The sequence below is a fragment of the Microcaecilia unicolor genome, chromosome 7 (genome assembly GCF_901765095.1).
Source record: "Microcaecilia unicolor chromosome 7, aMicUni1.1, whole genome shotgun sequence".
NCBI lineage: Eukaryota > Metazoa > Chordata > Amphibia > Gymnophiona > Siphonopidae > Microcaecilia > Microcaecilia unicolor.
In genome coordinates, this window is record NC_044037.1 from 55,395,558 (window position 1) to 55,467,646 (window position 72,089).

Consider the following 72,089-nt stretch of genomic DNA (forward strand, 5'->3'; position numbering starts at 1 on the left):
CATATACAAAAGCTCCATCATTGTATTGCCTGCTGTGCATCCCCAGAAGTCAGGCTATAATGTATGTGGAGGGGGAGGGGAGGGGAGGGGAGGGGGGCAGGTCTGCCTTCAGAAACAGAATTCCTGCAAGTACCTTGCCACTTTCTACAACACATCTGTCATTCATTCTGGCACAATGCCCGATATGCTAGGATGCCTTATACACCTTGCATGGTGGGAGTCAATCTCTCCTGACCTTATTTCATAATGCTGGATGCTGTTGGAAAAACACTTTTCCCTAGATTTTATTAGCGTGCCTAGCATACCGTGTCAAAATCCAAGCGTATTCTATAACAACGTGCGTAACTTAAATGGTTTAACAAGCCAATCAGCATTAACAGCACTTAACAAGCAATAATGAGTACTAATTGGCAATAATTAGAACTTATGCGTACAACTCCCAAAGCGTATTCTGTAATGCACTGCTCCTAAATTTTAATGTGTACAGGCAAAAAGGGGCGTGTTTATGGGCAGGGAAATGGGCATTCTAAAATTTATGCACATTATTATAGAATATTGCCCTCGCCTAAATCTACACACCTGGATTTGTGCCACATTTTTGTTGGTGTAAACAGATGCGTGCAGCTTTAGGCACTAAGGTATCGACTAACTGCATTCAATATACCGCACCTAAATCTAGGTGCTGCTTATAGAGTATGATTAGGCAGAAATGGTTTCCATGTGGATTTTTTAATCACCATAAATAGAATCTGGCCTTTATAGTTTAAAATTCGTGTAATGTTTTTTTATGGATTTAATTACATTACGTTACATCATATTTCTTGTATTCCACTAATACCATTTAGTTCAAAGCAGATAACAAAAATAAGGCTAGGACATTACCTTGGAATTACAATCTGAAAATTCAGTGTTAACTGGACAGAACATATTTACAGAACAGAATAATTTTTATAGATTTTCTAAAAACCATATCATTAGGTTGGCATTGTATAGCTGTTGGTATGGTATTCCAAGCTGTTGCGGCTTGGTATGAAAAAGAGGAAGTCAAAGATCTTTTATATTTAATGTCTCTAAAACTAGGAAATTGTAGTAATAGATGGTTGTGTATTTCATGTGTATTATTAGTTGAAAGTGAATGAACCAACTCATACATATAGTTAGGAACTTTTACGTTCATAATTTTGAAAGTCAAACTGTAAAGCTTATACAATGCTCTTAACTCTATTGGTAACCATATTCGAGGAGGTAACTCTGTCGTATTTTCTCAGAGAATAGATCAATCTAATAGCAGTATTCTGTACTGTTCGTAAGCTTTTCTGTAGAGATTTTGTATAACCCAAATAGACAATATTACAATAATCTAACTAGGATAATAATAGAGATTGAACCACTAATTTGAACTGATCTAATTTAATACATTTTCAAATTCTTCTAAGTTTTCATAGAGTTACAAAATAATTTTTTATAAGTGAATTAACTTGTGAGTCCATTGATAAACAATTATCAATTGTCATTCCCAAGATTTTGAATGATGATTCAAGAAGATAAACCACATTATCCATTGTAAAAGAATAGTTAGAATTTATTTTCCATCTGTTCCTGTTAACAGGCACTTGGTTTTCTCCTTATTAAGGAGCCCTTTTACCATACTACGGTAAAAAGTGGCCTTAGAGTATCCTTAGCCAGGTCATTCCCATGCACTATGGCCATATTTACCGCATGGGTAAAATTGCTACTTTTTATCATTTTTTTAATTAAGACCACACGATAATTTTCCCATTGGAGAATGGCCATTAGCATGTGAGCCTCTACTGCCACCAATTTTGTAGGTGGTAAGAGTTCACCCACTAATAATGTGCTAACCCCCAGATTCTATGTAGCATGCCTAGGGGCCCTTTTACTAAGCCATGACAAAAAGTGACCTGCAGCAGTGCGAGAGCATCTTTTGTGCGTGCACCAGGCCAGTTTTTACTGCATCCTGGAATAAAGGTCCTTTTTTTAAATGGCCAGAAAATGGACATGTGGCAAAATAAAAACTTGTGCGCATCCATTTTTAGCCTGAACTTACCCCCACCCATTGACTTAGTGGTAATGTCTCATGCACTACCTGGGCGCTAGGAATGCACCAAATTCAGAATTACCGTCCGGGTCACGCAGTAGCCAGGCGGTAATGCCGACACATGCTGAATGTGCATAGGCTCTTACACACCTTTGTAAAAGGGTTTTTCAGCATTCTGCATTGAAATCCAAGCGTATTCAATAACAACACACATAACTTAATTGACTTAAGTCAGTTAGTGTTGTTAACAGCATTCAACAAGCAATAATAAACACTAATTGGTAATAATTAGAATTTATACGCACAACTCCCTAAGCATATTCTATAATGCACTGTGCCTACATTTTGTGTGTTTAGCACTTGGACATTTTTTGTTTTGAAAATTGCCCAAAGAACAAAATTTCCAACTCACAAAACCTTGTTCAAAACAGTATTTTTGAAAGAAAAAGATAGACATTTTCTTTTTTGAAAATTTCCTTCTTTCCTATTCAGATGTTGGACATTTTTTGGAAAACGTCCAAAGTTGGACTTAAACATCATATCGAAAATGCCCCTCTCTATATATACCAGGAAATGGAATAGAGAAAGCCAATCAAGCAAGGTCAAATTACTGATCTAATGGAATTTGGGTGCAATACCAAAAATATCAGCCTATGTATCAGGGAAAAATAGTCTTTTTTTTTTTTTTTCAAATGTTCATGCTAAAGCCTTGATGCATATATCAACTAATAGTTCACTGTCTAATCTCAAACTATTCCAGGTTGTAAGAATCCATCATTATCAATGTGTCCAGCTCAACCAATGCAATATGTCAAAATTCTGGGTCAAAGCCAAAATCTGTTCTGACTGTGTTTAGCAAATTTACTATACAAGGTAGAGATAGGGCATAACTCTACCTCCCTTTGGAGTTGAAGTAAACAGGTTACTTAAAATATTGAGCAACTACCTATAACTCAATAACAATTGCTGAATCAGTTTTGGAAAATACATAGAGGGGCATAATCAAAAGGGGTACCCACGTTTTCCTGAGGATGTCCTCGCAGGACTCCCCGGTGAAGGGGCGGGGAAACCCATATTATCGAAACAAGATGGGCGTCCATCTATCATTTCGATAAAACGGTCGAAGACGCCCAAATCATTAAATTTAGGTCGACCTTATAGATGGTCGTCCTTAGAGATGGTCATCCCCAATTTTCAGCGATAATAGAAATCGAGGACGCCCATCTCAGAAACGACCAAATCCAAGCCCTTTGGTCATGGGAGGAGCCAGCATTCGTAGTGCACTGGTCCCACTCACATGCCAGGACACCAACCGGACACCCTAGGGGGCACTGCAGTGGACTTCACAAATTGTTCCCAGGTGCATAGCTCCCTTACCTTGGGTACTGAGCCCCCCAACCCCCCGAAAACCCACTCCCCACAACTGTGCACCACTACCATAGCCCTAAGGGGTGAAGGGGGGCACCTACATGTGGGTACAGTGGGTTTCTGGTGAGTTTTGAAGGGCTCACATTTACCACCACAAGTGTAACAGGTAGGGGGGGGATGGGCCTGGGTCTGCCTGCCTGAAGTGCACTGCACCCACTAAAACTGCTCCAGGGACCTGCATACTGCTGTCAGGGAGCTGGGTATGACATTTGAGGCTTGCATAGAGGCTGGCAAAAAATATTTAGAAAGGTTTTTTTTAGGGTGGGAGGGGGTTAGTGAGCACTGGGAGAGTAAGTGGAGGTCATCCCCGATTCCCTCCGGTGGTCATCTGGTCAGTTCGGGCACCTTTTTGAGGCTTGGTCATAAGAAAAAATGGACCAGGTAAAGTCGGCCAAGTGCTCATCAGGGACGCCCTTCTTTTTCCATTATCAGTCGAGGACGCCCATGTGTTAGGCACGCCCCAGTCCCGCCTTCGCTATGCTTCCGATACAGCCCCGTGAACTTTGGTCGTCCCCGTGACGGAAAGCAGTTGAGGACGCCCAAAATTGGCTTTCGATTATGCCGATTTGGGTGACCCTGGGAGAAGGACGCCCATCTTCTGATTTGTGTCGAAAGATGGGCGCCCTTCTCTTTCGAAAATAAGCCTGATAAGGGCCCTTTTACAAACCTGCACTTAAAAGTGGCCTTAGCACACCCTTACATGGGTCTTTCCCATATGCTAATGCCACTTTTTAGCTGTGGCCAGAAAATGGCCAATTTTCTATTTTTGGCATTAATGGCCATACGTTAATGTTGCCATCAGTATGTGGCCATTAGCACAAGACCCCTTACTGCCACCCATCTTGTAGGTGGTAAGGACTCAGGTGCTAGTTGGCACATTACAATGTGGCTTTGCTAACTGATCAGTGCAGACACGCCTACTCTCCATCCCACTAGACATACCCCCTCAGCCAAAATATAAAATGTATTTTTTAGCGAATGGGATATCAGGATTTTACCATAGGAAGCCTCTGCACTCTCTGAAGTATGCTCGTTTAACTAATTTATTTATTAGTGCTTACCACAACTTGGTAAAATGACCCCATAGTCTTTCTTCATAGTTATAATCACCTTCAGGTAGACAGAAGCGTTTCCCTTTGCTTCATCCTAAAGAAAGCTAATCTTGAGTTCCCATATTTACTTTCTGATCTTCTATATTCGAGCATCAAATTCCTTAGTTCTAAAGAATACCATGCTATTAGATTCTTCTTGTTCACGAATAGTGTCTGATTAAGGCAAGCAATCAAAGACCACACTAATTTCCTTGTATCATAAATGCATTAAAACAACTCCTTGGCTCACAAACTCATAAGGGTTAGGACCTAGGGGCTGTATAAAAACATTTTTTAGACCTTATTTACATCATCTTTCCTTTAGATTTATCTTATCATATAGCAAGATGCCAAAACAGATTAGGGCAAATCTGATTAGGGAATTGGGGATCTCTTGTTCCATAAATGGCATTCTTCCAATGGCAGAGAGAGGAAATCAAGTCAATGACCAGTTTGTTATATGGGAACATTTATATAGTTCATCAAACCTAAAACCTGGCTTTCTGAGCTGTCTATAGGAGCCTAACAGTTTTCTTGGAGAAGGAAAGTATGATTGGACTAGAAGGGAGTCTCTCAGGCAATGTAGGAGTTGAGATACACCTCATATACCTGTTCTAATGGTATGTGGTTATGGTAGGCTTAAGGAAGATGGCAGTAATAGGAAAATTGAATGTCTTTTGTTAAATTCCCATTCCACCTGGAAGAAAACATGAAGGGCAATGTTATAAGCTGGCTCCTAATGTTAGACACCAAATATATGTCAAGGTTATAGAATAGTAGCACTTACAAGCATCATTGGTGCCAATAATATGCATTTTTTTGTTACATTTGTACCGTGCACTTTCCCCACTCATAGCAGGTTCAATGCGGCTTACATATTACATACAGGTACTTATTTGTACCTGGGGCAATGGAGGATTAAGTGACTTGCCCAGAGTCACAAGGAGCTGCCTGTGCCTGCAGTGGGAATTGAACCCAGTACCCAAGTCCACCACACTAACCACTAGGCCACTCCTAGCATAAGTACTAGGGTTTAGGCTATAAAGTATGCATCAAAATCGCTTACAGGAGAATTCTATATACTTTCTCTTTATAGCAGTTATTAGCTCTTAAGAGTAGTCATAAGAATAGCCAATGGTCCATCTAGCCCAGTATCCTGTTTCCAACAGTGGCCAATCCAGGCTACAAGTACCTGGCAAGATCCCAAAACAGTACAATATATTTTATGCTGCTTATCCTAGAAAGAAGCAGTGGATTTTCCCCAAGTCCATCTTAATAATGGCTTATGGATGTTTCTCTGATTTGTTTTAAATTTACTACCTAATAGCTTCATGTGCCTCCTAGTAGGAAAGAGTAAACAAAATAAAATACAGAAACTGTGATGTGAGGCTAGTAGATTTCTCTTCTAGATGTACATTCAAGTACCAACAAAGTCACATTACCGGTGTCCAATATAACCTCCTCCATTAATTTGAGTAGAACTTCTAAAACTTTCACAAGTCTATTTGGGGCTTGTGATAGCATGGCTAACAGCTGGCTGCAGGACCTCACACAAAATTGGCAGATACACACAGATTTTAAGTAAAAGTAAATGTCAATACATACTTATATACCACCTCCCTCCTCAAATGGGTCCAGGGCAGTTTACAATTATCTAGAATTAAAACAATTCATAATACAAAACAAAAAAACAAAATCAATTATATGTCATCATAAACAGGATAAGGTTAAGAAAACAAATAGGTCTTAATTTTCTTCTGAAAGGAAAGATGATCAGTTACTGTTCTAATGCTAGTAGGAAGCTCATTCCAGAAAGGGGTCATAAAATCAGCAAAAAGCATTTTTGCTATCCTATGGAATCAAACTCCTTTCAAGGCAACTGGGCAGAATATCAGTAAACTATAATCTCTCTGAAGTTCAACCTGATGTATCAAATCACTGAGTAGGGATGAAGAGAAACCATACATCACCTGAAAAAAAAGAAGCAAAGAGATTTATACTATGTCCTCTGATATATTGGAAGCCAATGCAATTGAATATGATAAGATTAAATATTATCAAATTTCTTGAGGTTAAATATCAACCTTATGGACATATTTTGAATCAGCTGCATTTTTCTCACCAATTTAACAAACAGATTCAGAGTGCATTACAGTAATCTAAATGTGACAGAACTAACATTGGTATAAATAAGGTGTATTTTATTTTATGTTACATTTGTACCCTGCGCTTTCCCACTCATGGCAGGCTCAATGTGGCAATGGAGGGTTAAGTGACTTGCCCAGAGTCACAAGGAGCTCCTGATGTGGGAATTAAACTCAGTTCTTCAGAACCAGAGTCCACCACCCTAACCACTAGGCCACTCCTGTATGTAGATTGACCCAAGTAAGGCCTTATTAGCCTTAGTTGTCTCCGCTTAAAGAATGTTTTCTTCCAGAGAAAAGTAATTTGTGCCTCAAGAGTTAAAGATGAGCCTCTAACTGCACTCCAAGTACTTTAGTTTTAGATTCAACAGGAAAAGAAATATTTTGCCACAAAGGATATCTCTGCAGGAGCAACTGAGCTGGGATGATAAAAAATATAAAATCCTAGTTTTACTTGAATGTAATTTTAATAGGTTTGTGGAAGTTCAGTTTTGTATTTTCTCCATGCACAGAGAAAGCCTTTCCCTAGTATCATATATATTCAGTAATGTAGGAACTAAAAGTAGATATGTTTATTTATGTATAACCAAGGAGAATAGTCAGCCCTGTTTCCTCACAGGATTGAAATACCAACACAGTATCAATTCCAGTAGTGGTTTGGCTAAATTCTTCAATATGCAGTAACTTCCTTTATCATAATCACAGTTCCAACAGCCAAGGAATAATTAGCCTACCTTGGCAGTCTTTAGCCTAACGTTGGTGCAGGGCAAAATGGTAGAGCCTGTTATAAAGAACAAAATTAAAAAGCATATTCAAAAGCATGGATTAATGAGACAAAGTCAGCATGGATTTAGTGAAGGGGAATCTTGCCTCACCAATCTATTACATTTCTTTGAAGGGGTGAACAAATATGTGGATAAAGGTGAGCTGGTTGATATTTTGTATCTGGATTTCAAAAGGCATTTGTCAAAATATCTCATAAAAGACTCCTGAGGAAATTAGAGAGTCATAGGATAGGATGTAATGTCCTACTGTGAATTCAAAACTGGTTAAAAGATAGAAAACAAAGAGTAGGGTTAAATGGTCACCTTCAAATTATGTACCTCTATCTTTCAAATACTAAATGGCACAGCTCCCAGACTATATGGTACCATCACCTGAATTTTCGAAAAGCACTAAAGACAGACCTGTTCAGAAGAGCATACCCTGTGCTGATGACACAAAGTTATTTAAAGTTGTTAAATCGCTAGAAGATTGTGAAAAATTGCAAGACCTTATGAGACTGAGAGACTAGGCTCCAGATGGCAGATGACATTTAATGTGAGCAAGGGCAAAGCGATTCATGTGAGAAAGAGGAACCCAAACTATAGCTACGTGATGCAAGGTTCCACATTAGGAGTCACTGACCAGGAAAAGGATCTGTCATTGTTGCAGCGGCACCTAAGAAAGGTATTATTAGGAAAGCAATGGAAAGCAAAAATTAGAATGTTATAATGCCTTTGTATCGCTCCATAGTGTGACTGCGTTTCGAATACTGTGTGCAATTCTGGTCGTCATGTCTCAATAAAGATAGAGAGAAGGGTGATGAAAATAATAAAGAGGATGGAATGACTTCCCTGTAAGGAAAGGCTAAAGTGTCTAGGACTCTTCAGCTTGGAGAACAGATGGTTGAAAGGAGATATAGAGGGGCATAATCGAACGCGAATGCCTATCTCCATGGGCGTCTATGTCCGAAAACGGGTACATGAAGAGGCGGGACAGACCGTATTTTTGAAAAAATGGACGTTTTTCAGCTGGGCGTTTGGTATTTTTTAGCGATAATGGAAACTAAAAACGCCCAGCTCAAAAATGTCCTAATCCGAGCCATTTGGTCGTGGGAGGGGCCACGATTCGTAGTACACTCGCCCCCCTGACATGCCAGGACACCAACTGGGCACTCTAGAGGTCAGTGCGGTGGACTTCAGACAACGCTCCCACACGCATAGCTCCATTACCACGGGTGCTGAGCACCCAACCCCCTCCCCCAAAACCCACTACCCACAAATGTACAACACTACCATAGCTCTTAGGGGTGAAGGGGGCACCTACATGTGGGTACAGTGGGTTTTGGAGGCCTCCCATTTACCAGCACAAGTGTTACAGGTAGGGGGGATGGGCCTGGGTCCACCTGGCTGAAGTGCACTGCGGTACCCACTAAAAGTGCTCCAGGGACCTGCATACATGCAGGCCTCTAGGACTTGTTGCTGCTATATAACATTGGCACACCAGTTGACACCTCAAGACTAATCTCTCAGAAAACGTCCTTTATTGGAATAAGCACATTTACTCACAGTTAACTGCAGATCAGAGGTTGTGCCCCACTGGCAACGAGTCTCGCTGGTACTGAGATTAGCAGTAGGTCAGAGCTGGCAGAATGCTGTACAATGCCCTCTTTCAGCCACATTCAAGGTAAGAACTAAGTTCTGTAACGTGGCTAACACGTGAAAGGGATCTAAAACTGGCTTACAAAAATGGCCACTACCTCATGGACTACTGGAAACAAAACAGGGCACACTCTGACCCAGTAAGCAGGGGGAAAAGCACCATGGGAGTAGAGTCTACCAACTACCAACATCGTGAGCATTTGCCACAAGCTAGTGGAATCACGGAGCCCAATACCCTACACCCACCACAATGCATTGCTGATGTGACTCTGCAGTGCGCATAACAGAAAGGGTGTCATACTCAACCAAGAGCCACATCAGAACCAGGGAAAGGCTGTCACAGGATAGAACACATTCTGCTGTCATGGAGGTGGGTACGGCATTTGAGGCTGGCATAGAGGCTGGAAAAAAAGTTTTTAAAGTGAGTTTTTTTTGGTGGGAGGGGGTTAGTGACCACTGGAGGAGTCCGGGGAGGTCATCCCCGATTCCCTCCAGTGGTCATCTGGTCAATTGGGGCACTTTTTGGGACCTGTTCGTGGAAAAAAAAGGGTCCAAAAAAAGTGACCCAAAATCGCGGTAAAAATGCCTTTTTTTCTATTATCAGCTAAAGACGCCCATCTCTCCTCGGCCGATAACCACGCCCCAGTTCTGCCTTCACCACGCCTCCGACACGCCCCCGTCAACTTTACCCATTTCCACGACGATTGCAGTTGGAAACACCCAAAATCGGCGTTCGATTATACCGATTTGGGCGCCCACGGGAGAAAGACGCCCATCTCCCGATTTGGGTCGCAATATAGGCGTTTTTCTCTTTCGATTATAAGCAGGATAGAGGTCTATAAAATAGTGGAATGGAATGGGTGGATGATAATCACTTGTTTACTCTTTCCTACTAGGAGGCACATGAAGCTATTAGGTAGTAAATTTAAAACAAATCAGAGAAACGTCCATAAGCCATTATTAAGATGGACTTGGGGAAAATCCACTGCTTCTTTCTAGGATAAGCAGCATAAAATATATTGTACTGTTTTGGGATCTTGCCAGGTACTTGTAGCCTGGATTGGCCACTGTTGGAAACAGGATACTGGGCTAGATGGACCATTGGCTATTCTTATGACTACTCTTAAGAGCTAATAACTGCTATAAAGAGAAAGTATATAGAATTCTCCTGTAAGCGATTTTTATGCATACTTTATAGCCTAACGCCTAGCACTTATGCTACGAGTGGCCTAGTGGTTAGTGTGGTGGACTTTGGTCCTGGGGTACTGGGTTCAATTCCCACTGCAGGCACAGGCAGCTCCTTGTGACTCTGAGCAAGTCACTTAACCCTCCATTGCCCCAGGTACAAATAAGTACCTGTATGTAATATGTAAGCCGCATTGAACCTGCTATGAGTGGGAAAGTGCAGGGTACAAATGTAACAAAAAAAAATGCATATTATTGGCACCAATGATGCTTGTAAGTGCTACTATTCTATAACCTTGACATATATTTGGTGTCTAACATTAGGAGCCAGCGTATAACATTGCCCTTCATGTTTTCTTCCAGGTGGAATGGGAATTTAACAAAAGACATTCAATTTTCCTATTACTGCCATCTTCCTTAAGCCTACCATAACCACATACCATTAGACCAGGTATATGAGGTGTATCTCAACTCCTACATTGTCTGAGAGACTCACTTCTAGTCCAATCATACTTTCCATCTCCAAGAAAACTGTGTCAGGCTCCTATAGACAGCTCAGAAAGCCCCTTCTCCCTCACCCGCCTAAAAAAAAGTCCTTTACAACAGTAACAAAAAAAACAAAAAGGCACACAACTGCTTACAAAACAGTAGATAAAAAACAACAAAGCAGTGGAATCAAATGCATTTATTGGAACAATACCCGACGTGGCCACGTTTCGCCCTCAGGTTGCGTCAGGGGTATAAACTATCAAAAGTGTATGTAATATATCATACACACTAGTAGTTCCAAAAATCTAGTTCCATTTATCTGCTACTTCTGGAAGTAGCAGATAAATGGAACTAGATTTTTGGAACTACTAGTGTGTATGATATCTTTACAACAGTAAGACATACCTGTATATGCAAGGAGATCTGATCTTCATATTAACATTGGTGGCATTCAAGGTGTAGAGGAGCATTTCCTCCACCATGAGAGGACCTTTGTTCTCCAGGCACAGTATTTAGACAGAAATTTAAAAAATAATAATAAGACAAGAGTATGACCATGAAAATACCCACAAACTGACTCTCTCTCTCTCTCTCTCTCTCATTATAGAGTTCTGATATATTGTCAAAAACTCTAGCCAGATGGAAAAGTCAAATGTATAGGAGTAGTTTTGGGGAATGCATAAGGGGGTGCTCTCCCAAATTTTGCAATGCTAATGCTAAATTGGCCCCTCCCCCACTGCCAATATTCCTTTCCCTCCACACCCCACACCCCACCACCCCCAAGTAAGCAGGCAAGCTACACCTGTGGTCAAAGTCCATATCAGTGGCGTAGCTAGGGTAGTTGACACCCGGGGCCGGTCATTTTTTAACACCCCTTCCCCCAAATCCAGTACTAGGCATACCGAGAATACAAAACACTCAGGACCTATAGAGCAATTCTACCATACCATAAGCAGTAATTTGTACGAGTCACACAAGGAAAAGGAAAGCATCTTAAACACTACAGTGAACACTAGAACATCAATTCACCTATTGTAAAACGAAACCAGACAGATAGTACAGATCGTCAACCCTGCACAGGCAATGCCAACCGAAAGCCATGTCTTTTTCACAAACACAGATACACCCTAATCCACTATAGAATAAGTAATCATAAACTTTCTATTTAGACAAAAATTAAACTGAACCCCCAAGATGCCAGACTCTGCATACAATGCAACACCATAGAAACAGAAAATGTCCCCTAGTACTGTGCAAAATAAAAAGACAGCAGATGTAAATTTGAAAAAACAAATACCAATCACCACTTTACAAATTAACAAATAGAAATAAAACAAATACAGAAAATAAAATAATACCATTTTATTGGACTAATACATTTAGCTTCCAGAGGCCAAAATCTCCTTCCTCAGGTCAATACAGTATAGTGCTGTTACAGTATCCTATCCTGACCTGAGGAAGGGGGGTTTGTTCTCTGAAAGTTAAGTAAAAATGTATTAAAATTAGTCCAATAAAAAGATTACCGTATTTACATGTTCTATTTATAAACATTTATTAACACAGCTACAATACTATATCCTAAAGCCAAAAAATAAAAAATATATTTTATTTACAGTTTGTTGTCTCTGGTTTCTGCTTTCCTCATCTTCTTTTCACTGTCTTCCTTGCATCCGGCATCTGTCTTCGCTCTCTCTCTCTCTCTCTCTGCCATCCAGTGTCTGCCCTCTCTAATGTTCCTTCCATCCACATCTGCCCTCTATCTCTGCCCCTTCCATCCACCATTGCCCCAGTCTGCCATCTCTCTCTCTCCCCCTTCCCTCAACATCTGCCCTTTCTCTCTGCCCCTTCAATCCGTCTGACTTCCCTCTCCCATCCATCCAGGGTCTGCCGTCCCGTTCCCATCCATCCAGGGTCTGCCCTCCCTCACGCTCCCCCCTTCCATCCAGGGTCTGTCCCTCTCTCTCTGCCCCCTCTTTTCAGCCCCAGTTCCAGCCCCCTTATTCCACCTGCCCATAGTTCCAGCCTAGCCCACATCTCCTACCTGCCCCCCTCTTCAGCCCCACTATCCCACCAGTCCCCAGCCCTTTTCTCCCATTAGTCCCGAGCTTCAGCCCCCAGCCACTTCTCCCTGTCCCCTTTAAAGCCCCCAGTCTCCACAGTTTCAGCCCCTGCCCCCAGTTCCAGCCCCTTCATCTACCACATGCCTTGCATTCCCCCTTTTCAGCCCAGACCCAGTCTCCCACCTGCCCCAGGCATGGACCCATTTTCCCTCCTGCCCCCTTGTCAGACCCCAGTTCCAGCTTCAGATCCCTTCTCCCCCCTGAGCACCCCCACCCCTCCCCAATCCCCTTCTCCCCTCTGAGCACCCCTCTGAGCTCCCCCACCCCACCCCTCCCCACCCCTTTCTCCCCTCTGAGCACCCCTCTGAGCTCCCCCACCCCACCCCTACCCCTCCCCAATCCCCTTCTCCCCTCTGAGCACCCCTTTGAGCTCCCCCACCCACCCCTCCCCGCCCCACCCCTTTCTCCCCTCTGAGCACCCCCACCCCTCCCCAATCTCCTTCTCCCCTCTGAGAACCCCTCTGAGCTCCCCCACCCCTCCCCAATCCCCTCTGAGAACCCCTCTGAGCTCCCCCACCCTTCCTCAATCCCCTTCTCCCCTGTGAGCTCCCCCTCTCCCATCTGAGCCCCAGTTTTCAAAAGCAATCTAGCTGCTTTAAAATGGGCAGCGTACCTAGAATATCCTATCTGAAAACTGCTTCCCTTTGCCTGCTTAAAAAACAGCAGACATGCCAAGTCACATACATTTGGCATGTGACACATGCAATCGGGTCCTTTCTCCAGTTTACACACTTAAGGGGCCTGATCTCACGTATTGGCATCCTCCCCCCCAGCCCCCGCCTGATGTAGCATCTTTCTCTCTCTTTTCTTTCCTTTCTTCCTCTCCTCGCCTCTTCTCTTTCTCTGCTTGTCTCTTCCACAGTTTTGATGTCTCTCTCCTCTCCCCGAGTCCAGCACTTCTCCCATTTGACCCCTGCAGATGCAGCCCTCTTCCATCCTCAGTGACCCCCCGACCCGGTCCTGTCCCGTCCCCCCTCCATCGAGGGCCGACAGGGCCCTCTTCTCCTGCCAGCACCCTGCCTTTTTAAAAAAAAAATCCATGCAGTGACGCAGACAGCGCCTCGCGTCTGCCCTGTGTGTGCTGTCAAAGGGAAAATCGCTTCGCTGGCGTCGGGCCTTCCCTCGCTGTGTCCCACCCTCGAGGAAATAGGAAGTTACCTCAGAAGGGGGTGGGACATAGTGAGGGAAGGCCCGATGCCAGCGAAACAATTTTCCCTTTGACAGCACACGCAGGGCAGACGCGAGGCGCTGCCTGCGTCGCTGCATGGATTTTTTTTTAAAAGGCAGGGTGCTGGCAGAAGACGAGAGCTGTCGGCTCTCGACGGAGCACCCCCCACCTGCTGGCACCCGGGGCGGACCGCCCCACTGCCCCGCCCTTGCTACGCCACTGGTCCATATCAGACATTAATATAATCCTTGAAAATATCTTTCAGATCTAGCCCATCCCAGCCTGACCACACTTCCATCCCTGTCTTTTACATGTCTTCTTACTTTCCCTGTCTTTCCCACTCTCCTCTGTGTCAGATCTGTGACAAACATTCTTTCATCACCTTTAGCTGGCGTGCCTTAAGAATTACATTTTTGATGTGGTAATTCTGTGTAACACTGAATAAGTAAAAGAGCAGATTGTCAAGGCAGAATTTCCTCTCCATGACTGCCATAGCTAGATTCCCTTGGTGGATAACTTCTCTGACACTGCAGAATCTTCAGCCAGGGGTTTCTCCTCTGAGATGAACAAATGATATGTGTCTGCTGAATTATTCAACATGACATAAATTGCAGAGATCTTGCAGACTTTCCATAGAGCTACAGTATATATTTGGAATCACCAATCTGTTTCAAACAGTGAAACCTAATTTTTACAAACTTAGTGGCATCGAGGGCAATTCTATAACAGGACACCCCCTTTTAAGTACCCCAATGCTTCACAGGGAGTGCCTATTCTATAGCAGCATCTGGACACTGGATTCTGCTATAGAATACTAGCATGAACCCACATTGGTGTGACCCACTACACCAGGTCAATGGCAAAAATGAGCATGACTCAGGTGCTCATTTTGAAAGCTCTTAGGGGCCCTTTTACTAAGCCGCGTAAGCATTAATGCGTGCCCAACGTGTGTCAAAATGGAGTTACCGCATGCCTACGATATGGCCCTTGTGGTAATTTAATTTTTGTCACACGTCCGCTACGCGCGCCTCAAAAATATATTTTATTTTCTGCTACACATCAGCTAGCACGCTAAGTGGCATTTGGCGCACGTAGGTCATTACCGCCCGATTACCATGTGAGGCTTTACCACTAGGTCAATGGCTGGCGGTAAGGTCTCAGACCCAAAATGGATGTGCAGCAATTTTCATTTTGCCACACGTCTATTTTCAGCAAATATTTTAAAAAAGGACTTTTTTTACAGGCGCGCTAAAAAATGGATTGGCGCGTGCCCAAAACCCATGCCTGCACTAACGCTAGCCATTTTTCAGCGCACCTTAGTAAAAGGACCTCTTAGACTTACAAAGTCTAAATGCTTTGAAAATATGCCTGTAAAGCTCCTGACGTGTATGTTGCAATAAGGCGCCTCAGTCCCGCCTTCGCTACGCCTTCAACACGCCCCCATGAACTTTAGTCGTCTCCGCAACGGACTGCAGTTGAGGGCACCCAAACGATTATGCTGATTTGGGCAACCCTGAGAGAAGGACGCCCATCTCCCGATTTGTGTCGGAAGATGGGCGCCCTTCTCTTTCGAAAATGCCCCTGATAGTATTTTTACACAACGTGGTGCGAGAGAAGCAGTAACCCTTCTCATGTTGTGATTGCTTTAATCAAGTGTTTGATACTATTTTACTCAATGTCTACCACAAAGGCTGACCCCTGACACATTATGTTTAATCTTTTTTATTGAATAAAGAAAACATTGTAAATACAGAAGCATAGTGACCAAAAACTTATTTCGTTTAATACTCCCCCCCAACCTTCCTCCTCCCTCCCATCCCCCCTTCCCTTCCCCCCCCCCTAACAGAACTCCCCCCCCTCCCCTCAATCTCCTCCTCCCTTCCAGTCTTTCTGAGTCCAGCCAAGTAGGTCCCATTAGAAGTTCAACAATCTGCTCCTAGCATGCAGGGACAGTGTATTAAGAAATGGGCTCCAGATGTTCTGGAATTGTAATCCTGTTTTAGATTTGAAGTCTGCAACTGCCATCCTTTCAACTCGCACCAGTGTGATCATGCGGGCTCTCCATCGGGAACATGTAGGGTAATGTCGGGAAAGCCACTCAGAGAGGATCACCTGTTTAGCCACTATAATAGACTTATTCACAAAAGCTGTTAGTCCTGTCGGGATGGGGTGGACTAATATCGGGTGTCCCAATAGCAGACCTGAATCATATTTCCACCCTGATGTCCACATTTTTGAAACATACTGTGTTATATCCTTCCAATATTGCATTATGCCTCTGCAGGTCCAAAACATATGTCCCAAGGTGGCCCCAGGTTCTCGACACTTAGGGCACTCCCCCCAGGGAGAGAGCCCCATATGGAAGGCTTTTCGGGGAGAAATATACAGCCGGAGCGCCACTTTATATTGAGTCTCCCAGTGTGAGATCATGGCTGTCTGCTTTCGCATTGTAATAATATGTGTTTTAAACTGAGATAGGGTAAGATTCATTGGTATGTCTTGTTGCCACATGGTTAGTAGTTTCATATAGCCCAACTCCTCTGCCGTATCTCGAATGTGCCTATGATGAAATTTGAGTGGCACCCTCTGTTGTGCTGCCAATGAGAAAGCTGAGGCCAATTCCTCTTGGACATCTGCAGCCAGGTCTTCCCACAGTAAAGATTGTATATAATGCCGCAACTGAAGGTAATGAAACTTGTTCGAAGGAAGCATTGCAAACTCGGTCTGTAACTCATGGAAAGGTTTTATCTTCCCCTCTTGTGTGATTACTTGCATTAGATACACCATCCCATTCCGTTTCCAGTGGGTAAATGCTGGGTAGAGGAGCCCTGGTTTGAAAGCAGGGTTTCCACATATCGACAGGTATGGAGTGACTCTAGCCGAGAACCTGTGGAGTTTACAGATCCATTTCCACACTGCTTTCGCTGACCCCATTATTCCTGTTTTCTGCAGGATATATGGCGGCGGAGGCCCCTTTGTATGGAGGTAGTTACTGAAGTGCAGTTCAGGATATAGTTGCATCTCCATTGAGGTATTTGTATAGTCTTGAGTTCCTCTGAACCAATCATTCAGGTGTCGCATACCACTGGCAACAGTCATATATTTTACATTTAACAATCCCAGTCCTCCATATTCCGTCGGGACACATATGGTGGAAAATGGGAGGCGTGGCTTTTTCCCTTTCCATAAAAAGGATTGCACTATCTTTGTCAGTTTATGTTCGTCAGTCTTTTTTAGAAAAAGCGGTAGCGTTTGAAATGTGTATAGCCATTTAGGGGCAATAACCATGTTGAACAAAGCAATCCTCCCCATCAGGGAGAGTGGTAATGGGCCCCAAGCTTGCAATTGTTTACTCGTGTCCTGCATCAATCGCTGCACATTCTGTTCATAAAGTGTGGCCAAGTTCATGGGGATGTTCACTCCCAGATATTTCAAGGTAGTTTGTGCCCATTGTAGGGGAAATGTCCCAGGCCACCCCGTGCGCACCTCCGGAAATGCCGGGAGTGCTACTGATTTATACAGATTTAAGCAGAAGCCTGAATAACTCCCGTATTGCTCTAGTATCCGTATTAGCTTTCCCAGGGTTTCAGTAGGCTCTCTTAGAATTATTAGCAGGTCATCTGCATAGGCTAAAATTTTTATTTCCTGACCTGCCAACGTGACCCCCTGGATATCCGGAGCTGAGGAGACTTTCCTTATTAAGGGTTCCAGAGATAGCAGAAATAACAATGGCGACAGGGGGCAGCCCTGCCTTGTACCTCGATATATTTGGAACTCTGGTTCTTTAACACCATTTATTAACACCCCTGCTCGGGGTCCTCTATACAATGCCTGCACTGCATGCATATACCCCTGACACATTAAAGATTTGATGTTCAATCATTCCTGGGGACCCTTGGTGCTTTATTTTTTGGTTCATGACCCAACATACCACACCATTGTCATTTATCAAGATAAAATGCTACTATAGTAGTTCTGGGAAAGAATTGGGCAAGCAGGATTTCAAGTAACAAGGATTTCACTTTTGCTTATATAAAAGTAAACATTGGCTGTTTACACAGACACATTATTATGCATTCTTTATATATGTAGACATCCTGGTAATAATGAAAGAAAATTGACTATCATATTCATGACCAGTATTTCTTATTCTTAATAGAGATGTACATTGAAATTATCAAGACAATAAAAAACTAAGACGGAATCTGAGGAAAACATTATGGGAGGAGATCTGGTGGGATTGAGCAATTTCCTTTAAATTTACATTGAGTTTTTCCTCAGTTTATGCCGAAGCACAAGTGAAAGCTAAAGGATCCCCTTCTCCCTCAGCAAATATCCCAAGGACTGTATCAGACCATTATTACCAGTTTCACCTTTCCCTCATCTGTGGGCATTTTCATGGCCTCTGGACAAAGGGCGAGCCTCAAGGTAAAGAATGATGTCTCACTCTATCTGCTTGGCCCAGCTGCCCCTTCAGGGCTGCAAGAAGGTCAGCTCCTGAGTCACATGGTGGCATGGCTGGTGCAGCACCTGCCAGCGCACCTGAGGGAGGATTATAGCTGCTCAGTGTTTCTGCAATGATTCTGTCAGGGGCATGGTAGATATGACACCTGGAAGGGAGTTGTAGTGTAGGAGGTGTGAAAGTCCTAGCCAACACAGGAGGCTGAATAGATTGTGGACCTGGTTTTGATGGTGAATGCCCTTTGTTTGGGAAATCCCTGTCAGGGATATCAGGTCTGTAGCCTCTGGTAAATTCTCAGGTGATTACTTTGGAGACCACATGGACTCTGTTGGGCTCCTTACACAAGGTTTGTTCTGATGTCATTAACTCCTTTTCCAGAAACTCTCTCAGAATTTGGGATGTGAAAGCAAAAGTCTCCATACAAGCTTCTAGGTGGAAGAATTAAAGCCTTCTGTTTCTCAAGTTAAGATGCTTCATAGGAAAATTGAGAACTTTGAAAATTATAATAGGAATTTAAAATTTTAAGGAGTCTAAATTTTCCCCCAAAGGTTTGTTTAACAGATTTCTGAGAGAGTTTGAAAAACTTTAAGAATTGTTTCCCTCCTTTGTGATTATCTTCCTACTCAGAGCAGATGAATAATCAAGGAGCAAGGTGAACACTCAAATACAGAGGTTTCCTCTGTCACTTTGAACTTGACAGCTATATTGGAGAAGTCTGAAAATAAAGCTGAGTAGGAAAACCCTGCTGGTGTCTTTGGTATATCTGCAAGATAAATACGCCCAGGTCTTCTGATATTTCCTTTCTAGGAAGAGCAGTACAAATGTTTCCTGATGTTACAAGTTGGATTCAAGAGAGGAGGAAATTATTATTTTATGCCAGGAAGTTCTTGTTTTAGGTGCTTAGCTTAGGGTTCTTTGCAAATGTATTATTCATTATGAGAATGCCATGTATGCCTTTTTTGAGCCATCTCAATTGAGAGTTTTCATGGATTGTAAGGGGCACCCAACTGTGAGTACATAGGAAGTCTTCTTATGCTGCTTGGTTTATTAATGCCTTGATGGAGGCAGCCTTGATCTTGTTTCTTTTACATATGCATTCTCCTCTAGATAGTGATTCTTGCTCTCCCCTCAAGTGTAGTTAATTATCATACATTTCAAATATTGTAGTTTTCCTTTATTTTTTTTTCTTTAAAATTGTATATGATAGAAGTTTGTTTCCTTTTCAAATTTTGTTTGATGTATATTGTTTGAACTGCAAATTTTAAAAAATGAAAGACATTATGGAAATTATTCAAGATTCTCTGATGCCCAGCTCAGAACCCGGACCTTCTCATTGAATGCCCTTTGGGCACCTCAGATCTCTCTCTCTCTCTGTAACTATATAAGGAAACTGGATGTACTGGAGAATATAAGTTAGCATTATATTCAAGAAATGATATAATGCATCCTGAGAAATAAGACTGGATAATGCCAGTCAAATCTTTAATCACTTTCTTGAAGGAGCCCATAACCAAGGACCAGACATATTGTAAGGGTTTTGGCCTTATTTGATCAAAGACCTCAGAAAAGATCTGGACAAACGTAGGGGCCCTTTTACTAAGCTGCAGTAAAAGAGGCCCTGTGCTAGCGGCGATGGCAGTCATTTTTGCTGCGCACCAGGGCCCTTTTTTACCTCAGTGGGTGAAAATAGCAAAAAATGAAATGGTCGTGCAGTAAGTTTGCACTTGCCATGTGGTCATTCGAAGGGGCGCACTTACCACCACTCATTGAGGTGGTGGTAAAGGCTCCCGCACTAACCCAGCAGTAATCAGGCAGCATTGGTAACCCCCTGCAGAAATATTTGTCCAATATTTCTGCTAGCGCCGGAAATGGTACACGCTAGGGGTAGAACTACTGCTGGCACCCACATTAGGCCAGCAGTACTTCCAGGTTGCCACACGGCAACCCTTTAGTAAAAGGGCCCCTTAGATACAGACTCTTTGAGCTTTTCCTGAAAGAGTCTGTAGCTATTGGCTATAAACCTCTCTGTACAGCTCTAGGATGCATATTTTTTCCATAGTGAGGTTTAGCCTTGCAGCCATTGCAAGGCATAATTACAATTGCTTTGGTCCCTCACACCTTCACAAACACATGTTAATATCCCTACTGAATCATTTTCCCGAACTGAGTACATATTTGGCTTATTGACTTTATCAGACTATTTTTCTTCACTTTCAGGCTTATTTTCAAAAGAGAAGGGCGCCCATCTTCTGACACAAATCAGGAGATGGGTGTCCTTCTCTCAGGGTCGCCCAAATCGGCATAATTGAAAGCCGATTTTGGGCATCCTCAACTGCTTCCCATCGTGGGGACGACGAAAGTTCACAGGGGTGTGTTGGCACCGTAGCGAAGGCGGGACTGGGGTGTGATTAGGAGATGGGCGTCCTCAGCCGATAATGGGAAAAAAAGGGCGTCCCTGACGAGCACTTGGCCGACTTTACTTGGCAAATTGTTTCTTGCGACCAAGCCATGAAAAGGTGACCGAACTGACCAGATGACCACCGGAGGGAATTGTGGATGACCTCCCCTTACTCCCTCAGTGGTCACCAACCCCCTCCCACCCTAAACCAGAACTATAAAAAAATTTTTGCCAGCCTCTATGCCAACCTGAAATGTCATACCCAGCTCCATGACAGCAGTATGCAGGTCCCTGGAGCAGTTTTTGTGGGTGCAGTGCACTTCAGCCAGGCGGACCCAGACCCACTCCCCCCCACACACCTGTTACACTTGTGGTGGTAAATGTGAGCCCTCCAAAACCCACTCGAAACCCACTGTACCCACATGTAGGTGCCCCCCTTCACCCCTTAGGGCTATGGTAGTAGTGTACAGTTGTGGGGAGTGGGTTTTGGAGGGCTCAGCACCCAAGGTAAGGGAGCTATGCACCTGGGAGCAATTTGTGAAGTCCACTGCAATGCCCCCTAGGGTGTCCAGCTGGTGTCCTGGCATGTCAGGGGGACCAGTGCACTATGAATTCTGGCTCCTCCTACAACCAAATGGCTTGGATTTGGTTGTTTTTGAGATGGGCATCCTCGGTTTTCATTATGGCCGAAAACCAGGGACGACCATCTCAACATTTAGGACGCCCATCTTGTTTCGATAATTCAGGTTTCCCCGCCCCTTCGCTGGGACGTCCTTAGAGATGGGCGCCCTTAGAGATGGTTGTCCCAGTTCGATTATGCCCCTCCACGTCTTGATTTGATGAATTTCAGATAGTTCATGAAGTAAAGAGGATAGAGAAAGGAAAGAATATAAGAATTTGCTTAAATGTAAACACTGTTCTTATTGCAGCTTTTGACTTCATTCATTTTTATTTAAGAAATTATTAGGTCGATATTCAGGCTGCAGCAGTAAGCAGATTACAAACTGATTCCAGCCACAGGCTGACTTAATCCTGGATATTCAATGCTGGAACATTTGCAGCTCCCGATATTGAACATCCAGGTATGACTGCCAACCTAGAAGTTAACCAGGCACAGGCTGGTATTCAGACTGGTACCTGGTTAACTCACCACATAAAGATAGGACAACTGTTTTGCTGTCCTAAATATATGTGGTTAGTTAGCCACTTAAGGCCAGATTCTATATAGGGCAGGGGCGTAGCCAGACTTCCAATTTTGGGTGGGCCTGGGCCCAAGATGGGTGGGCAGAAGAACTCCGCCTTGTCCCACAAGTAATTTGGTCTCTCTCTCTCTTGCCTGCATGCCATATGGTCTCTCAAACATCCCCCTTCCCCGCATACCTTTTAATAGCAGATTTTCACTGGCAACGAGCAGCAACTAATACACAGTGCTCGTTGTCCCCACAGCCTTCCCTCTGATGCAACTTCCTGTTTCTGCATAAGCAGGAATACATCAGAGGGAAGGCTGCAGGGCCAGTGCGAACAGTATGTATCAGTCACTGCTTGTAGCAGGCAAAGATCTGCTATTTAAAAGGTATTCAGGAGGGACAGTTGGGAGTTTTCGGCTGGTGGGGCTTGGGAATCCTTGCCAGCCAAATTAGAGATGTGCTGCTATTGGGTGGGCCTGAACCCAAAGTGGATGGGCCTGGGCCAACCCGGGCCCACCCTTGGCTACGCCACTGATATAAGGTGCCTAGAAAAATCCACGTGGCAAACATTTTTGCCTAAGCGTATTCTATAAATGGCTCTTAGATTTACACTTAGTATAGAATTTGCTTAGTTGATATCCCAGCACCTAAAACTACATGCCTCCATTTACACCAATGAAAACATGGCATATATCCATGTGCATACATTTATGCACACTGGGCCATATTCTATAACTACACGTATAAACTTTGGAACACCCATGAAACCCCATTTCCCTGCCCATTGCCATGCCCCTTTTGAACTGTGCACATTAGAATTTAGACGCAGTTCATTACAGAATATGCTTAGCAAGTTGTGCATATAAATTCTAGTTATTGCCAGTTAGTACTTGTTACTGTTTCTTAAGTGCTGTTATCAACGCTGATTAGCTTGTTAAATCAATTAAGTTATGCGCGTTGTTATAAAATAGGCCTGGATTTCAGACTGGATCTCTAGGCATGCTATTTAGAGTCCAGCAGTTAGCAGACTGAAAATCACTGCTAACTGGCCCTTTTACTAAGCTGCACTATAATGTGGCCTACAGTATCAGTAGCGCAGGGCTTTCCCACGCGCTGAGGCCACTTTTAGCATGACTGTAAAATGGCTGCAATTTCTATTTCCCCATTGATGGCTACGTGCTAATTTCCTCAATTAGTGCATGTTTATTAGCGTGTGAGACCTTACCGCCACCTATGTACAAGGTGGTAAGGGCTCACACGCCAACCCTGCACTAAGGCAGCACGTAGTAATTTACCCATTTAGCGCAGTTCACCCACACTCTCTGCTAATTAACCCCAGGTTTATAGACTTTTCCTCCAGGAATTTGTCCAAATTTATTTTACATTAATTGCTTTTACCACTTGCTCCAGCAATGAGTTCCAGAGCTTAACTATGCATCAAGTGCCAAATATTTTATCCTATTTTTTTAAAATGTGCTACTATGCAACTTCATGGTGTGTCCTCTAGTCTGTACTTTTTGAAAAAGGTAAACAATCGATTCACTTTTATCCACTATTTTTGGGATACGTGGAGGGGCATAATTGAATGAAAACATCTATCTCCATGGGCGTCTATCTCCGAGAACGGGTCCGTGAAGGGGCGGACCGAACCGTATTTTCGAAAAAAATAGACGTCCATGTTTTATTCAGCAATGTGTGAGCTGGGCGTTTTTGTTTTTCAGCAATAATGGAAAATGAAAGCGCCTGGCTCAAAAACGAATAAATCCAAGGCATTTGTTCGTGGGAGGGGCCAGTGCACTGGTCCCCCTCACATGCCAGGACACCAACCGGGCACCCTAGGGGGCACTTTTACAAAAACAAAAAAAAAGGTAAAAGAGCTCCCAGGTGCATAGCACCCTTCCCTTGTGTGTTGAGCCCCCCAAATCCCCCTCAAACCCACTGCCCACAAGTCTACACCATTACTATAGCCCTAAGGGGTGAAGGGGGGCACCTACATGTGGGTACAGTGGGTTTCGGGGGGTTGGACGACTAAGCATTAAGCAGCACAATTGTAACAGGTAGGGGGGGATGGGCCTGGGTCCACCTGCCTGAAGTCCACTGCACCCCCTAACAACTGCTCCAGGGACCTGCATACTGCTGCCAGGGAGGTGGGTATGACATTTGAGGGTGAAAATAAAAAATTGTGAAACATCATTTTTTGTGGTGGGAGGGGGTTAATGACCACTGGGGGAGTCAGGGGAGGTCATCCCCGATTCCTTCCGGTGGTCATCTGGTCATTTAGGACACTTTTTGGGGCCTTATTCGTGAAAAAACAGGGTCCAGGAAAAGTGTCCTAAATTCTAGCTAAAAACGCATACTTTTTTTCCATTATCGGTGAAATGCGCCCATCTCTGTTCGGCCGATAACCACGCCCCAGTTCCGCCTTCGCCACACCTCTGACATGCCCCCAATCAATTTTGTCCGCATCCGCGACGGAGTGCAGTTGAAAACGTCCAAAATCGGCTTTCGCTTATACCGATTTATTCGTTTTTGGGAGATAAACGTCTATCTCCCGATTTGGGTCGCAATATAGGCGTTTTTCTCTTTCGATTATAAGCTGGACATTCAGCCATCTGCAGTGACTATTTTTCTTAGCCGCCTGCAGCGTTATTTCTGGATATTCAATGCATATATATTTATGTATATGTACAAGTGAGGAACATATATAACATGCATTTTAAACTAATTTCCAGAAAAATCAAACAAGGATAGTTGTGTTTGGTTTAACTGAAATAATGTGTTGGAAGATGTACTCAAATGCTTGTGAGTGCACTAAATCTATGATTGATCGAATTCTAATTGGACTTTTTTAATACATTTCTAATCTCAACGTGCTAATAAAATACAGGCACACTGCAGCAAAGTTCCTTTTGCTTTTGACAGCCTCTTTATCTTATTTTATCACGTTGTATCTTTGTTCCTTAACTAATATCAGGCTAATCCCTAAAGTATAAATTATAGAGGCACGAAACAAAACTCCTTTGTGTTTTAAAAGCAAACAAGTAAACACACTAATTCTTTTGTCATTAATTTAGACAACTGTATTATATTTATAGTTATTACTGTATTTTCTACATTTGTAAATGTACTACTGAAAAAAAAAGGCAAAATCTATTGAAATGCACTTCATATAGCAAATAAATATAGCCATGTAGTATGTTTGAATAATTTCATTATTGAGGGTGATTTGCCATCTAGCAGTTTATACAAAAGTACAGTGTCCACAAGCTCACAAGTAAAGAAGGTCTCTGATAGTAAGTCAGCAATCAAAGCATACAATATACCGTAGGTGTCCCCACCACTGTCTCTCCATCTCCTCGCTCTTTTCCCAGTCTCTCTCTCCCTGTTTCTTTCTTTCTGTTCTACTCTTTCTTTTGCACTGCTGTTCCCCCTCTCTACCTAACACTAGCATCTCTTCTCTTAGTCCCTCCCACTGAACCTTTGTAATATTATGGGTAGAGTGTGACTGGGAGATGGGGGGGGGGGGGGGAGAATGATAAAGAGATTGGGTAGATTGTAGTGGGGAGGGGATGAGATAGACATTAGGACCCCACAGACCATATGGTATAGTTAATAATATAAAAACTGCCATATTGGGTTAGACAAAAGGTTCATCAAGCCCAATATTCTGTTTCCAACAATGACCAATCCAGATCACTAGTACCTGGCAGGATCCCAAAAGGCAGACAGATTCTATACTGTCTATCCCAAGAAAAAAAAAAAACAGTGGATTTCCCCAAGTTCACATTAATAATGGTTTAAAGACGAGGCCCAACTTTTTTTTTAACCCAGCTATACTAATAGTTTTGGGGTTTTTTTACCATGTTCTGGCAACAAATTCCAGAGCTTAATTATATGTTGAAAGAAAAAATATTTTTTCTGATTTGTTTTAAATATCAGTACTTTTATTGCATGTCCCCTAGTCTTTGTACTGTTTGAATGAATAAACAGCTGATTCACATTACCCATTCCATTCTACTCCACTCCTTGTTTTATAGACCACTGTCATATATCCCTTCAGCCATCTCTTCTTCGAGTTGAAGTGCCCTAATGTCTTTAGCCTTTCCTCATAGAGGAATCATTCCATCCCCTTTATCATTTTGTTTGACCTTCTCTGTACCCTTTCTAATTCTACTGTTTTTTTTTTTCCTTTTGAGAAACTGTGCACATAACTGGGTACACTCAGCATAAAGTTGGGCACCCAAGTGTATAGAATTAAGGGGTAGATCAACCATCTCATCTTTATCTATATTTTTATTCATGCCTTCAAAAAGATGGAGCAGATTGGTGAGACATGACTCTCCTTGGCTAACTCCATGTTGGTTTTATCCCATTAAACCATGACTATATATGTTTATCAATTTTTTCTTTCTAATAGCTTCTTCTATTTACCAAGCAGTGATGACAGGCTCACTGGTCTGTAGTTTCCTGGATCATCCCTGGAACTCTATTTAAACCTGGCGTACAAGTTTACAAATTGCTAATAGTAGGTCTAAATTTTCATTTTTCAGTTCTTTCAACAATCTGACATGTATATCTTTTCCAGGTGATTTACTGTACTTTAGTTTGCCTGTCCGCTCTATTATGTCTTCCAGTTCATTGAGATTTATTTCAATTCCTCCATTTCATCTTTAAATATCATTTCTGGCATGCCTCTTCCTCAGTAAACACCAAAGCAAGGAATTCATGATCGTGTTGTGATCACTATTCCCAAGTGGCCCCAATATCATTACCTCTCACCCAAATCCTGTGTTCCACTAAGGACTAGGTCTACTCTAAGACTACTCTTGTTGAGTCCTGAACCAGCTGCTCCATGCAGCAGTAATTTATTTCAAGTAGAAATTTTAACTCCTTAGCATGTCCCTAATTTCAGGAAGCATTTCATCATCTGTCTGTTCATTCTGCTGATGTGGATGACAGTATAAGAAAAAGGAGTGAGGTGACAAAGGACAAGGATACCAAGCATATAGTATCAAAAGTGTTGATTGCCTATCGCTTCTGAAGGTCTATTGCGGGAAGACTCAACAAGGCTGTGTTTCGGCGAGTGTGCCTGCATCAAGAGTCATGATCCCTAGTGGTTAGAGCACCAGTCTTGCAATTCAGAGGTGGCCGGTTCAAATCCCACTGCTGCACCTTGTGATCTTGGGCAAGTCACTTAACCCTCCATTGCCTCAGGTACAAAGTTAGATTGTGAGCCCTCCTGGGACAGAGAAATATCCAGTGTACCTGAATGTAACTCACCTTGAGCTACTACTGAAAAAGGTGTGAGCAAAAATCAAAATAAATAAATAAATTGGCAATACAGTATAAACAAAGCAAATATAGGGTGAACACAGTGTGTATCCAATTTCTAAGAGGCCCTTTTACAAAGGAGAGGTAGGCTCTATGTGCGTGCGATGTGCACCAAAATGAGACTACCGCCAGGCTAGCGTGCCCCCTGGTGGTAATTTTGGATTTGGCGTGTGCCCATACCACTGGGACAAATTATTATTTTACTAGCCATTAAGCCCGTAAAAACGGGCGAGATTTCCAGCTACCCTCCTTGCCGCCGCTCCCTCCCCCCTCCGTGCCAGGCCCCCTGCACTGACCTGACAGCGCCTCTCACCTCCATGTGAAAGTGCTGCAGGCAGCAGCAGATCGCTCTGCTGCTGCCTGCAGCGTTTCCACACGGAGGTGAGAGGCGCTGTCAGGTCAGTGCAGGGGGCCCGATGCGGAGGAGGGTAGGAGCAGCTGCGGGGATGGGGGGAGGGGGGAGGTTGGTGCACCATGTTCGTTTCCAGACGGCAGCATCCGACAGTGACTCCAACTCCGTTTTCCTCTCTGTTCCGCCCTCTGACGTCATCACGTCTTGACGCGAGGGCGGGACAGAGAGGGAAGTCTCTACTGCGCATTTGCAGGTGAGTCGGTCACTTGCCATTTATATGTTTGATTTTCTACCACGCACAGTGTTTCTGCTGTTAATCGGCAGTTGGCACATGCCAACTAGTCACAGTGCATATAGCGTGTGAGTCCTCACCGCTAGATCAACGGGTGGCATTAAGGGCTCAGGCTGTAAATAGGTGTGCACTGGTTTCAATTTTACTGCAGGCCCTTTTCTCAGCCCATTGGAAAAAAGCCCTTTTCCCCATACACGGTAAAAACTGACCCAGCATGCACCAAAAACATGTGCCCACACTACTGCAGGCCACGTTTTGCCACAGCTTAGTAAAAGGACCCCTAAGGGAGCAAGGGCAATCAAACTAATCTAAAATACTTTTTTTAATTTTTATGTTTGTCAATGGTTTTCAAGACACTTCAATTAATCTACTTACAAGTATGTGGATACTCACATAATTGACTGTTTTTCAAAAACAAGTCCTTGTTAGGGTATCAAATTTATTCTTGAACATTTACAGGAAATGGTGCCATAGGTGCATGCCTCTGAGCCTTTGCTGCTGAAAAGAGTGTGAGGGCTGCAGTGCCGTAGCGAGGGTGGCTGACACCCGGGGCGGGTCGCCGCTGCGCACCCCCCCCCCCAGGTGCACCACGACACCCCCCCCCCTCAGAGCGCACCCTCCCCCCCCCCCCCCGGAGCACATTCTTACTTTAATTAGGAAGCGAGGGGCGGGCGAGAGGGCCGATCCGCCCCCAAGTGCACGTCGCTGGGAGCTGTGTCGGCTGTGCTGGTTCCTTGCTCTCTCTGCTCCGGAACAGGAAGTAACCTGTTCTGGGGCAGAGGGAGCAGGGAACCAGCGGATCCAACACCCCCCCAGCGCGTGCACCCGGGGTGGACCGCCCCACTGCCCCCCCCCCCTTCCTACGCCACTGGAGGGCTGTGGAAAACTCATGGTATCCTTTATACTCTGTTCTCTGTTGGGACTTGCAAATGAGCCTTTCAGACTTCTGTGCAAGTGAAAACCTAAATGGTTTGTGGCTTCTTCTGTGTTCTGTTAGGTCTGCTCTTCAGAAAAGCAGTTAATAAATCCCAATAAATAAATAAATAGGCATGAAAATGTCCATAATGTTTATATTTCTTCATGACATGAACCCCAGATCAACTTGACATGTCAATGAGATTTTGTGGCTAGGTTATGTAAGAATCTTGTTTTGGGGAGGTTAAATTTGAGGAGGTTACTCTAAAAAAAATTTAAAATTATTTTATATCTTTACTCCTATGTGGAAAGTCTGTTAATTGTATTATTTTAGCAGTATCTGTCTGTCATAAATTTTGTTTACTATTTTGTACCTCACTTTTGCACATCAGTGTGATAGGACAAGAAATAAGTAAACAAATGAACAAATAAAGGAAGCTAATTAGCAGGTGTAAAAGGTACATCTAATCTAAACTAGCTCTGGTCTCCTCAGAATGCCATTGCTTGTATGATAGCATGTTTTCTGTGAAAATATAAATATTAATGTATTTGTATATGTGTGTATTTCTTCCATGAACATCTTTGACTCCTTTCCTTACCATAATTACATAATTAGTTTATTAGCTTTAAGTCAGTGTTATTGGGAACCTACTGAAAACAAATTAGTGCACTCATGTATAACCAATTGTAATATAATTTGTATATAGTACTGCAAAAAATATTTTGCATTAAACTCTAATGCATGAATTGAGCCACAGCATCTACCCTCACTGTTAAATCTTATGGGCCCTTTTACTAAAGGGCATTAAGCCCTTAATGAGATGTTAGCATGGGAAAACTAGGTATTGCAAAACGCTGTAACACGTTTTGTGATATTTTGCCTGTTTTGTGTGCTAACCGCGCATTAACCATTTAAAAAAATATATTTTTGTAGATGGAGCTTGTCATGAACAGAGTGGGCATTCCTGAGCTATCTGACTAGTGTGTCCTGATTAGAGCGCACTAACCAGGAAACAGAGATTTACCCCCACCCTCGTTTACTAAGCCGCAGTAGCAGCTGCCATGTGGCAATGCCAACACAGCAAATTCAAAGTGAATGCGCTGTGTTGGCATTAGTGCATGGCAGCCACTAATGCGGCTTAGTAAACATGTTACTTTTTTGCAAGTCTCATGTGCTAATGGCAACATTAGTGCAAGACCTGCAAATAAAAAGCCCTAAAAAGTTCAGCTATAAATCTGGGCTTAGCGTGTGGGAAAGTTCTGAGTTAGAACGCTCTAAGCCCAGATTTTACTGCACTATTGTAACCACTTAGAATTTGATAAACAAGATATACATTTTTACAATAAATAAATAAATAAGCCTCTCATGGGTCCTTTTACTATGGTGTTCTAACGTATTTAGTGTGCGCTAACGATTAGTACGCGCTAAATGATAAGACGCCTATAAGAATATAATGGACTTCTCATTTAGTTCACACTAATCATTAGTGTGCGTTAAACCCATTAGTGCAACTTAGTCAAAAGACACCTTATTTAGTTGTATATAGACATGAGCGTATCCTTGATTGCTTTTCTGTATGTGAAAACTAGCTCCTCTGAAATATTTTTTTAAAAATCTATTATCGCCATAGCCAGTGGCGTACCAAGGGGGGGGGCGGTGGGGGGCGGTCCGCCCCGGGTGCCAGTGGGTGGGGGGTGCTCCGCTCCCGCCGCCTCCCGTGGCCGTTCCCGCGGCGCCGCACATTTAAAAAAATGGCGAAGCAGCATCGCAGGCAGCACCTCGTGCCCTGCTTGTAAAAAAAAAAAAATCAAATCTCCTTCCTTCTCCTCCTCGTCTTGACGTCGACTAGGGCCTTCCAATCAATTGGAAGGCGCTGCCTGTGACGCTGCTTCGCCGGTTTTAACGGGAGTCACTGAGGTGGGGAAGGAGAGGGGCGAAAGGGACTCGGGTGGGGGTGTTCAGAGGGGAGAAGGGGACTGGGGTGGGGGTCTCAGACAGGGGAGGGGAGAAGGGGACTGGGGTGGGGATCTCAGAGGGGAAAAGGGGAGGGGAGAAGGGGACTGGGGTGGGGGTGTTCAGAGGGGAAAAGAGGAGGGGAGAAGGGGACTGGGGTGGGGAGACGGGGACTGGGGTGGGGGTCTCAGACGGGGGAAGGGGAGAAGGGGATGGGTGGGGTGTTCAGAGGGGAGAAGGGGACTGGGGTGGTTATCTCAGACAGGGGAGGGGGAGGGGAGAAGGGGACTGGGGTGGGGATCTCAGAGGGGAGAAGGGGACTGGGGTGGGGGTGTTCAGAGGGGAAAAGGGGAGGGGAGAAGGGGACTGGGGTGGGGATCTCAGACAGGGGAGGGGAGAAGGGGACTGGGGTGGGGATCTCAGAGGGGAGAAGGGGACTGGGGTGGGGGTGTTCAGAGGGGAAAAGGGGAGGGGAGAAGTGGACTGGGGTGGGGATCTCAGACATGGGAGGGGAGAAGGGGACTGGGGTGGGGATCTTAGAGGGGAGAAGGGGACTGAGGTGGGAATCTCAGAGGGGAGAAGGGGAGGGGAGAAGGGGACTGGGGTGGGGGTGTTCAGAGGGGAAAAGGGGAGGGGAGAAGGGGACTGGGGTGGGGGTGTTCAGAGGGGAAAAGGGGAGGGGAGAAGGGGACTGGGGTGGGGATCTCAGACAGGGGAGGGGGAGAAGGGGACTGGGGTGGGGATCTTAGAGGGGAGAAGGGGACTGAGGTGGGAATCTCAGAGGGGAGAAGGGGAGGGGAGAAGGGGACTGGGGTGGGGGTGTTCAGAGGGGAAAAAGGGAGGGGAGAAGGGGACTGGGGTGGGGAGAAGGGGACTGGGGTGGGGGTCTCAGACGGGGGGAGGGGAGAAGGGGACTGGGGTGGGGGTGTTCAGAGGGGAGAAGGGGACTGGGGTAGGGATCTCAGAGGGAGAAGGGGACTGGGGTGGGGGTGTTCAGAGGGGGGGAGGGGAGAAGGGGACTAGGGTGGGGATCTCAGACAGGGGAGGGGAGAAGGGGACGGGTGGGGATCTCAGAGGGGAGAAGGGGACTGGGGTGGGGATCTCAGAGGAGGGAAGGGGAGGGGAGAAGGGGACTGTGGCGGGGGTCTCAGATAGGAGAAGGGGAGGGGAGAAGGGGACTGGGGTGGGGGTGTTCTGAGGGGAGAAGGGGGCTGGAACTGGGGGCTGAAAAAAGGGGCAGAGAGAGGGGACAGATCCTAGATGGAAGGGGGAGCGAGAGGGAGGGCAGACCCTGGATGGATGGGAGAGGGAGGGCAAATGGTGGATTGAAGGGGCAGAGAGAAAGGGCAGGCAGTGGATGGAAGGGACGGCAGAGAGGGCAGACACTGGATGGCAGAGAGAGAGAGAGAGAGAGAGTGTGAAGACAGATGCTGGATGGAAGGAAGACGGTGAAAAGAAGATGAGGAAAGCAGAAACCAGAGACAACAAACTGTAAATAAAATATATTTTTTTATTTTTTTTGCTTTAGGATAAAGTATTGTAGATGTGTTAAAGGTTTATAATAGAACATGTAAATAAGGTAATCTTTTTATTGGACTAATTTTAATACATTTTGACTAACTTTCGGAGAACAAAACCCCCTTCCTCAGGTCAGGATAGGATACTGTAACAGCACTATACTGTACTGACCCGAGGACGGAGGTTTTGGCCTCTGAAAGCTAAATGTATTAGTCCAATAAAATGGTATTATTTTACTTTCTATATTTGTTTTATTTCTATTTGTTAATTTGTAAAGTGGTGATTGGTACTTGTTAGTTTTTTTCAAATTTACATCTGCTGTCTTTATATTTTGCACAGTACTAGGGGACAGTTTCTGTTTCTGTGGTGTTGCATTGTATGCAGAGTCTGGCATTGGGGGTTCAGTTTAATTTTTGTCTAAATAGAAAGTTTATGATTACTTATTCTATAGTGGATTAGGGTGTATCTGTGTTTGTGAAAAAGACATGGCTTTCAGTTGGCATTGACTGTGCAGGATCTACGATCTGTACTATTCTGTCTGGTTTTGTTTTACAATAGGTGAATTGATGTTCTAGTGCTCACTGTAGTGTTTAAGATGCTTTCCTTTTCCTTGTGTGACTCATAGAAATGACTGCTTATGGTATGGTAGAATTGCTCTATAGGTCCTGAGTGTTTTGTATTCTCGGCATGCCTAGTACTGGATTTGGGGGGGGGGGGTGTTAAAAAATGACCGGCCCCGGGTGTCAACTACCCTAGGTATGCCACTGGCCTTAGCCCTAGTTTTTTCAAATTAATCCTAATTAATAAATTTGTACTAGGTGCACGTGGGTCACCTCTGATCAGGTTGAAAAAGATAGGGTCAAAATACGGTCTTTTGCTCATGAAACATCACTGATTGAAATATAGTCCACGAACCATGGGAATTTGGATTAAACTCTAACTGGAAATGTGCCCCTAAGCCAGTGTTCTTCATTAATTTTCAAGCCAGAGTCACTTTGGAGCCAAATCAGCTGAAGGTAAGGCGCCAAATATCTTCCTATCCTGAGCTGCAACACTTCCGACCAAACTTCAGGCTGTGCATGTTGTGCAGAATGCAGCAGCACGTCTAATTGTCGGTATTCAGAAATCTGATCATATCACCCCAGTTTTGAAAAGGCTTCACTACTACTACTACTACTACTTATCATTTCTAAAGCGCTACTAGATGTATGCAGTACTGTGCACTTGAACATGAAGAGACAGTCCCTGCTCCACAGAGCTTACAATCTAATTAGGACAGACAAACAGGACAAACAAGAGATAAGGGAATATTAAAGTGAGGATGATAAAATAAGGGTTCTGAACAAGTGAATAAGGGTTAGGAGGTAAAAGCAGCATCAAAAAGGTGGGCTTTTAGCTTAGATTTGAAGACGGCCAGAGATGGAGCCTGACGTACCGGCTCAGGAAGACTATTCCAGGCATATGGTGTAGCAAGATAAAAGGAACAGAGTCTGGAGTTAGCAGTGGAGGAGAAGGGTGCAGATAAGAGAGATTTACCCAGTGAAAGGAGTTCCCGGGAAGAAATGTAGGGAAAGATAAGAGTGGAGAGGTACTGAGGAGCTGCAGAGTGAATGCACTTGTCAGTCAATAAGAGGAGTTTGAACTGTATGCGGAAACGGATAGGAAGGCAGTGAAGTGACTTGAGGAAAGGGCTAATATGAGCATAACGACACTGGCGGAATATTAGTTGTGCAGCAGCTTCACTGGCTTCCTATAAAATATATGTTTAAGATATTCGTTTGGTTTGCCAGCATTATATGAAACTGTTCCTATGTATTTTGTGAATGTACTGCCTTTGAATCAGCCAAGGCGGTTTTTGTGATCAGAAGCCGCAAAACAGTTATGTACTCCTAAATATTCTGATTTCCATTTTGCGGATAATCATGCTCGAGGTTTCTCAGTTGCTGCTTTAAGTATGTGGAACAACCTCCCAGGTTCGGACAAACAGCAATTCAAGAAGCATTTAAAGACTCTTTGAAGGTGTTTCTGCAGGAATGACCTCTGATATGCCTTTGATAATTTTGTTTTTGGAAAGTAAGATAACTGGAAATGTTATGTGATTGTTTTAATATTGTTTTTATGCATGCATTACAGTATCCCAATTTAAAGGGGGCTTTAAATTCTTGAAAATAAATAAATAAGCAAGCCATGTTAACTGCAATTTTTACCACGATTTAGTAAAAGGTTCCCTAAGTGAGTAAATATTCTACAGAAATAAAAGGTAACTGTGAGGCAAAGCAGAAATCTGTAGCTCGAAATTCAAATGTATAGCCACCTTCACATCCAGCATGGTGACTACTTCCTTTAGGGTGATAGGTGTGCTTTCACTGGCCTGTGGCAGAGAAGGGACGATTTTCTTCCTGGTAATCTAGATGGTCTCAGAATTATAAGGATTCAGTTTCAGGCTGTTGGACAAAAAACACCTGAATACCACATTCAGACAGGTGTTTATCTAAATTGGGTAACTAAACACAAAGGGAAAAATTTTTCATTTCATTTTCAGATTTTTGGTCTTTTTCTTATTTTCAATCTTTTTCTTAGTTAATTTCATATGTGTTAATAAAAATGTTTAATAGGTGTGAAAAGGTTTTATTGCACATAAATTTATTTATGCATATTAATTTGTAGATAAAAGTGCTGTGTGCATTAAGGAGTCCTTTTAATAAAGGGCATTAAGCCCTAATGCACATTTACTACCGGATTCTATATAGAACATCTAGAGATACGCGCAGAAATCCAGGCACATTCTATCACATCGAGTATAACTTCATTGGCTTAACAAGCTAATCAGCATTGATAATGGCAAACAAGCAATAATGAACACTAATTGGCAATAATTAGAATTGCGCACACCTCGCTAAGTGTATTCTGTGAAGAACTGCACCTAAATTCTAATGCATGCAGTTCAAAAGAGGCATGGCTCTAGGTGGGGAAACGGGCATTTTGTGGGTGTTCCAAAATGTACACGTGTAGTTATAGAATATGGCCCAGTGCACATAAATCTATGCGCAGGGATTTATGCCACGTTTTCATTGGTGTAAATGGATGTGCATAGTTTTAGGTGCTGGGTTATCAACTAAGTGAATTCTATATAATGCGCCTAAATATAGGCGCACCTTATAGAATACGCTTAGGTGAAAATGTGTACTGCGTACATTTTTTAGGCACCATATATAGAATCTGACCCCTAGCGTGTGAAAAGGCTTACAGCAAAATGTGTTAAAGCATTTTCTGATAATTCACCTGTTTGCATGTACTATTTTTTCATATACTTTTGAAAGGGGGCAAATCATGGATGGGCGATGGGCATGGAAACGTTTTCCAGGTAACGTATTCACAATAGCATGCACTAACTGGATAACACAGACATAACACAGTCACGCTTACCTCATCCTATATAGGAGGCCATAAGCACTCCTGCATTAATTTTTTTGTAAGTCCCATATTTAAAATGTCCTAAATACTGCCACATTACATCTGGGATTAGTGTACAGTAAAATCCTTCATTAAAATACGTTGTCCAGATTTTATTCCATTTTCATAAAAAAGGCCGTGAAAGAGTCTATAGGACATGGCCACTTTCCCTTAAGGATACACCCTCACAGTGTCAGAACCACTTTAAGATCCATAGTCCCGTCCAAGGGAGTTTATCTTGTTTGGATCATAGTACACCTGTGCTGAAATCATTGCATTGGCTGCAAGTTAAGTGTAGAGTGAATTTGAAGTTGTTGGTGCTGATTTTCAAATCCCTTGCTGGTTTAACACCTCAATATTTTCAGCAGTTATGTGAGCACTGTCATCCCGCCAGGGCATTGCACTCATAGGGAAAGCGAATACTTTGTTGCCGGATACTCTGCAGATATGCTACACAATCACAAGGAATGCTGACTTTTTTTTTAACCTGTGTCAGTTTTATGGCATAAGTTGCCTGCTCGGTCGAGAAATCTCACAGATTTATCTATTTTTAAAAGTGATTTGTTCAGGCATTTTGCTTTTGATGCTCCTATATGAGATATACTATAGATAACAGTTTTATGTGTTATATTGTTTACTGATTTTATGTATGTTTATTGTAACCTACCTAGAAATGTTTTAAATAAATATATAAACACCCTGTGTAACAGTGGCTGATGACTCAAGATTGAGGTTAAATAAAAATAGGTGCCAGTGCAGAACCCTGTGGGACTACACTTAAGTCAGCATCTAGAAGCAAAATCTCTGTAGATTAAAACAGTGATTCATGCAAAATTGTACATATATCTGTTATTTACAGCAAGCAAACTCTTTAAGATCCTTTTATCAATTCTGGGAGATTTTACGGTTAAACATTTCTCAAAGCTTTTCCTATTGTACACGTCTCTACTATCATGCATCTAAAAGAAATCTGGGCACTTTCAAGCTGTTCCTTGTCTAGGCAAGATGCAGGTGAAATATTGATACCTATAAAGAAAGGAAGCACCACAAACAGCTGAAGAGCAAACTCAAGAAAAGAGATGTGTTCTTTACCTAGGCTGAAAATAAACACGTGAAAATATTAGCAATAGAATAGTTCTGAACAAAAGAGAAAGATAAACTTGGGAATAAGAGTTAAAGCAGCAAATCATTTATTTCATCCTTTAACAGAAGCAGAAAAGGTGAAAAATGCCTGAACATCTTCAACTTGTGGATTACACCTTAAGTTAAAATGCTTAAGGGACCCAAGGGAAATTCGATAATGGTGTTTCTATATCTAGGTGTCCAGAGCATGCCTGATTGGCACATATTCTATAAAGGAAAGTAAGCACCTCTTTTCCTTTAGAGAATACTAGCTTAACAGGGTATATATGTGCAGTTGCACTTAGTGTGATTCCTTAAACACCTAGGGGCCCTTTCACTAAAGGGTTGCTGCGTGGCAACCCAAAACTACCACTGGCCCAACGCGCCCCCGGCAGTAGTTCTACCTCGAGCGCATGTCATTTCAGGTGCTATGGGTAGCGGTAAGTGTCCCCCCCCCCCCCCCCCCCCCCCCCCCCCCCCGCATATGGCCACATGGTAAGAATAATCCTACTGCATGTCTTTTTAGGGGCTTTTTACCCACTGTGGTAAAAAGTGCCCTGGCACATGGCAAAACAGCCCTCGTCACTACTGCAGGGACCTTTTCACCACAACTTGGTAAAAGGACCACTTAAATATTTGTGCCTAAGTTCTGGTCATATACATGTAACTTACACTATACTATAAGTTATGGATGCAATGTAGTAAATGTCGACCGATAAAGACTTGCATGGTCCATCCAGTCAGCCCAACAAGGTGGCCAGAGTTGAATCTAGCATTCTACACAGGGTTCCATTTCTTCCTTAATCTTGGTATCTTCCTGCCAATTTTGGTGCACACACCATAGAATTCTTCCTGACACCAGCCCTGCATCCCAACTACTGGAGTTGTTGTCGAAGCTTGCTCTAGCCTTGATCTTGATCTGTTTTTGCCATTGCATGCCCTGACCCTGCTCCTCCCAGATGCCACCCAAGTGTAAGCCCACGTGCAACCCATTCACTATCGAAGAAGCACACAGTTATAAAATAACTCTTAGGCAAGGTATTGGCATATATGTGCATATGATCTGAAAATCAGAATGACAAGTGAAGTGATTACATTTGCAGATGACATGAAACTATTCAAAGTTGTTTAAACACATGCAGGCTGTGAAAATTTGCAGGAAGACCTTAGGTAATTGGAAGACTGGGCATCTAAATGGCAGATGAAATTTAAAGTGGACAAATGGAAAGTGATGCACATTGGGAAGAATAATCTAAATCATAAGTTACCTGATGTTAGGTTCCACCCTAGGAGTCAACACCCAAGAAAAAGATCTAGGTGTTGATTGTGGACAATACACTGAAATCTTCTGCCCAGTGTACAGCGGCAGCCTTAAAAAGCAAACAGAATGTTAAGAATTAATAGGAAAGAGATAGAAAATACTACAAATAATACTCTAATGACTCTGTATTGCTTCATGGTGCAACCTCACCTTGAGTATTGTGTACAATTTTTGTCACTGTATCTCAATAAAGATATAGTGGAATTAGAAAAGGTTCAAAGAAAGGTGACCAAAATGATTGAGGGGATGGAACTTCTCTCATATGAGGAAAGGCTTAAAAGATTAGGGCTCCTCAGCTTGGAAAAGAGATGGCTGAGGGAGGATATGATAGAGAAAGACAAAATCCTGAGCAGTGTAGAAAAGGGAAATGTGAATCGATTCTTTATTCTTTCAAAAGTACCAAGACTAGGGGACATTCAGTGAAGTTAAATGATGATACTTTTAAAATGAATAGGAGGAAATATTTTTTCACTCAATGAAGAGTTAAGCTTTGGAACTCATTACCAGAGGATGTGGTAGCAGTGGCTAGCATATCTAGGTTTAAAAAAAATGTTTGGACAAGTTCCTGGAGGAAAAGTCCATAGTCTGATATTGAGATAGACATGGTGAATGCTACTGCTTGTCTCTGGGATCAGAGGTTAGCATGAATGTTGCTACTTTTGAGGATTCTGCCAGGTACTTATGAGCTGGATTGGCTACGGCTGGAAGCAGGATACTGGGCTACATGGATCATCTGTCTTCCCCAGTATGACTATTCTGATGTTCACCTTAATGTTCATGCATTTTGGACCATTTTTGTAGAAAGAAATGTATGCATCTACTTTTCTTTGTAGAAGACTTAAAATAAGGCACCCAATTATAGAATTACCCTTATAATGCATAAAAGTAGATGTGATCCATATACCTACTTTTTATGCATGTATACTCTTGCACAATACATGCAGAAATGCAATGACCTCCACAATAAGCAAACTGCCCATTTTCTTGTGAATGGAGATGGAATTTAATGGTCTGTCTGCAGAACTTGGCAGGATTCTATTAAATCTGATAGATTTGTTGATCAAAAGCAAGTAAGCTTTATTTATTTAGAATCTAAAGCTGACGTACACATGAACCTCTGCAGAAGACAGAACATGGCATCCAAGAGAGCCCCTCCTCCCCACTCCCAATACTATGAAAAGAAGGAGAATATAACTTTTTCATGAAAATCTTCTTTATTGGTTTAAGTAAGAATACATTACAAAAGCATAAGGAATCAAAGTGTGGACATCATTGAGAACAGAGAAAATAAACTTAAAACCTCTGCAAAATCTCACCAATCGCCCCAACCCACCCTATCCTGCCAGCCCTCCCTCTTTTAGTAAAGAACGGAAAACACCGGAGCATTAATTTAATATTCTACTGCGGACTGCAGGCTGTAATGTGGTCCAGAACCTTTGCCACCTTATAACTTTTAAAACTAAACACGATGCAATGAACAAAAATATTATTGGGAGCCAAACAAATGTCAAGGATTCATTCTTTTCTTTCAAGATTAGTTTATCCTGAATCTGCCCTATGACACATAATAACCAGCAGTGTTTTTTGAAGGTTATTCAATGCAAGTTCCACAGTGTATGTGAGTGATAATGTGAAGAGCATGATGATGAATCCACAAAGACATAAAACCCCAGAATGCTGGCTGGAGCATTCATAACCTTTTGTTCAAGTGTTGAAATGGATTTATAAGTTAATGGGTGGGTCAGTAAGACAATTTGAAGATATGGGGTGCTTCATACCAGATTAAAGGTCTTACTGCATATATTAAAAACAATGTAACAAGGTAGTGGAGGCTGCACAGAGAGAGGCATAACCAGCAGAAGAAAGGAGGTGTTAATGCCACTGTACAGGTTGTTGATGAGTTTCCACTTAGAGTATTGTGTTCAGTTTTGGAGGCCATATATCTCATTAATGAAATAAAAAGACATGAAATAAGTTAGAGGAAGGTAGCATCCAGACCCACACTGTCCATCCAATCTGCCTAACAAGACATATAAGAAGATAATTGAAGGCCTGAAAATGTACAGTATATCCTAGAAGAAGAGGAATAGGGGAGATATGATACAGATATTTAAATACTTGAAATATTAATAAACAAACAAAAATGTTTTCAGAGATGGGGAGGTGGTAGAACCAGATGGCATGAACATCAGAAAATAAATTTTACAGAAAGGGTGGTGGATGCCTGGAATACCCTCCTGGGGGAGGTGGCAGGGACAAAAATAGTAGATACATTTTTTTAAAATACCATGGGATAAACACAGAAGATCCCTGAATAGAAAGAGGATGGGATCAAAGCATAACTCAAATGTCCTTTACATTTTAAGCAGGGCATAGAGGATTTTATCCTGCTCAGAGCAGCAGATACAACTCTGGCCACCTTGTTGAGCAGACTAAATGGACCATATAGGTCTTTATCTTCTGTCACTTACTATATTACTATTCTGTTGATATGGTGGAAAAAAAGGTGCTAGTGAATGAGGCAATAAATTTGCTAGAGAACAGTGTAAGAAACAATGAGTATCTGTGTGTGAGGGAGTGAAGGGTATAGAGGCAGATGTCCCTGAAAACATTCCCTCACTGATGATGCAGTTAAGTCACCTTACAGCAGGTGGCGCTAACCCGCCATGTCAGAGGCTGAGTCAGAGGGGCGGGGCTCAGACTAGGAGGTGATTAAATGCCCTGGAACAGAGTAGATCAGGGAGGCCCCAAGGCAAGAGGTCTTCAACAGTGAGACCCCAAGTACAGAGGTCTCCTGGAAAAGGCCTTATGTGAAAAACTCCGCCCAGGGTGTTCCCGTTGGCTGCAGTACCTTAGGAGAGTCTGGGGGACAGAAGCAGCCCTTAGCAGAGATTGCTATTCTGTGTTTATCAGAAGCAGAGGCTTCAGTGAAGTAGGACACATTTCCTTAGAACCTCAAGTTAAGAGAGAGTTGACTAAATCTGTGAAGCTGTGTTAGAGAGAAACTACAGGAGCCTTGGAGTTAAGAGGAAGTCATGATGTGTTCAACCTGTGGAAGCCATGTCTGGAGCTGGCTACAGGGACCCTAAAGTAAGAAGGGAAAGTATCATGCAATGAATTGTAGAGCCTGTCATGGATGAGGCTCAGAAGGTACTATAGTAAAGCTCCAATTGATTGTTTGTTTAGAGTATCCAACCTGTGGAAAGAACAGACTTGGAAAATCCCTACTTTGAACTTGATAAAGCTATTGTTTTACTTAGGACCAGTGTGGTGCGGCTGTATTCCTGAGAGTTCCAACTCTGGCCATGGAGCCACACTGGGGAGGGAGGATGTTCTTTAAAATACATGATACCTTGCTATTAACATAATATAATAACATACAGCAGATAAAAACTAGCATGACCCATCTAATCTGCCCATCTAGTCTTCTCCACAAAGTGACTAGAGCTGTACCTGCCTCTCTGAGCTGCTCTGTACAGAACATGCAGGTTATCTATTCTATGCTTTTGATTAGGATTCCACCTGCCACTCTATGGAAATTATACCTCTCTATGTGATTTGTTTTGCTTTGATTCCATCCTCTTCCTATATAGATATCATCTGCGCTTAGCCCGTATCTTTTTGAATTCTGTCACTCTTTTTCTCCTCACCATTCCTACCAGGCCGGTGTTCTAGGAATTTACCATTTTTCCCATGAAAAGGTATTTCTGATATTGCTTTTAAACTTATCTTCTTGTAGTTTCATTTTCTGTCCCCTAGTTCTATACTTTCCCTGTCTTTGAAAAAGATTTGCTGCTCATTAATACCTTTCAACCATTCAAATATTTAAACATCTGTATCATATCACCTCTTTCTCTCCTTTCCTCCACGGTATACATATTCAGGTCTCCAATTCTCTCCTCATATGTCTATTGATCAGTGACATTCAACCAATGGCTTTACAGATATGTGACTTACAAAAGCTCTCAATATGACTGTCTTAAAGCACAAACTGTGTACCACCTTAAACAGAATGAAATGGGACTAATGCCCAATCTGTGAATGCCAACATTTGACTGTGTGGCTGCTTGCTATCTGAAACGGATGTAATAAATTGCAAAGATCTTTGCAAACTGGACCCATATGTGAAAATAAAATCATGCAAAAGCCCTCTTTGATGCACACTTCCTATTTCTGTGTGGTAGAAGCTGAAAATGAAGGGTAGAAGCTGAAAATGAAGGGTAGAAGCTGAAAATGAAACTGTGGCCCTGCCCCATGCCACCACCACCACAACCATAAGCCTATCTGCTAAGCCAGCCTCCCTCCCCCTGCCTCCCCCGACAGAGGGCCCATTCCCTCCCTGGGCTGCCCACCAACTCTGCCCTTCCTCCCCTTCTGTAAGCCCGTCCAGGGTCTACCTTTTAAAAGCCCTGGTAGTCTAGTGGCCTCTTCAGGGTAGGAGCATCCTGAGTTGCTCCTGCCCCTGCTGGCTGTATTCTGAAAATGATAGCCGCATCTTTATTTATTTATTTATTTATTTATTGCATTTGTATCCCACATTTTCCCACCTATTTGCAGGCTCAATGTGGCTTACATAGTTTTGTTATGACATTGTCATTCCAGGATATCAGATACAATTAGTGATGTGCAGAGATTAAGTAAGACTGCTGCGAGAAGTTGTGGCTGCCATTTTGGAATTGGGAATTGTTTCTGCCCTAAAGAGGCCACTAGACCACCAGGGCTTTCAAAAGGTAGGCCCGAGGAGGACCTATGGGAGAGAGGACAGAGCTGGTGGGCAGCCTGAAGGGAAGAATGAGCTTTCTGTCGGGGGAGGCTGGCTCAGGGGAGGACGGGCTTGAGGCGATGGGGTGTGTGGCTAGATTTTTGGTTTCTGCCAAAAGTGCACAGGTTGAGGTGTCAAATCCAAAACCAAAACTGAAATTTGGTCAACCTCTACTGCACAGGACCTGGCAGTGCCTTCCAACATGCTTGAGTAAGAGGCTGAACAGCACATTGCTTTGCTTTTGGGACATAACACTCTGTGACAGAAAGATTTGAAGAGAGGGGATTCTGGGGGGGGGGGGGGTACGTGAAGGGACAGGGAAATATCCTGTGCTGTATGTGAGGGGGTGGGATAGGAGACAGGGAGGCACTATGTGCTAGAGCATTTGGGGCTGGAGCAATGCCACCTCCAAACTACCAAGCAAAAATGCAGAACTACATTTCGGCACAGGGGCACCTGCCTTAGGAGTCAACAAACCAGTGTCCTTGGTAATCCAAATACCAACTGAGTGAAAAATTGTGTGTTGCAACTAAATTACAGGTTTCCAAAAAAATGTGGAGGGGCAAAATCAAACAGGGGCCCCCCATCTATAAGGGCGCCCATCTCTAAGGACGGCGCCGAAAAGAGGCGTCCCCAACCGTATTATCAAAATAAAATGGGCGGCCATCTTTCGTTTCGATAATACGGTCAGGGACGGCCAAATCTCAACATTTGGGTCGACCATAGAGATGGCCGCCCTTAGAGATGGCCGGCATTGGTTTTCGACGATAATGGAAACCGAGGCCGTCCATCTCAAAACCGGCCAAATCCAAGCCATTTGGTCATGGGAGGAGCCAGCATTTGTAGTGCACTGGTCTCCCTCACATGCCAGGACACCAACCAGGCACCCTAGGGGGCACTGCAGTGGACTTCTTTAATTGCTCCCAGGTACATAGCTCCCTTCCCTTGGGTGCTGAGCCCCCGAAATCCCCTCCAAAACCCACTACCCACAACTGTACACCACTACCATAGCCCTTATGGGTGAAGGGGGGCACCTACATGTGGGTACAGTGGGTTTTGGGTGGGTTTTGGAGGGCTCACATTTACCACCACAAGTGTAACAGGTAGGGGGGGGGGATAGGCCTGGGTCTGCCTATCTGAAGTGCACTGCACCCACTAAAACTGCTCCAGGGACCTGCGTACTGATGTCATGGAGCTGGGTACATCATTTGAGGCTGGGAAAAAATGTTTTTAATTTTTTTTTTTAGGGTGGGAAAGGGTTGGTGACCACTGGGGGAGTACGGAGAGGTCCTCTCCGATTCCCTCCGGTGGTCATCTGGTCAGTTCGGACACCTTTTTGAGGCTTGGTCCTAAAAATAAATGGACCAAGTTGGCCAAATGCTCGTCGTGGCCGCCCTTCTTTTTTCCATTATCGGCTGAGGACGGCCATCTCTTAACCACGCCCCCGCCCCACCTTTGGCACACTGCCGACACGCCCCCTTGAACTTTGGCCATCCCTGCGACGGAAAGCAGTTGAGGATGGCCAAAATCGGCTTTTGATTATTTCGATTTGGCCGCCCTTAGGAGAAGGGTGCCCATTTGTGTCAGAAGATGGACGCCCTTCTCCTTCGAAAATAAGCTGGATAGTCACAAGGAACAGCTAATAAAATAAAATTGCTTTTTACCCTTGAGTTTGAACTGTATTAGTCTTCCCCTACTTTCATTTTTGCTCGGTAGTTTTGAGGTAGCAACATTGCTCCACCCAATTATCGGCACTGATTAGCTTCTTAAACAATTAAGTTGTGTGAGCAAATCGGCTACGCATTCACATTTGCGCACACAACTTTAGTCACCATCTATAGAATCTAGGAGATTATGTTTAAACAATTTTTAAAGTGGTTTCCTTTTCAAACAGCTTTAATTGATTCATTTCAAGCTAATTATTAAGGAGGAAAGTATGAATGGGATTTGTTAGGGAAAGGGCTGAAATGTTGGGTTTCCTCTAAAAGTGCCTGTTTCTCTTATAGTACAGGATCTTCACAATTGAATTATATTAATTTTATTTTTTAAAAACCCTATGCATCAGGACAGAACATTTTTTTATTCTCCATTCTCTGCATCTTAAATGCCAGGGGCTGCCAGCATTCCAGACCCTTAACTACACAACTACTGGCAGGCTGCCACCTTCCCAGGCATGCAAAGAGCTGCCACATCACTCTCCAGTGGCCCCTGCTAAGCTGTCACTTCTTACTGGAATACAGGGGCTGCTACCCAGTTTTTGCAGGTTTCTCGGGCAAGCGAGGTTTACAGTTTCAATATTTCTGCTTATCTATAGCACATGCTTGCTTTACTTCCAGAAAGTTGGGTGAAAATAGATTTCTACTTAATGATTTTTTTTTTTTTGTGCTAGTATCTTGTGAAAGTGTATTACTGAATTTCGACACTAAGATAGAGGAAAATATCTGGAGTATTAAAAGTAATCATTTGTGACTCAGGCAATTTAGATAAATAACCGTACCTGTCAACCAGTATGCTTTCCCTCTTTTAACACTTACATTTTCCTTTGTGTATACTCAGTTGTTGTTATTTCCTAATGCATTTTGGTTATTAAAATAAAAAAATCAGATTCTCCTCTCAAATTACCTTTTTATGCAGCAAGCCTTATCATCTATATTTTTCCAAGTACTTATCTCGATGATGTATCATTTTCTGTGCCACCATTTTCCTCTTTTTGAGTGTAGAAAAGTTGAGAATCCTATGTTCTACTGACTGCCAGCCACATCAGTTCATTTTAATGGCACCCGTCATAAATGTACTCTGTTACCTCCTATTGACAATCCTTTAAATGACAAGTATCCCCTTAGCTACAACAATATCTGTATCATTTGCAGATAAACTACCATTGTTATTCAACCATGGGCAGGACCTTGTTATCAATTAATAAATGTGTTCAGTTTAAATGCATCTAGCGTCATTTTTTGGTGGGCATATTACCATCTTAAAGACCTTTGAAATAAGAGTAGAATCTTGGCACGCTCAGTACTCAATGCCCAAGATAATCAGTCTGGAAGTGATAGTAGAATGTTCACTAAGGTATCCTTACAGATTAACATTATTATACATGGTAGAATAGTTTAAACCAAACTCAACTTCACTAATTAAAAAAGAATATTGTTTCTTGTGCACCATTCCAAACGGCACTTTGGGGACTATTATTCAAAAATCTAATAGTATCATTTATTCAATTTTTTTTTTCAAATGCCCACAATAACAGGATGTTGTAATAAAAATCAAGTCATATTAAAACTGTAAAATCTATTCCCAACAGTGCCCATGGTATAATTAATAAAAACTGAAATATATTAATTGCAAAGCAGCGTGTTTAATAATCTATTTATTTTCATTTTATTGTTGTATTTCCTAAATGGTTGTTTATACACTCTAAAACAATCAGCTTTAAATGAGTAGTTTTCACACTGACATAGTCTTGCTAGAATGCCCTAATAGCAGAGCATGCATAAAACAGTAGGCATATTTTTCTCTGTCCTCTATTAAGCTTAGTTAACAGAAGCATTCATAGACATAGAGACAGTACGTTGGTTCTTCCTCTGTGTGGTCTTTTAAAACTGTCGTTATCAGCTTTCTGTTTATTATTGTGCTCGGTTTAAAGGGAGTTTGCCAAGTGATCCCCGGACTCCAATCTTTAGGCCTGTTGTCAGGACAAATTAATTTCTGTGGAAACCCACTGTGCCTCAGATACCATCTAGGAAATGTAGGATTAATGGAGTCCCTGTACAGCATGCTTTGTAATGCGGCTGCTGAGGGTGGGAGAGAAGTATGGTGAGGAAATCAAAAATTTTAAAAAAAAAAAGTTTATAGAGATAGCTCAACCAAATGGATCAAAGAACTCTTAAATTGTAAAACTCTACAGATTAAGGGCATGTGGATGCTGGAAAAAAAAAGGTAGAAATAATGGTAACATTTAATACATTCTCCGGTGCATTTTGCATCTGTGATTTATGTAAATGGACATTAATCATGTTCTTCCTTTGGCTGCTGACAGCGTGCTGGCCCAGACAAGTCATCATATCATGAGGAAATGATAGAGGGAATATTACTGACACAAACTTTTCTGCACATGTACAGTATGTTGTACTCAACTTATTTCATCCACGCCCTCATCACACTTCACTTCTTTGTGAGCAATTAGGTTATTATAAGTAGTAGAGTACGTTTGATTTATTTACCCTTTTTGTACATTGAGCACATTGCTGTGTCTCTCTTTTTTTTTTTTACTATTATTCTGTATTGTATTTTAAGAGGAAAAGTAATACAAATTAAATTGCAAAAACAAACACTCACACATATCAGGTTTTCATTAACTTTGCTAGGGTCACTTGTGTTGTTCTCTACCTTGTTTTTGTTTTTTTTTTTGCCGTTTCTGATTGGATTTCCATAATATTAAGGATAGATGATTAATGGCCATTTACATAAATCACAGATGTGATATGCAGTGGAGTGTGCATTATGGGTTACCCTTTATCTTCCTTTATTAATATGTGGATGCCCTGTTCCTGGTTCCACATTTGTGGAAATTGCTTAACAGAGTTTTAGTAATAATGAAAGTTGTTTTTACAGAAGCATAACAGCATTCACGCTCATTACCTCTTTAGTTATTGGTTACCTGGGTAAAATAAAATCTTCCACTGCAAACAATGGGGAAAATAAAGTTGTAGATCCAGGTGGCCATTTTCACCAAACTTAAGAATCTATGAGCTTAAAAGGTATTTTTATGTTTAGGGTCCCCTTAGGAGGGAATTTTATATGTGGCTCTGAAAGGATCTACACTCAGCCCCTGTTCTTTACAGGGTACTCAACACTTATAGAATAGGGGACTCAGTGAGTAAATCGCTCCTAACTGTGGACACAGGACTTATGCCTCATAGAAACTGGTCCAAAACCCCCCAGAAGAACCACCTAAAGTGGTGCAAGTGGCTCGTCCTTGTCTTCTGAGTTCTGTTGTGTGATTGTACGTTCCTGGGTATATGTTATTGGTTTATGAGCACTTGATCTGATGGCGACCTGACACAGTGCCACCCGGAAGTGTAGATCCTTTCATAATAGTTTGCAGGGAATAGATTTGGTAGCTGGTGCTCGGAGTACAGCACAGCTCCTGGTATTAGGATCCACTGTGAACAGCGAGTGTATGTTTAGACGCCTGATGCAGGCCATATAGTCAAAACACGGCCATGTCGAGTCAACCGAAGATTATTAATAAAGACATCTATGTTCTCTTCATCGCCTCCACTGTGGTCTTCCCTTCTTATAAGCTGGTGTAATTCCCATGGCCAAAGTTAGGCATGGATGGCCATCACTTCATAATACCATGCCTAACATCTTGGACTGCCCCCGTTTGAGATGTGCTCAAGAACAATTGGGTATGGTTGTTCATAAGTGCGTGGATCTGAGATCCACCTGTAACCTCTAATTGGTTTTAGTTAAGTGCCTGTTAACTGCACTAATTGATTGTTATTGCCAATCAATAGCAATTAATTCTGGTACTCAACTCTGGGTGACCTATATAGAACCAGAAAGTTAATGCATAGCTAAAGCATAGAAACAGGCTAATTCGCAACCGTGTTAAGGTGTTTTGTGGTAGTATGCCTGTTATCACATGGTAAACAAGGCATTAATGACTTTCTCAGAATTTCTCTTTCAGGAGGCATGGCATAAAGGAAATGGGAGTGGAAACATTATCCAGTAGCATGTTAAACTTACCAAGTGTTCCCTCATAAGGGGCCCTTTTATTAAGGTGCGGTAGGCCTAATGCGGGCCTACTGCATGCTAAAACAAAACTACCATGGGACATCATGTGGTAGTGTTCTGCTTAGCCCCCACTAATCCCATGCTGAAAAATACTTTTTCTTTTCAGCGCAGGAGGTGTGTCCATGGACAGAGAGTAGGCGTGTCTGTGCTAATCAGGTAGTGTAGGGCACGCTACTGTGCACTAAATATGTGGCGGTAAGGGCTTCCATGGTAATGGCTACATGCTAATGGGTGGAGAATGCGTATTTGGGGGCCTTTTTACTAAGCTGTGTAAACGCCTACGCACGCCCAACATGTGCCAAAATGGAGTTATCACCTGGCTACCACGTGGCTCTTGCAGTAATTTCATTTTTGGTGCACGTCTGATATGCGCATCCGAAAAATAATTTTTATTTCCGGATGCTCGTATCGGACATGTGCCAAGTGGCATTTGGCATGCGCAGGTCATTACCATCCGGTTACTGCGTGAGACTTTACCGCTAGGTCAATGACTGGCGGTAAGGTCTCAGACACAAAATGGATGCGTGCAATTTTCATTTTGCTGCACTTCCATTTTCAATAAAAATTTTTGAAAAGACATTTTTTATAGGTGCGCTGAAAAATAGTTCTGCATGCGCCCAAATCACACATCTACACTACCACAGGCCATTTTTCAGAACACTTTAGTAAAAGGACCCCTTAGAGAATGAACATTCCTGTGCTAATTAGCACAACTACATTACCACATGTAAACTGGAGTAGTGTCATAGCCGCCAAGAGGGGGGGGCAGGGGGGACAAAATTCCCCAGGCCCGGACCTCCAAGGGGGGCCCGGCGCCACAGTCCCACCTGCCGTCTGTCGTCAACCATCTGCCCCCTGCATTGAAATCGCAGTCTCACCTCCGTGAAAGCAGCGCTGCAGGCAGCAGAATGCCTGCCTTTGGCCCGTCTTCCCTCCCTGTATCCCGCCCTCGTCTGACATAACTTCCGCGAGGGCAGGACACAAGGAGGAAAGGAGGGCCGAAGTGAGGCATTCTGCTGCCTGCAGCGTTGCTTTCACGGAGGTGAGACTGCGATTCCAATGCAGGGGGCCCGGCCTGGTGGCGGACGGAGGGCGGGAGCGGTGGCAGCAACCTCGGGGGGCTGGAGGGGGAGAGCAGTGGCTGCGGCGACCTCAGGGGAGAGTGATGGCGACCTCTGGGGGGTGGAGGGGGAGCAGTGGTGACAACCTCGGGGGCAGGGCGGCAGGGGCGGGGCCCTGGGGGCGGCCTTGCCTCTGGCCAGGCCCAGTCTCTCGGCAGCCCTGAATAGTGTGTGAGCTCTTTACCACCCTCAAAATGGGTAGCAGTAAGTGCGCACTCACTAAAATTTTTATAGCAAACATTAGCTTATACAGACAAAAGAAAAGGAATCAGAGCACAGCAGAGTAAAGCTTTGTTTGCATAAATCAAGCTCCAACGTGAAACAATAGCAGCTCACAACGTCTACTGCTGTCAGAAAAACTAGCTCAATAACCAGAATTTTTTTTTTTTAAACGTGCTAGTTTTTCTGACGGCACTAGCCACTGTGAACTGCTATTGTTGTACTTTGGAGCTTGTTTTATGGAAAAACAGTCATATCACCAAAGTATTCTGATTGGCTTTTCCTATTGATTTATCAGATCATTGCAGATGATAATTACTATTAAGACCCCTGACCCACCAGGCAGGTTGTCAAAACATGGACCAAGTCGGGTCTTTTGATAAAATCACATTCTTACGCCAACCTGTTTTTGGAGGCCCGTTGTGCTTTTTTCATTAGTTGGAACTTTAGCTCATGGTCATTAACACAAGAAAAATGGAAAACAGCCATTTTTAAAGCTGTTTTAAAAATGGCCTTAGCATGCAGGAAAAACCTTCACAAAGCCACTTTTTTTTTACTGCAGTCTAGTGAAAGAACACCAAAATTAGGAGCATAAATCCTTTGACTACCAGGCTCCTTGTCTTTATTTTGGAGGAACAGGGGTTGTGACAGGCTTCTGTTTTAGGACCAACTTGGTATTTTCGAAACCTGTTTTGCAGACATCTATCTACGCATTTTGTCTGCAGTGCGTCCAAATCACAAGGGGACATGTCGGGGGCAGGCTTAGACCATGCTTAACACTTGGATGTTTTACAGCCATATTGGAACAAAACCAAAACGTCTAGAGCGAAAACATCAATGTTTTGGTCTAGACCTGTTTTTCTAATGAATAAGACACAACAAAGTACCCTAAATGACCAGATGGCCACTGGAAAGATTCAAAGATAATCCCCCCTTACTCTCCCAGTGGTCACTGACCCCTTTCCACTACCAAAAAATATGAATAAATATAGTACTCACCAGCCTCTATGACTGCCTCAGATGTTATAGCCAGGTCCATTAGAGCAGCATGCAGGTTTCCAGAGTAGTTTAATGGTGGGTGCAGTGCACTGTAGACAGATGGACCCAGGCCCATACCTCCCCCTACCTGTTACACTTGTGATGGAAACTGTGAGCCCTCCAAATCTCACCAGAAACCCACTGTACCCACATATAAGTGATTCTGTAGTGGTGTTCAGTGGGTTTTGGGTGGGGTTTGGAGGGCTCAGCAAACAAGATAAGGGAGCAACAGTGAGCTGTGTACCTGAGAGCATTTATATGAAGTCCACAGCAGTGCCCCATTGCTCCCCTGAGATGTCTGGGGCACCAGTCTGCTGAAACTGCTGGCCCCTCCTACATCCAAATGGATTGATTTTCTACATTTTTCACTTGTGCATTTTTTTTTCCAAAAATGGCCTGAAAAGATAAACACACAGAGCACAAAACCTTGTTACAAATGGTATTTTTGAAAATGGTCATGTTTTCTATTTGGATTTTGGACATTTAGGGGGAAATTCTACATATAGCGCCTTAAAATTCAGTGTTGTAGAACCACACAGTTAGCATGATTCGATAAACTATGCCTAAAGTTAGGCATAGTTTATAGAATATGCTCAAGCACTGTTCTCGTGACTAAAATCTAGGCACACCCATTTAGGCCACCTAAAACCAAGCCTAAATACCTGTGCCTAATGTAGGCACAGATCGAGTATATTCCGTAATAGTGCACATAGTTTTTTTGAATTGCACACAACCCGCCCATTCCATGCCCATGGTCAAACCCCATTTTTGACTCGGCACATTATAATTTACGCACACCACATTACAGAATGTGCCTAGAAAGTTGTGCATGTAAATTCCAATTAAAGTCAATTAGTGATGCTAATTGTTTACCAATTATCTGCACTGATTGGCTTCTCAATAAATTAAGTTGTGCACACAATTTGTCCGTGCGGCCAAATTAGCAAGCACAACTTAAGGTGCTATATACAGAATTTGGGGGTTAGCGCAAAACGTCCAAAGTCCAACTTAGATATCATATCAAAAATGCCCCTGTTAGAGTAATTTTATCATCACTGATTCACTGAGGGGTCCTTTTACAAAGGCGCACTAGCGTTTTTAGCGTGTGCTTTAAATATGCGTGTGCTAGATGCTAGAGACACCCATATATTTCTATGGGTGTCTCTAGCATTCAGTGCACACTAATCATTAGCGTGCACTAAAAACGCTAGCGTGCCTTTGTAAAAGCCCCCCTGAATGAAGAAAATGGAGCTTAATTGACGGTATATACTGGCAGAGAAAGTGGCCCAAAGGTAAGATTTGCAAACAACAACATTTCTTAATTGGAACCAGAACATATTTATCACAATTCACAAACCACTGCATTCATTTTACTTGCTGTTTGTTTCTTGGTGAAGCACTTTCCCCTTTCTTCTGTATTTCTGAAAGTTATCGTTCGACTTATCTTATAAAAACACAATTTGTTCCCTGAGCAGAACATAGCCTAAAACTGGTAACAGATGCAGTCGTGCTGGGACGGTACTTCACGTCTTGTCTGTGTCTTCTTAAAATTGCTGTATAAAGAAATACAGAACAGAAATGTTAACTGCATTTCTTTTTATATTTCTGTATACATTCTGAAAGTAGGTGTTTAAGAACAATGTCGCTGTCTAGCAATCGGGACAGCCAACGTTGTTAGATCAACACAAAACTGTGCAGCATCTAACACCATCCTTTGGTAACTTTCGTTACGTTTAAAAGATTGTGGGGCCATTTTACTAAGGCACGGGAGGAGTAATGCACAGGTAGCATGCACCAAATCAGTACTAACACTGGGTTAGCGTGTGTGCCCAGTGGTAATTCTGAGTTTGGCGTGCACCAAATCCTGCGTGCTGCATGGTTACCGCGTGGGTAGTGCATGAGCCCTTACATCTAAGTCAGTGGGTGGCGGTAAGGGCCCAGGCCGTAAATAGGCACACACTAGTTTTAATTTCAGCATAGGCCCATTTCCCAGCCATGGTAACAAATGGCCCAGCATGCACCCAAAACATGTGCCGCAGGCAACTTTTACCGCGGCATAGTAAAGGGACCCTGTATCTCCTTTCTGGAAGCCAAGCCGGTACCTCTTCATTATAGAAAAGTCATTGCTAGTGGTGTTGATTTTCTATAGCATCCTGCAAGTGGAAAGCTAGCATATTTTTGAATTTGTTATACCCTAATTGGCTTGAGTGTGTGGCAACACTAGAGGACACTTTGCCTTTGTAGAGCACCATTTGCGTTCATCCCCCGATATTCAAAATTATTTAACTGGCCAGGAATAGCACCTTGCTGGTTAAATGGCACTTAACTGGCTATCTGGTGATATTCAGCATTGGATAACCAGCTATCCCATGCTAAATATTCCCGATAAGTGGCTAGCAGATAACCAGCTATATCGTGCGATATAGTCAGCTATCCCTCAATATTCAGCACATAACTGGCTGCTGTAAGCAGCCATATTAGGCCGCATAAATAGATGGAATATAATTGGCCAGCTTAAATTTAACTAGCTATCTTTGGATATTAACATAGCCAGTTAAGTTTAAACTGATGAAAAATAAACTGGATATTCAATGCCAGTCACAAGAAAAGGTCCAGCATTCAACATCCAGGCTGACTGACGACCGTGGGCGTTAGCCGGGTTCCCTCCCATGGTCTGAATATCGGCCCCATTGTGTCTGCACAAGTTTACCAACATCACACATCAGATATACTAACTGCTGAAGCAGGCATTGTATTGCTGAAACACCCTGTGCCAAGTCTGGTTGATGTTTGATTCTCAATAAATTGGCACCATATCCATGTTCACCTCTGGGTTTGGTTTGTGCATTGGTTGGCCATTGGTCCTTCCCTACTCCATCAAGTCCAGCATCCTGTTTCCAACAGTTGCCAATCCAGGTCACAAGTTCCTGGCTAGATCCCAAAACAGTACAATACATTTTATTCTGCTTATTCTATAAATAAGTAGCAGATTTTCCCCAAGTTCATTTTAATAATGGTCTATGGACTTTTCCTTTAGGAAGCCAACTAAACCTTTTTCAAACCCCGCTAAGCTAACTGCTTTTACTACATTCTCTGGCAATGAATCCATACTTTAACTACACGTTGAGTGAAGAAATATTTTCTCCAATTTGTTTTGAATTTACTACTTTGTAGCTTCATTGCGTGCCCCCTAGTCCTAGTATTTTTGGAAAGAGTAAATAACGATTCATGTCTACCCATTCCACACTACTCCACTCATTATTTTATAGACCTCTATCATATCTCCCCTCAGCCATCTTTTTCCAAGCTGAAGGCCCTCGCCACTTTAGCCTTTCCTCATAGTGAAGTCGTCCCATCCACTTTATCATTTTTGTCACTCTTTTCTGTACCTTTTCTAATTCCACTATATCTTTTTAGAGATGCAGTGACCAGAATTGAACACAATATTCAAGGTGTGGTTGCACCATTGAGCGATACAAAGGCATTATAATGTCCTCATTTTTGTTTTCCATTCCTTTCCTAATAACACCTAACATTCTATTTGCTTTCTTAGCCACCGCCGCACACTGTCCTTTCACGATATGCCCGAATGGGCAACATGTATATTTTATTTCAAAGTAATCATTCCAGAAATCATCAGAATTTTAGATCTGTATGGGTACAAAAACACCCTGTGCTAAATAAAGTTTCAAAAAACAAACCAAAAAAACCCCTACATTTTCTAATTCTATTCACGTATGTTTGTACTCAAGACTACCACAACATGTTCTAGTAGAAAGCCCTGGTATTCAAATTAAGAGCCTGCATGTATGCTCATGTTGGAGCTCTCGAGCACCTGCTAATCTTTGCAAAGGGCTTTCCCCCCACATCATTTTAGAAGCACAGTGGGATAAGATTTACTTGAACACTGTGGATACTGCAGTGTTTTCATGCAAAGCTAGTCTTGGAGTAAGGGCATGGGAGGAAAAAAAAAACAATCCAGTTAACTGTAATTACTGTGCAAATAATTTAAAATCAGGATTAACCATGCGGCTGCCCCAAACAAAATATAATCATCACACCAGAAACCTGAAGCAGAACCCAGCTCATGTGACAATCAAAAAATGCAGCAGTACCTAGTGGATGGTAACAATACTTTTCAATGCAAAACTGCTGCAGACATTTTTATTTTGCACAAAAGAGTCTTAAAAATAGAAACTGCACAGAGTAAAGGATTCCACCAGAGCAAAAAGGGTTTCAACGTCAATTTAGTAAGAAGTTTTTATTTAACAAATTGTGAACCCTGCATTTTTTTATTTAGCCTTTAAAGTGACTGCTTAGAGAGTAGAAGACTGTACATGATTTTGTGAAACATAGAATGCTTATTTATTTATTTATTTATTTGTTACATTTGTATCCCACATTTTCCCACCTATTTGCAGGCTCAATGTGGCTTACATGGGACCGTGAAGGCGTACGTCAACACCGGTAGAGAAAAACAAATATAAAGTGGTGTTATAGTCTAATTAGGTTCATAGTTGGAGAAAGGATGATTTTACAATTTGCATAAGAGGGCCTTTTTAAGCATTCCTACCTGCACAGATTGTGGCCTTTCTGTGAGTTAACAAGCGTTAATCCCACATAGCCAGGCTAAATTTCTAAAACAGGGATTCACATAAAGTTATGCAAATTACAACTTTTTTTAAGATGTACTGAAAAGTGAGTTGGAGTCAGCTTTGAAATCCAAGAATACGAGCAAGCTCTGTTTATGTACTGGTCACAATTCTTTATTCCATTCCCTCAATAGAACAGGAAGGTGGAAGAGAGAATCGTATTGAGCTTTTTTTCTGCTGCTTTGTGTATGCGGAGGGGGGAGGGGTTATTAAGTGGGGTACGGAGGGTAGAGTGGTAGATTGTAATTATTTAGAGTATTTTTGTATGGAACTTTTGAAAGTGCTTGTTTGAGTTCTTTTTAAAACCATTCTGTTTGATTTCAAGCATGTAGGTGATATATAACATTTTTTAATAAACACTCAGGATGATACAGTCTTATTTGAGAGTCTTCCAACAGGGAACAAACGCAGGGTGTCTGACCCAAGAAGTTGATTCCAGGTCCATAACTCTCGCAATGGGATCAGTCATCAATATACCTATAGATAATTCATACATACACATTAAAACATTTGTATAAATATATAAGGTCCATATACCCTTCTAGGCCAGTTAATTATTGATCCAAAAGGAAAGCAGCATCATGCATTAATATAGTCTGTGTTTCTGACTACTGGTGCCATTTCACTGTATTATTACATGGATAGTCTTTAAGCAATACCAAGAAGATGTGCCTTTTCTTCAATGCGTAACGCTAAAAGCTCTCAATCACCAGTATGATCAAGGAGCCCTTTAACTAGAGTAAGATGGTAACTAGGCACCCCAAGGCCACATGATAGGAGCTTGTTCTGTAATGGAACCTATGTGCTCAGGTTCTGTTATAGAATGGTAGCATAACCTAGTATTGGCATACCTAACATTTAAACGCACAAAACAAAAGAAACGGAAGAAACCCAAAAAGACCAGACTGAAACCACAGATGGTAAGAGCACCAAAAAAGTTTATCGGGACCCTACACGGTCCGTGTTTCGGCCAAAAAGGCCTTCCTGAGGGGTCTAAAACAAAAGCAAATCATACCATATAAAAATATGTAAAACACATATAAAAGTCTTCCATGCCTAACATTTAAGCACCCATATTTGCACAAGCCATACAGCTGGCATAAGTGTGGGCATAACATACAATATTCTATAAGTTATGTGTGAAGTGGGAGCTCCGCCTATGTCCTGCCCAAGCTCCGCCCTTGTGTCTGCCCACTTGCAAATACACACCATGAAAGTTAGTCACATATATACAAAATAGCACCCGCACACAAATATGTTAGTATCTAAACATTTTACATGTGCAATGGACGCTTAAATGTTAGCACCCAGTTTATAGAATTGTGTTTCACACAGTAGGTCCAAAACATGTGCAGTAACTGTTGGAAGCATTCCTCTTCCCATATAGTTACTACACAGAAAAATCTTTTACCACATGGTAAGTGCAGTGACAGTGCAGATGCACTTACCACCTTCTCTTTAGGAGGTGCTATCTGCTCAGTGTGCTGCTGCGGCTAGGAAAGCGAATAGAATGTTGGGTGTTATTAGGAAGGGTATGGAGTCCAGGTGTGCGGATGTTATAATGCCGTTGTATCGCTCCATGGTGCGACCGCACCTGGAGTATTGTGTTCAGTACTGGTCTCCGTATCTCAAAAAAGATATAGTAGAATTGGAAAAGGTACAGCGAAGGGCGACGAAAATGATAGTGGGGATGGGACGACTTTCCTATGAAGAGAGGCTGAGAAGGCTAGGGCTTTTCAGCTTGGAGAAGAGACGGCTGAGGGGAGATATGATAGAAGTGTATAAAATAATGAGTGGAATGGATCGGGTGGATGTCAAGCGACTGTTCACGCTATCCAAAAATACTAGGACTAGAGGGCATGAGTTGAAGCTACAGTGTGGTAAATTTAAAACGAATCGGAGAAAATTTTTCTTCACCCAACGTGTAATTAGACTCTGGAATTCGTTGCCGGAGAACGTGGTACGGGCGGTTAGCTTGACGGAGTTTAAAAAGGGGTTAGATAGATTCCTAAAGGACAAGTCCATAGACCGCTATTAAATGGACTTGGAAAAATTCCGCATTTTTAGGTATAACTTGTCTGGAATGTTTTTACGTTTGGGGAGCGTGCCAGGTGCCCTTGACCTGGATTGGCCACTGTCGGTGACAGGATGCTGGGCTAGATGGACCTTTGGTCTTTCCCAGTATGGCACTACTTATGTACTTATGTACTTATGTACATGGTAGGTTACCATGTGCTAATGCAAGGTGCAGGTCTTGCACATTCCCTGCCTATAACCTGCCTAGATTTCACCCCATAGCAGGGCATGCAGTTAGGTTTTGAATTAGTGCATGCCGTCATGTCAGTGTGGAAGCGATCACTGCAGCCATGCGCTAACAGTTGCTACATACTAGTTCGCTCAGTAACTGCTAGTGGATGAGTGGCCTGGTGGTTAGGGTGGTGAACTTTAGCCCTTGGGGACTGAGGAACTGAGTTTGATTCCCACTTCAGACACAGGCAGCTCCTTGTGACTCTGGACAAGTCACGTAACCCACCATTGCCCCAAGTACAAATAAGTACCTGTATACAATATGTAAGCCACATTGAGCTTGCCATGAGTGGGAAAGTGCGGGGTACAAATGTAACAAAAATAAAAGGCCCTTCAATTTTTTTTTTTTAATTTCTATGTGCAAAAAGTTTCTGGTTAAGGAATACAACAATGTAATAAGCTTCAATAATAATTTCCTGTAGTCCATAGTTTCAAACTACTAAAAAAGAAAAAAAGTTGAAGTTGAAAGTAAAAAGTGTTTCTGTATGGTTTCTTATTGTCCATATACAAGTGCAATACTGTCAAATGGCTTAATACAAAGTTAACTTTATATCATGAATACTCATAGCACTATATCATGCAAGATCTCTATTATCTAAAGATGTTGTCCCTAGACACCACCTAGGAAAAAAAAACACGCCTAATGCTTTTTCTAGATTAAGATTCACACACACACATACATACAAATACACACTGGAGTTACTGCAGTTTAACTTGATTGTCTCTCAAGAACAACCCCGTCTCAGAGGTCCAGGTGGCACACTTAAAAATGGAGTTTACATGCTCAGTGATTTTAGTCTACTTTCCGGTTCTGGTCACTGCTTAACAAAATAGATATAGTGGAATCAAATATACAGAGAAGGATGACCATAATCATAAAGGGGATTGAATGACTTCCTTATGAGGAAAGGCTAAAGAGATTAGTTCTCTTCAGCTTGGAGAAGAGACAGCTGAAGGGAGATATTATTATTATTATTATTATCGTGTGCAACTAGTGCCATGTGTAGTCAGCCAGCCAACAGCAGCCTCATCGGCTCTTCAAAGTACTGCCAAACCCCTGTCCAGCTGGGTCAGCAGAGAGGAGTCAATGACACGAGGCATTTTCCGTATTTCTGCACAATTGCAAAAGTTCCTATTTGAGGCAGGCTCTGAGTGATGCTGAGGGAGAGATTAAATGCTCACTGTTGAATGGTAGGGTCATAATGGAGATATGATAGAAATCTATAAATCATGAGTGGAGTGGAACAGATAAACACAAATTGATTGTTTACTCTTTCAAAAAGTGCAAAGACTAGGGGTTGTGCCAGGAAGTTACTTTGCAGCCCTTTCACCAAACAACAGTAAAAAGTGGCCCTAGAACGTTCTTACATGGGTCATTCCCATGCGCTAAGGCCACTTTTACCACTGGAGTAAAATGGTAAATTTTTCTACTTTCCCTATTAATGGCCATGCGCTAATTTTCCCATTATTGCATGGCATTAGCGCATGAGCTCCTACTACCACCCATTATGGTAGTTGGTAAGGGATCACATGCTATGCACATGCTAATCAGTTAGCATACAGCAATGTAGCTGTTCTACCCAATTTGCAAAGCACACCCACTGTGCAAAACACACCCACTACGTGGATAGAGTGCGCTGATCCCAAAATTATCATGGGACACCTTAGCGTGTCCCATAGTAAGCCGTATTTTGCTGTGGTAAGCATGTGTTAATGCTTACCACAGCTCAGTAAAAGGGCTCCTAAGTAATGCATTTAAAATAAATCGGAGAAAATATTGTTTCACTCAGTGCATAATTAAGTTCTGGAATTCATTGCTCGAGGTTGTGGTAAAAGCAGTTAACATAGCTAAATATCAAAAAGAAAGGGTTGGACAGCTTCTGGAGGAAATTCCACAAACTGTTTGTAAGGTACACTTGGGGAAAGCCATTGCTTATCCCTAGGGATAACATGTGAGATCTAGCTACTTTCTGAGATCCTGCCAGCTATTTGTGACCTGCATTGTCTACTATTGGAAACAGGATGTTGAGGGTGATGGACATTTAAAGTGTGTGTGTGTGTGTGTGTGTGCATGTGTGTGTAGAATACTAACATTGATGTGCATACGTGTGCACATGTGAATGTAATCAACCAGGCACTATTCTGTAAGAGTGTTCTTAAGTGGTATAGCACTTAAATGCAAGGGTGGCATGGGTGGGAGCTGCCACTTGTGTGCACAACTTACCGAACCCTGCAAGTTAAACATACCCTTGCCATATTTGGGCACCTACATTACAGATCTGTGACCGGTGTAACTGTGGATGCCTAGATTTTCAGTGACCAAATACCAGCTTACATTAGTATTTTATAATGGCATCTGGGTACTTAAATGCCATTATAGAACAGGTTCTCTTGGTGTCCTATTCCTACCAACTACTCAGGACATGTCAGGAGGATATAAGAACTCTGCCAAGGTTTTTATTTTGTGGATCCATGTATACCCACTAATCATACATACATCTGTCCTGAAATATAGACTCCATTGGTTCAGGGGGGTAACATGTGCATTTTAATACTACTAATGCAAAAACATAAAAAGTGATTTTTGTTTAATAGCATTTTGAAATCACTTTCCAAACATGGTTAAACTATGAAGTTACGGGTTGCTATTTTTATCATAATAATACTCATTTTGAGAAACCCTCTAGGTAATGAGGGGCAGATAAATAAGAAAACTGGAAAAGTCAACATCTGGGCACACAAAAAGCATCTACAAACACGAGACTGCTGGAAAGGAAGATGACAGAAATTCCTTAAAACCTCAGTTTTATTATGAGCATAGCTGAGGGAGAATGCATTATGAAAATAAGTTTGATGACTACACTAAAAGAACAAAAGACATCTTCAGTTGTCTTCCCTCTGTGTGTATTTTATAATTTGATCTGCCATGCTGCCTCCTGCCACTCTGAGCTGTGTATCACTTTGATCATTATGCATAGACTACTGGTAGAAAGGTTTCCTTTGGAGTGGTTACACCTCTACACAGAAAGCTGCAAAGACGCAACAGTGGCATTAATCAGATCAAAATAGTAATAACAATACAGGTGAAACGCCCAACACTGCCTTAAAATATATTGTAAGAACTTGAATAGGCTTTCAGTAGAGCACTTTCAATATATCGTCGGACAACCTTGTGGTTTTCTGTCTATGAAAATATACTGTTTCCCTTCTGGGAAACATGAACAGAGGTTTCAGAGAGAAAGGAAATTATTAAGCATTCTAGTGGGGTTTTTCCAACAAAAACTAAGATAGAGGTCAATGAATAAGTATGTGCAGGCTGGAACTTAAATCCTCTGGGGTGACTGTAGGCTAATTAATAATTAATGCCAGAGACACAGTGTTTGAAATGCAGATGTGATAACTGGAGGCCTGGCAAAGCTGTTCAGAGGAAGCAGATTTAGATGCCATGGGGAATAGGCACTCCCTTGCCGGCTGGCTCTGAAAGCAGACCTGGGTGCAAAGCAGTGCCTATGGTTTAGATTATATTCCCCTCAGCTGTTAATTACCTGAGCTTACTTTGAAGTTCTTCCCTTTTTATCCTGTGCATGAAAAGAGATTGGTTCAGCCAAGGGACTTAGAGGAATGATCAAATGCATTGGCTGGAGAAAAGGGGATAAGAGAACCTGAGCTATAGCTAGAAATATATATGTAATTAATGTAAATATAAATCTGCATGTATGTATGTGTACCTATATCTATAACATGTTTGCTTGTATTGCTTGTACAAGAGGTATTAATAAAATGTCCTTAGATATTTCTACCCTATTATAATTGAGTAATAATAGCATTCATATTTTTTCCTTCAGGATCTTTGGTGTAGTTTGGGCTACGGAAATATGCTGCAAGATTGCACACTCTGAAATGCATGCAGCATGCCTTATTTGAAGCACTACATTATAAGATATGTTGGACATCTGTCCAAAAATGTAGAATTCAATATAAGTTTTTGAAGTTATTGCAAAAATGTGTACCATTGCTGAGCTCTGGATTAACCATTAAGCAAAATAAGCACATGCTTAAGGCATCAAGAAAAGGGGGGCACCACAGAATTCCCCCCATAGCTATTATGCCCTTAACTCTTTCATTGCCACACCCATGAATTTCAGTGTTTTTCTATCCATAATAAATACATGTGATGCTTTGTTTTGTACAATAATGATATATTTTTTAGCACTTACTGAGTCTTTTCAGTTAAGCAATGGAAGGGCTGAAGGGCTTCGTTATCAGGCTCTGCTTAGGGTATCAGTTGGATTTAATCTGACCCTGCCATTGCTGTAATCACATATAGAACATTAAGCCATAGATGCATTTCCAAATTCATTCTTCTATTCTCCACTACTTCAGTGTTTCCTTTCATGTTTTATCTATCTATCTATATATATGGATAGATATAGATTTATATGTATCTCACACACATCACAATAACAATAAAGATAAGATTTTTGTAATGTAAACAAGTGAACCATATACAGCAGAAGCTCAATTTGTTTCTGCCGGACTCAGGTTTGAATTGAAAGAGGACTTGTGATTATTGAGGTCTAAATGACCCGAGACTGGTGAGGGGGAGGGGTAGAAAAAAATTGGCAGAGACTGAGCATCCAAAGTTTTGCACGGTTAAAGAGCACTCAAGTTTGTTTCGAGATGGGAGGCAGCCTCAGTTTGTAAAATAAAAGAAATGCCAACTGAAAGCAAAATCCTCAGCTAAGAGGCGCACACCTGGAGTTGAAAGGCTGATTTCGCTTTCACCTTTCTTATACATTTACTCCAACTCCTTGAGGTCAAGTGTTTCACTGAGACACCAGTTACTCACACAAGCGGTGCACTGTTCTGATGCATACTGAGTAGTCAAGGAATGCTTAATTCCTCAAGAGTAAGAAAGAGGTATCTCTGCATCTTTTGACAGCGTTCTAGAATTGATATCGCCATCAAAGGAAAATATGTAGCTACACTGAAATCGACACCTATAGCTGTAGGATGATGTGAATAAGCGACATCAATTGTACACAACCACCCAGTCAGGTGATCATCAGTCTGCACAGAATTGGTATGTGGCGTTTCAGTCGTACTGCATCTCCTGTAGCCCAGCAATTTAAGGTTTATTTATTGGACTTCTTAAAACAGAATAGAATTTTACACTCGAGGTCTCTGTAATCTTGACAGTTTTAGGTCATCTTGGGAACAAAGGCATCAGAACAATAAAGTCGCAAACCGTAGCATTCAAAAATAAACTAGAATAGAACAAAACAAGCTATAGAAAAGATGGCTTTTTAACAGTAAAGTAGCTGTACTGTTACAGAGGTATTAAAACCCCAAACTTCAAGCTTTCCATTTTGGGAATTGATTTTCTGTCTTAAATTACAAAGTGTTCACTGGGGTAATTGAATTCCCATTTGTCATATTGTATTAGTGAATATTTTCTGTTCACAAGTTATCTATAGTGTGTATAGACACATACACACAGAGAGAGAGATATTTAGTCTTCAATTGCACTTAAAAAAAAAAAAACTTTTTATTTCATGGTGACAAGTTATGTCTTATTTTTTTTTCCTGGCAAACTCCTAACTGGGTACAAAACTTGTTTACAACGTAAACCCCACCAATACACTTTGGAATCAGCTAAAATGCTTTAGGGGCAATTGGAAAGGGGAGGGGAAGTGTGATTTATGTCTGAAGACCAGTTTGTGAGGAAAAAAAAAACAGAAGGAAAGAAAAATCTTTTTTGAAAATGTAGGCAAACAACGGGATATTCTCACGGGTTCCAACCGGACTGATAATTTCGGAATAATTCGGTACTCCTATTCAGCCGAACCTATTGGATGTACAATATTGTTTGCTAATCTCTGTTATCCAGAACTGTTTTTCATTATTCCATGGGTAGAGATGCGAAAAGGAAGTGAATCAAAATGAACTTGCAGAAGGGGACTGACTACCTGTTCAGCTTTCTGGAAGGCTGGTAAAGAGGCAATTTGAAGTCCTGGAGGATTAGCTACAGGCCAGTGCTTAAAGTTGGTGATGTTTACTTACTGTTAAATAAAGTAAAAAAAAATGGAGATCCGGAAACTTAATTAGTAAAGTAACTGAAAGAGTATATTGATCTCTTAACATAAATGTTTTCTACCGCCCGGTGGTGGTGGTGGTGCTGGTTAGATCGAGTCAGATAAACCAAGCACTGAAAGATGTGTTTACTCCCAGCCTTTGCCTGCACAGGGGAGAGCGCAGCGCTGACAGGACATTTTAATGAAATCGTAACGTTAACACAGGCACTGTTTTACATTAAATCCCGCTAACATTTCTAGCTGGAAACTGGGGAAGCGAAAGTGGGAGAAACGTTACGAAAAAGGGAATCCAATTTGCAATTCTTATGCTACTGGCACGTGTTTACATGACCTTTAAAATAGAATTAAAGCTATATCATCAGCAGCTGTAGGCAATTCGCATTAGGGAGGCAATCAAATCAGGACACTAGACTATGAAACATAAATTAAACTGAAAGGGAATCATTCTAATTTACTAGGCTTACTTTCAATTTACTTGTGTACCTCTGGTGAATCCAGGAATGCTGGTGGCAAAGCCACATGGATGACATTTTGACACTGAAAGAACGAGGTGTCCAAGTAGATCTTAAAACTATTTTAAAGTGATAGGCATAGTCTAAACTAACAGGAGGAGGAGGAGGAGGAGGAAGTGTAGCTGTCCAGGGGGAAGTTTCACAGTTGTGTTACTTTGCCACTGGCAGCTGAAAATCTTTTTAATCATTCAACACTCAACGACTGGCAATAAGCTAAAAAAAAAAAAAGCAGAAGGGCACAAAAGATGTTGCCCATGATGGAACATAATATTTATTATTCAAGATTTATTTTGTATTGCAGGGGGGGACTGATAAACTCAATTTATTTCAAAAATAATATGAAAGACCTGTCAACGTAAAGTGGATTGATTTGTCTTGGTACATAAAATTCTACAACTTTTTGGGACTGGAGGACTGCATTGGGTATCATGCAATTTAGACATTTTATTTAAACAATTAATCCTTATGATCCTCATGTTTTGCAAATTATTACTTAATAAGAATTTCAGTAATAGCTGTAGACCATCCGGTTGTTTTTCTAAGATGCGCTGTTCAAATACCTGAAGCATATGAAAAAATCTATAAAGCTAAACATTTCAATGAATATTAAATATTTTTTTAAAGCTAGGCTTCTCCCTTTTCATGTAATTGCCTACAGACTAAAAATAATCCCTTTATATGCATTCATAAATTTGGGTCTTTCCAGGCTACTGGAGAACACATGGGCAAAACCGAGGAAAGCAAACTAATATCTTAGAGAAATTTCTAGAGCTGACCCTATTTTCCTGTAATTACAAAGTCAAATATTACAATATGTAGAATATAAAATCCCATATTTTCCCGCGTTATGCCTAGTTTTAAAAGAAAGCTACAGTCAGACACTTTAAGAAAAGCATTCCCAAAGTACTTTGTCACCCTTCTTCAGTGGGAGAACACACGATATTTAACTAATGAAAAGAAACCTTGTTGCCTTCTGTTATTCGAGTGCGTTTCAGATTTCTTTCTACTGAGATAAAATTTCTTACTTAAATAAGCTCTTGCGTCCTCTGTGAATAGGAAAGTAAAACGGGAGGTGTATTAAACGGTGAATGCCTACATTTAAAGAACAAGAAGAAAGTGATATATGAATCCCTGATAACTACACCAACATTTTATCTACCCCTTTCCTTGTGCATATTTCCTAGAAGGGTGGGAAGAAGAGGGAAAAAGTAAGATCTGAAGCCATGGGAAATGGGACCCACGTGAAAGCTTTGATACGGCTCTAAACCACTAATGTGTGTCAAAAACTGCTCAATTAATTGTGGTTTTTATACTATCCTTCCTTAATTCATTTTCGAAAAGGGAAAGTATTTGCCAACCATTGGTTTGGATTTTGAAGGGAGTGGCTATGGGGCTAGTGTTAATTTGGCCTGGGATACTAGAAATGTATCAGAGGTTGTGCCTGTCGTGCACATTGTAAAACAGAACAAAAAAAAAATCGTTAAAAAAATGTGTAGTCTTGACTCTGATACAGAAACAGTTAAGCGGAGAGCTCATAGGATGGTACAGTGACTTCCAGCCTCTGAGCTGTTTCCTCTGCTGCAGAGCAATTCCTGTCCTGCTCTCATGTTTCTTGGCTCTTCCAACAGGGAAAGTGTATTATTTGTGTTACTATCATTTAATTATTTAAAAGAAAAGCAGAACCGTATTTGCTCGTTTGGCCTACTCTAGAATAACGGAAAGAAACTAATATCGTCCTGAGGAAAATGTTCGCACATCTTGCATGTTTTCTTGTTCTCAGCAAAAGGTTCATGAATACAGGAAAGGCAGCTATGCTACATTTGCATACAACCAAGTAAATGCAAACGTCAAGGAGGCATAATTTTACCATAGTAGTTTGCTGTTTCTTTTCATGTACTTATTACAAGATGTAAGATAAACGGCCTTCTTAGACAGGTGTTTGTTTGGCCTGTAACATCCATTTTCTGTTGCTATATATATATATATATATATTTTTATCTAATCATTATCTCAACGCATTTATGTTCAACCCATCCTTTTAAAGTTTGACAATATGCTCTAAGTTTTGTGTTATCTTTTCCCCAGTTCGCCGCCTGAGCCTACACATAAATTCAGTGTTAAGAGAAAGTTTTGTGTTGAGACTGTTAAAATAAATGTGGGAAAAACCGCGTTATTTCGAATTTCTATCTACGGTGCTTTCAGCCTACCCTATAGAAGCTCAGGCATGACGCAGGTTAGAGACGAAAACATCAGTATTTATTATATGGTAGCAACAAATCTATAAAGTAACATTATAGATGTGATCGCCACCACAATACCCCCCCCCCCCCCCACACACACACACACACACACACACACACACGCCCACCCACACACGCCAATAGTAAAAACAAAAAAAAATTGCTGGACCTCACCTTCTTTCATATTGTATTTTTGTTTACCTAACAGTAAATGTTCCTATGATCAAATAGATATCAAAAAAATGTGAACCTCTAACGTTTATGGTTCAGAATCACCACTGCAAATTCTGAATATTCAGTTGCCCCACTACAGTAGAAGGTTTCTAATCACAAGCGAGATGCGATTTGACTGGAATGACGTCATGAACTAATAAACAGCTATTTGTTGTGTTTAGGAATAGAGGTCTACTTTGTCCTCTCACAAACCCCAACTGAAGGAGAAATAGTACAAGCTTGTCAGATGTTGCATTTCAGTTTCGCTAGATTTTGTTTTCTTTCCAAGACCAGGTTTTTTTTTTTTTTTGTCTTAGCCTTCAGAAGAAATCTATTCATGCCACGGAACTATGATGCCAGCCCAGTATGGTATTATTAGAAGAAGAAGAAGTCTGCACGGAGACACAACTTAGAATCCCTAACGGTGTTCTATGACATTTATATCAGAACATATGTAATAAATGAGTGTTTTGCCACCTGGCTGGCATAAATTAAACAATGCTAGATGTGTTTGTGTTTATTGCATATGAATCAAATACATCCTAAGTGTTCTTGCGCAAAAAGTTTCTCGATAGAGCGCACAATTTCTGGAAGAAATTTAAAAATGGCCCACGTAGCGGCCATTCAGTTATTGAGATTGGTTAGAACTGCTAGAGAAAAACGCCATACATTGGCTATAAAGAGAGGCATCTTGACTGCAAAACCTGGATTGTGGCCTTCCTGTCACTGTTTCCCCCCTCATAAACACATAATGAAGAAAGCCTTGGGGGGAAATAAGGCCCTCAGTCCCGGAACGTTATGTGTAATACTGGTGAAAGCTCGTGACATGCATATTCTTTCAGCGCTGTTTTGGTGGGGAAATGAAAACACTGGACTCCCCTGGACTGCCTACTAGAGCGCTGCTGTTATGCAAATACATGTTCCAATTGCAGAAACCGATTTTAACCTTACTGCAAAACAATATGCTGGTGGATTCGAAGCAGAAAGTGCTTTGTGGTTGCTCGCGTATTATTGGTACGTAGTGACTGGAAATAAACGACTTCAGGGCGCAGCCGCTGCCATGTCTGGCTTTTCAAAATGCTGCAGTCCAAATACAAACGCCTGCCCTGTCAATTGATTGTCTGTATCTCTCTCCCTCTCCCCCCTATCTAAGCAGTTTCCACCAAAACAATGTTTAAAAAAAAAATGGATGAACGCTGTGATTAGTCGATCAGTCCAGTTGCTTTCAATTTTATAAGTAAGGCATGTATCTAGCAGAAAATCTCTCTATTGGTATCAGCCTATTGTATAATATATTTCTCAGAAAGGAACTGCCTCGCTCTAAAAGGAACGATTTTCTTGCTGTTAGTTCGCTTCTCCTACTAAAATTCTCATTTTTAAAAAAAATCGTGTTTGCTGTTGAGATCTTGATTTAAAAAAAGGCTTTTAAAAAAAAAAACAAAATGTGGGAGTTTAGTACAACTGGCAACGTGATGGACAGCTGTGTTTCATACTATGATCCCCAGCATCCCAGCATACAGGGGGAAGTGAAGCATGCAGTCTGTGTTCAACAACAAAAAAAAGATAACTTTTTACGGTTATGATTTCTTTTGTTTTTAAATGTGCACTTGTTCCCACAAAGCCTCAGCTAACTTGTCCTGTTTCCAAAGTGAACTTGTGCTGAAGGTGAAGTTTTCAGAACAGAGGTCATGACACAGAATGACAGCTTACTGCTTGGAGCTTCATGCTGTATTAAACACAATCAAAACAAAGACCTTTAAGGCTCCCCCCCCCCCCCCCTTCCAGATGAATGGTGAACAAATCTTTTTTAAAAAATATATCATAAAACCTGCAATGAAAATAAACTTAACCTTCATGAGTCTACTTATTTCAGTAATCTATTCTTTTCCATGATATGATTTTCTCCTATGCAGCACATTAATATGAATTTTTGGCTTTGGCTTTGATTACAACGCATTATTTTTTTTTTAATAATGATATAGAAAGTGTAACAATGATTTTAAAAATGGCCCTTTGCAGTACTTTTAAGACATCTTTCTATTTAATAAGTAACTTTAAAAGGAAGTTGTGTGTACTTTCAGTGACCCAAAGGCTGGACTCGTCCTGGCCTTAACAGAGAGGCTCACACAATTCCAGCTACTAAACTTCAAAGCTACGTTTCACTCTATAGCAATTTCTTGCAGCTCCTTAAAGCCTGTATAGGCTTATTTTCCTATTGTGAATGAACCCTGCTCTTATTCATATCACACATTTGGTAGAAAAAAAAATTATAAAATGTTTGTATTTTATCTAATAGACTTATTCCTTTACCCAGGACCCAAAAACTCAAAAGCATATTTTATATCCAGAAAATGTGTTAAAGATGACTCATTCTTTGGCAAAATAAAAAAATAATAATAATAAGTTACAAAATCTCCAATTCTTGCAACAGTAGCTTTGCGTGGACTTATTTCTCTCCCATGTCCAGACCGGGTCGTCTATTGAATAAGGTTCTTTTATTCTCAATGGGGCAGGGGATTTGTGGCCATGGTCCCCCTTTTATTCCTCTCTCTATGGAAACCCAGATCATGGGGAGAAATATGCAAGGCTGAATAAAGAAAAGCAGCAGAAAGAACCGCTTGAGAGCGGCATCTGTTACACTTGGGAAGTTAGACTGACAGGAGAGAGCTAAAGAAACCCTCTTCATCAGCTTAGCTAGAACAGCAAGATTTCACTATAGGAAGATAGAACCCTTACAAAAATCATATCTTCCTGCAGACCTCAGAGTGTTTCTGCTAGGTAAAGGAATAAGTCACTTTTCATATTTTCTTAAATATTTTAAAAACCCATCTGGTGGCTCGATAAACGATAATGGACGTATGTTCCTAAAATAATTTTCAGAAGGTATTTATTGTTCAATATATACAAAGAAAATTCCTTTTTTTCAGCATTGTTAAAGTTTTCTAGGACATGCTACTTTTTATTTTAAGATTAGTAATTTTTTTAGAATTTGAGAATTTTTATTTAGCAGTATTGTATTGCCTTACTATATACTCCTGCTTCGCTTGTTCTCTGTTGACCTTTAAATAGACCATGCACAGACTTTCAAATAACTTTCTGACTCAGTTGCTCACATAGATTATCTGAAAACTTATATCTTTTGATCAAGAAGTTATTTCAAAGCATGGCCAATCATGCAGGAGAAGGAAAAAAAAATGCTAACTAGAGTTTTAAAAACATGTCTTTCTTCAAACAATCCATCCCATAGGTTAAAATGCTAAACTTTTATAATAGATCATCTTCATGATTACAAACAAAAATCAACTCGACTTTGGGATAAAATTATTTTGTCAAAACTAGAAAATAAATTGCATTTGTGCTATATTTCTGAGCACAAGTCTCAGATAACTAATAGACATTTCAGCCGAAATTCAATTTTATTCTAAAGAAAAAAAAGCCAATTTTCAAACTGCAAATACTTTGCAGTTACTTGCAGTTTATGCGAGTTATTGGCTTTGAGAAATAATGTAAGGAGGAAACAAATGTTGTACAGATATGAAGTGATGGTAAGCTCACCTGGTTTGGTTTGGGGATTTATTTTGCTTTGGTTTATTCCCCCCATTTCCTTGAATTTTCTTCAGATCTGTCTTCTTGGAGAAACTAATGCCTTAATGACTTTCTGGTAGCTGCAAGCCTTCTTTTATTTCTGCTAAATATATGAAAATGTATGCAAATTTAAATCAAGCTTAACCTAGGAGCTCTTGCAATATATTTAATGGAATTTCAAACCAATAAGGGAACTCTGATGCAGTCTTTTATAAGTGCAAATATAATTACGCAGTCAGGTTAGCTTCAGAATTATGCAGAGAAAGGTCATTTTTTTTTTAACTTGAGGGATTTTCTAAGGTATTAGGTGTTTAATTTTCTAGGCTTGGCTACTCCGGCAAATCTGGCTTCCACGTATGCATTCCTTGCTTCCAGCTGATAAAAATGAATGATATTGGCCTTGCTTCATTTCACTGCAATTGGAAACAATACAAAAATGTATGTTTTCTTTTGTTCTTCACTGACACCAGTGTACCTGAAGTCTACAATATTGCCTTTCTCAAGAACGAAAATGTATGTTTAGGCTTCCTTTCAGAGCTCAATCGATTGTAAAGCTTTTGCACACTATACAGCGGACTGTTTAAAGTCTTTAGGTTTTGTTTTTGTACACACTCTCACCACTATTGCTTTCAGTGGCAAACATTAGTACATGCATGATTCAAGGATCTCTGCAGATAATGCCTATTTAAGGTGGGTACAATCTTCAGATAAGATGTCATAACACGTGTGAGCAAGTTTTTTTGTCTTCAGAAGAGTGATTTTTGTGGGATAAGGTTTTGTGGTATATGCTGACTTGAAATTACATTTAGCCAGAGTAGGGCGCAGTCTAAATTAAAACATAAGAAAATTTTTTTTATATAAAGACTACTATCGTTCTCAGGATATACATTAAAATAAACTGCAACTGTTTGCTATCAAAACAGGGTTCTCCAGTTCAGACGTTCCCTTTAGGGTCGTTCTATATATCTCACTTCAATAAGGTTACACTTTTCACTGTTACACTTTTGAAAAAACATATAGCTTATAAAAGGTTCTGTATCTCGCTTGTTAAAATAAAAGTACAAACTGCTAATTTCAAAGTATGTGAATAAAGTTGGCATATTTAAAGTAAATGTATGTTTTTTTTTA